At 38.8% G+C, this 64,726-nt stretch overlaps 4 protein-coding genes across 5 annotated transcripts in view; 2 read left to right on the top strand and 2 right to left on the bottom strand.

Annotated features, from left to right (window-relative positions):
* Nucleotides 1-702, top strand: part of LOC306882732 (mitochondrial pyruvate carrier 1-like) — a 4,416-nt gene extending 3,714 nt beyond the window's left edge. For both annotated transcript variants that reach the window (XM_079437582.1, XM_079437583.1), the window contains exons 3-4: nucleotides 41-173; nucleotides 305-702. In XM_079437582.1, coding sequence (XP_079293708.1) covers nucleotides 41-173; nucleotides 305-329 — 158 coding nt within the window. In that variant the 3' untranslated portion in view covers nucleotides 330-702. The remainder of the gene's footprint in view (nucleotides 1-40; nucleotides 174-304) is intronic.
* Nucleotides 703-17,022: 16,320 nt separating this feature from the next.
* On the top strand, nucleotides 17,023-24,092 carry LOC306882407 (interferon regulatory factor 1-like). The gene is made up of 8 exons (XM_079437004.1): nucleotides 17,023-17,326; nucleotides 17,754-17,853; nucleotides 19,830-20,009; nucleotides 20,153-20,233; nucleotides 20,322-20,414; nucleotides 20,489-20,541; nucleotides 23,487-23,580; nucleotides 23,754-24,092. Exons 1-8 carry the CDS (start codon nucleotides 17,240-17,242, stop codon nucleotides 23,831-23,833), a joined length of 768 nt encoding a protein of 255 aa, XP_079293130.1. The 5' UTR covers nucleotides 17,023-17,239; the 3' UTR covers nucleotides 23,834-24,092.
* Nucleotides 24,093-25,725: 1,633 nt separating this feature from the next.
* On the bottom strand, nucleotides 25,726-44,330 carry LOC306882844 (nucleolar RNA helicase 2-like). Its single transcript, XM_079437791.1, has 16 exons — nucleotides 43,541-44,330; nucleotides 42,189-42,332; nucleotides 41,980-42,108; nucleotides 41,835-41,907; nucleotides 41,577-41,755; nucleotides 37,637-37,754; nucleotides 37,305-37,490; nucleotides 35,462-35,607; nucleotides 33,491-33,640; nucleotides 31,387-31,548; nucleotides 30,994-31,113; nucleotides 30,130-30,203; nucleotides 29,861-30,020; nucleotides 29,534-29,668; nucleotides 26,299-26,343; nucleotides 25,726-26,091 (listed from the first exon to the last, which is right to left on the bottom strand). Exons 1-16 carry the CDS (start codon nucleotides 43,643-43,645, stop codon nucleotides 25,849-25,851), a joined length of 2,169 nt encoding a protein of 722 aa, XP_079293917.1. The 5' UTR covers nucleotides 43,646-44,330; the 3' UTR covers nucleotides 25,726-25,848.
* Nucleotides 44,331-49,703: 5,373 nt separating this feature from the next.
* Nucleotides 49,704-62,443, bottom strand: LOC306882455 (uncharacterized protein). Its single transcript, XM_079437077.1, has 7 exons — nucleotides 62,211-62,443; nucleotides 61,114-61,223; nucleotides 55,252-55,365; nucleotides 54,361-54,417; nucleotides 51,700-51,858; nucleotides 51,415-51,528; nucleotides 49,704-50,893 (listed from the first exon to the last, which is right to left on the bottom strand). Exons 1-7 carry the CDS (start codon nucleotides 62,428-62,430, stop codon nucleotides 50,855-50,857), a joined length of 813 nt encoding a protein of 270 aa, XP_079293203.1. The 5' UTR covers nucleotides 62,431-62,443; the 3' UTR covers nucleotides 49,704-50,854.
* Nucleotides 62,444-64,726: the final 2,283 nt, after the last annotated feature.

Here is a 64,726-nt window from a genome sequence, read left to right as displayed (position 1 = left end):
TCAAAGGTGAACGGAGGTGTTTTCACTCTTGTTTTCCCAGCTCTCACCTGCTACTCGCTGCTGTTCATGCGCTTCGCCTATAAGGTCCAGCCCAGAAACTGGCTTCTGTTCGCCTGCCACTTCACCAATGAAGGGGCTCAGCTCATTCAGGGCAGCAGACTCATCAAATACAAGTACAACCTTTCACACTTCATTCTGATATGTCTGCTGTAATTATGAAACTGGCTTATTTCTGGATGTGTTCAGGTTAGTCTGGTTGTGTACTGTTATGAGGTAACAAGTTCTTTCTCATTGTCTTCCTCAGCATGGAGAAGAAGATGGCCAAATGATAAAGGTCATGCTTTTTAGGAGACCCACCAATCTGTACTGCAACATCTGATCTGTTTTAACACCATAAATAATCATTCGTAAACATGGATGATTGGTTTTATGCTATTTCCTCTCTGTTACACATATAACATTTTAAGCCTTATGACACCGCTTTGAAGGTTACGGTTTGTATTTAATGTAGAAATATTTGATAAATTTATTTCCGCACATAATGCGATCAGTGTGTATGTTAAAAATGAAAATGGAGAAAATAAAACATGTAATAATGCTTTTGCTTTTTTGACTATCTATTTATCTATCTATCTTATCGATTGATCGATGTATCTATTTACAACCCGAATTCCGGAAATGTTGGGAGGTTTTTATAATTTGAATAAAATAAAAACTAAAAGAATATCAAATGACATGAGCCGATATTTTATTCACAATAGGACTTGGATAACATAACAAATGTTTAAACTGAGAAATTTTACAATTTTATTTACAAAATGATCTCATTTCAAATTTGATGCCTGCTACAGGTCTCAAAATAGTTGGGACGGGGGCATGTTTACCATGATGTAGCATCTCCTCTTCTTTTCAAATCAGTTTGAAGGCGTCTGGGCATCAAGGTTATGAGTTTCTGGAGTTTTGGTGTTGGAATTTGGTCCCATTCTTGCCTGATATTTGTTTCCAGCTGCTGAAGAGTTCATGGTCGTCTTTGACGCACTTTTCGTTTAATGATGTGCCAAATGTTCTCTATAGTTGAAAGATCTGGACTGCAGGCAGGCCAATTCAGCACCGGACTCTTCTACTATGAAGCCATGCTGTTGTAATATCTGTAGTATGTGGTTTTGCATTATCCTGCTGAAATACACGTCATCTGGAGGGGAGCATATGTTGCTCTAAAACCTTTATATACCTTTCAGCATTTATAGTGCCTTCCATAACATGCAAGCTGCCCATACCGTTGCACTTATGCACCCCCATACCATCAGAGATGCTGGCTTCTGAACTGAACGCTGATAACATGCTGGAAGGTCTCCCTCCTCTTTATCCTGGAGGACACGGCATCCGTGATTTCCAATGTCAGATTTGGACTCGTCTGACCATAGAACACTTTCACTTTGAAACAGTCCATTTTAAATGAGCCTTGGCCCACAGGACACGACAGCGCTTCTGGACCATGTTCACATATGGCTTCCTTTTTGCATGATAGAGCTTTACCATCAGGAAACAATGTTTGATTTCACTGTTATGCTGATACTATATGATCTATATTTCTTTGCGGCTTGGTAAAACACGCCAAATTGAGAAACTAACGGAATGCATTGTTGATATAAAAAACTGGACGATGAATAATTTCTTACTGCTAAATTCTGAAAAAACAGGTGTTAATTATCAGAACTAAAACCCCCACATGTAATAACCTAGAACACTGTCTAACACTTGACAGTCTGTCAATTCTTTGTCATCATTTAGGAACCTAGGTGTGCTATTTGATAACAAGCTTTCCTTTGACAGCCACGTTTCTAGCATTTGTAAAACCACATTTTTCCATCTTAAAAATGTAACTAAATTGAGACCTATGCTCTCGATGTAAACATCAGGCCAACTGCAACGAAGAAGAACGATTCAGCGAAGACTTCTGGACAGAAAACCAAATCATTTCATTGAGGAGAGAGCTGAGTGGAGACGGAGAAGGATCAACTTTACTTGGAGTCGGAGCAATTCTGTCCAGATTAAGTGGCGGATCAGCAACAACTGTACAGTGAATGTAACTATCATGGGTGATACTACGGATGGAGACAGTGATTATATGGCATGGCAAGATGTAACTAGAAAGAGGAAAGGTAGGAATGATAGCTCTGGAAGCTCAGTAAGATGTGATATTTTTGATCCTCTCTTCATCCAAGTACATGTTTTGAGGGTGAAGGCATGGTTTTTAGTTTAAGGATATATTTTAGTTTTGAAACAATCATTTCAGGTGAAGACAATTTCAGAAAGTTGGTTCAGTTTTTCAGACCTGTTTTGCAATACAAGGTCAACTCGTTCTTGTGCAATATGCTGTGGAGACGAGACGCAGCACTGTTCAGCACTTTTTCAGAAAATTACATTTGTATTTTTATGTATCTGAGCAATGTTCTTTCATAAAAAAAGGTTTGTTTAATAAATACAGATCTTACAACCATACATAATCTGTATACATTTTATTTTTCTGTTAAAAAGACTCGAAAAGACTCGAAAGTCAAACCGTAGGACTTTGGACTTGACTTGAGACTTGTTGGCCTTTGACTTGGGACTTGACTCGGGACTTGCCTGTCTTGACTCGGGACTTGAGGGCAATGAATTGAGACTTACTTGTGACTTGCCAAACAATGACTTTGTCCCACCTCTGGGACACACCGCTAGACCAGGCCCATGACGAGGCAATGCCTCTAGTCGAATGGGCTCGTACTCCAATGGGGCATTGAAGGCCCAAGGAAGAGTAAGCCAGCGTAACGGCATGCACTATCCACTAAGAGAGTCTCTTCTTCATGACCGGAAGCCCTTTGGCGCGGATACCGAAGCTAACAAAGAGCTGTTCCGTGTGCCTGAAGGAGGCAGAACGCTCAAAGTAGATCCGTAGGGCTCTAACAGGGCATAACAAAATGAACTCCCGGTCCTCCTCGGAGGGAGGAAGCGCAGAGAGTGTGATGACCTGAGCTCTGAACGGAGTGGAAAGTACCTTAGGTACGTATCCATGCCTTGGTTTTAGGACGACCTTGGAGTCGTTTGGCCCAAATTCCAGGCAGGCAGGGCTCATAGAGAGCGCCTGCAGGTCTCCTACTCGCTTGACTGACGCTAGTGCTAGTAGCAGAGTAGTCTTCAGCGACAGAATCACCGCCAACTCAGATGTAGGGGGGTCCTCCCCGCGGTTTAGACACCATTCGGAGAAAACCGCCCATTTAAGGGCATAGAGGCGTCTCGTAGACAGGGCTCTAGCCTCAGAAATGGTATTTAGCACTCGCTCTGGGAGGCTGGTAGGCTTCCGTTGAGCGGCCAGCGGTGAAGCACCCACAGTTCGGGATGAGGGTGCCACAATAAACCGTTCGCCTGAGAGAGGAGGTCTCGTCTCAGGGGCACGGGCCAGGGGGCTGCGGTTAGCAGCTGGGTCAGCTCTGACATCCAAGGCTGGTTCTCCCACAGGGGGGCCACCAACAAGACCTTGTGTCGTTGTTCCCTGATTCGCCTGATGAATCAGAGCGATCGGAGGGAATGCATATAGGAGGAGGTTGGGCCAGTCGTGGGCCAACGCATCCTTGACCTTCGAATAATAGGCTGGGCATCGAGAGTTTGTCTTTGGAGGCGAAAAGGTCTACTTTGGCCTTGCCAAAGATTCTCCAGATCATTCGAACCGTCTGCGGATGGAGCGTCCACTCTTCTGAGGGGACGTTGCTCTGTGATCCGCTCCTCGGTTCAATCTGCCTGGCAAATGTGCTGCTCTCAGCGAGCGCAAGTTGAGCTGAGCCCACTCCAGAAGTCGCTCTACCATAAGGAAGAGGCGCTTCGAGGAGAGACCTCCCTGGTGATTTACGTAGGACACCACTGACATGTTGTCTGAGCGGATCAGCACATGTCGTCCCTTTAGCTCTGGCAGGAAAAACTGGTAGGCTCGACACACTGCTAGCATTTCTAAGCAGTTGATGTGGAGGTTCTGCTCTGCATTCGACCAAAGGCCAAAGGTCGGTTTGCCTTCGCACAGCGCCCCCCAACCCATGTTAGAGGCGTCTGTCATGACAACTTTGCTGCTGCAGACCATCCCTATGGTCACACCCTTTCTGAACCATCGTGGGTTCTTCCAGGGGGCCAGGGCTGTTACACAGGCCTGGCTCACCCTGATATGTAGGCGACCGTGTCGCCATGTGTGGGGTGGAAGCCGTGGTTTCAACCAGCGCTGAAGGGGCCGCATGTGAAGCAGGCCCAACTGTAGCACCGGCGATGCTGCGGCCATGAGGCCCAGCATCCTCTGAAACGCTTTGACGGGGCGAGCGGCGCTCTGGAAGGAGGCTGCGAGCTTTTGAATGGCCAGAGCGCATTCCGGCGCTAGCACAGCTCTCATCTGAGCTAAGTCCAAAACTGTTCCCAGAAACGTGCCCCGTCGGCTGGGAAACAGCGCGCTCTTGACAAAATTGACCCTGAACCCCAGGCATTCTAGGTGGCTGAGGAGGAGGGCTCTGTGTGAGAGTAGTTGTACCTCTGACTGGGCCAGAATGAGCCAGTCGTCGAGGTAATTGAGAATGCGGATTCCCATCTGCCTGAGAGGGGAAAGAGCCGTGTTCATGCACTTCGTAAAAGTGCGTGGGGCCAGGGACAGTCCAAAGGGAAGGACCGTTTGCTGATAAGCCACTCCCTCGAAGGCGAATCTCAAGAATCGTCTGTGATGGGGGGCTATCTGGACGTGAAATTATGCGTCTTTCAGGTCCAGGGAACAGAACCAGTCCTCGGAGCGAATTTGCGAGAGGATCTGCTTCAGTGTGATCATCCTGAACGACCTTCTCATGAGGGCGCGATTCAGGCGTCTGAAATCAAGGATGGGCCGGAGGCCGCCATCCTTCTTGGGAATGAGGAAGTAACGGCTATAAAAACCTCATTTGCTCTGAGCTGGAGGAACCATTTCTTTGGCTCCTTTTTCCAACAGCGTCATAATTTCTGAACGTAGAACGTGAGCGTTCTCGCCATCTACAGAAGTGGAGACCACGCCGCTGAAGCGCGGGGGTCTGCGAGCGAATTGGAGCGAGTAACCTCGTTCTATTATCCGTATAACCCATTCTGACACTCCGGGGATGGCCCTCCAGGCCTTGGCCCGCGTGGCAAGGGGCTGGATAAACTCGAGCGATCGACTGCACAGAGGCAGGGTGCTCATGAGAGGAGGAAGAGGAAACCCATAGCCTCGTTCTATTATCCTTGTATCCCACTCTGACACTCCGGGGATGGCCTGCCAGGCCTCGGCCCGTGTGGTCAGGGGTTGAATTTGTTTCGAGTGGCAGGCTGCCTAGCGGGGACCTGAAGCTCGTGATAAGAGGGAGAGGAATGTGCTCTCTTTTGAAAATGTTTGTGTTTTATTTCCTTGCTATAACAGCGATCAGTTGTGTGGGCGCTTTTTGAAAGGGCCCAGTGTTCACAACAGTATTACCACAAATTCATTGCCATCGTAGTGGACGAGGGAAGGGGCCGTCTTCACTAAAGAAGGCGAGCCGAGATCAAAGAGTGAAACGCGGGGCTGCGCTGGCGTAAATTCACTCAAGCTTGATCGCTCGAACCCTGGAGCTTGCAGTTTCTTCCCCAGGATAACTGGGAGAGTAGAAACACTAGAGCAGGGGAGGCGTGGCCACCTTCATTGAAGAAAGGGACCGTGAGCGCGGCAGGGACAGACTGACGCTTTCATAATGAAAGTAGCGCTGGCAGATCAAAGAGCTGCAAGAGGTGCTAATCCTTAGTGTAAACACACTGGCAGATCAAAGACTGTATGCAGAGTGAAAAACGCGGGGCTATGCCGGCGCGAAAAATCACTCAAGCAATTTTTTTTTTTTTTTTATATCCGTCTCCTTCTCCGAGGTGACTGGGAGAAGAGAAATGCAAGAGGCGGGCTCCGTCGCCATAGGCTCGTGCAGCTCCGCTGCCGACACATTGGTTCGTTTTAACACACTGCACGAACCAATGATCATGCAGTTTCACTGCGTGATTGAATAAGGCTTCAGTAAAGGAGAAAAAAGTTTTTTTCCCATAGCGTCTTTAGCAAGACGCAGTACGAGTGGAGTATCGATAGGGAACTAAAAATTCTTAAGTTTATAAGAATGCAGTTTCCATATAAAATAAAATAGGATATTTAGTGTTGTTTTCTGGGGGAAACAAGTAAAATGATCTACCAGTGGGGTAAGAAAAATAATCTTAATGCAAAAGGAAACAAGATTAGTTTTCTCACCGCACCACTTTCATTTTCATCATGCGGACACTGTAAATGTGACAAAAATGGCATGTCATTTTACACGGGATCCTGTAGATGAGGAGACTGCATTAATTCATGGGCAGTTCCATTTACTTCAGGAGAGGATTCTATTTTATTTTATTTTGCTATATCCACATGCATATTTTATTTCACTTTTAAATGAAAATCACATGATAACATCTTGCTGCGGCCTCTTGAAGTAAGCTAATAATCAGAATTTCCTTTAGGCTGTCCAGTGTGGTTGGATGCATTGATTACACATTCCTATCATCGCACCTTCTCAAAATGAATCCGATTACTGTGGAATGGAAGGATGCCAGATGGAGGAGTATGGAGGTCATCTTTATTTCCTACAAATACAAAAGCAACAGTTACGTATTCTTTTCCCAGTTGGATTTTATTGTTGTGGCCATTTCCTCTTCATCTCTCAGTGGTGCTGTTGCAGGTTCTCCCCCATTTTACGAGTCTCTGCTTTCTTGCTGTTGACTGAATAGAAGTCAAATATTTATTTCATTACCCTAATTAAGAAATGTATGTTGGATTAGAGAACATTTGATTACGTGAAAAGAGCATTAGGCTATTTGGAAAACACCGTTGCACACTGAAATAGACACTACAAAAAATTGACATATTCAATAACTATCAAAGTCATGTAGCCTACAACCATGAACCTTGAAGCTTTACCTGAGTGAATTATGTTTTTATATAAATTTTTTTCTGCTGCCACATTTTGTTTTGTTTCTGCCTGTGGGGTACCATAAAAATGTAAGTTACTTCAATAACTTACCGTTCTGCCAGTTTTCACCTCTGATGTTATAACAGTGATTAAGGATTAAAGTTATGTATTACATAGTCTTTTTGTCGGGTGCTGTTGCCATGGTGAATCGTAATTTCAGAGCTCCATTGATCATGGCTTTTCAAAGTCATTGTGCACGGGCTAAACTCAGAGTCAACATACTCAGAGTATATTGAACTAACTGTTACACAACTAGCTTACATCAATGTTTTTAGCTTGTACTGCAACTATACTAAAAGTGAACTTATAGGTATACTGATAATTTACTAATTAAATACTTGTAGTATTTTTAGTACACTTTGAAGTATAGTCTCAGTAAACTACTAGTTTAATAGTTTTATACTGCAAGTATACTCGTAAGTTTTCATTAAGTGAACTTTAAATCATACTTTAAGTATACTACTATGTCCCTATTTAGGTATTCATTTGTGTATCAATTATTTTGTTAAATGAATATCTGAACATACAAAACATCAAAAGAAAGAACAGATTATCTGCTTGTAAACAGAAACATTTTATTCTAGCTTCATGCATTCTTTTTTAAACACTTGAAAGTGGGTAAGTTTCATAAATAAAAAAACAAAGAAATAAACAACATTTTGAACAAAAAGCTGAAAAAAGACTAGGAATTGGATTCAGAAAGATAATCAAAACGTAGATGATAGAGTCGATCAACACCCAAACTTGACAGTCATTATTACCTCTTCATTGGTCGACATTTTATTCCATAACGCTACACGGTTTTGATGCTGTTTTATGTCTGATTATGGTGTTAGATTACATGTGGAAGCATCTGTTGTTTTGGTTTCTTCTTCACTTGTGTTTTTTTTTGTTGTAAATTTTGTACAGACGATGTGTGCCATATAACAATGCAAACACAGACAAGTATAGCTCAAATATATTTAGACTTTTATATAGTATAAGTATAAGTGAAGTATACTTAAATGTCATTTTAAGTATACAGGCACATCTCAATAAATTAGAATGTCGTGGAAAAGTTCATTTATTTCAGTAATTCAACTCAAATTGTGAAACTCGTGTATTAAATAAATTCGAAGCACCATTTTTGGACATTATATACAGCGAGATGGGTTATCTTTTTGTAAAACTCTTTGGTTTCACTTTATTTTGATGGTCCCTTTAACACATTCTGTTGACTATAAGTAACATTGCACTTACATATTTACTAACTCTCATTAGAGTGTTAGTAGAGTATTAGTAGACTGTTAGGGCTAGGGTTAGAATGAGTTGATGTACTTGCAAAGTTAATTAGAGTCAGTAGAGTGTCTGTTGAGATGCCACCACAATAAAGAGTTAGTAGATGTAAAGCAGACAGTCTACTAATACTCTACTGAGAGTTTGTTGACATGTAGGTGCAAAGTTACTTAGTGTCAGCAGAATGCCCAAAAGGGACCATCAAACGAAAGTGCTACCAACTCTTTATTTGTGTTCATCTTAAGACAGTACGAGTCAGTCAGATACACATGGGACAGCATGACTAAGTGAGGAGTTTCCCTTTATGAAGGCTGTTGTTGTTGCAGTAGAGAGATGTGTTTGACCAGTGACATTGCTTTTTGTTTTGTTTTCTCACTTTAAGCTTTTGTCTGTCTACCTGACAAAAGATGTATCCAGTGTATTGTAGCAGTTTCGGTTTGCTATGTGAAGATGCTTCCGTATGATGAAACAAGATTATCCTTTTGTTCTTCTTCTTTGTTTTTCCCCTTAGTATACTTCTACTTCTTAAATATTTAAGTAAGTTGTACTTTTCTACTTTTACTAAAGCATGTGTTTGGTCAGATACTTGTACTTTTATTTGAGTAAAATTTTCACTGAGAATCAGTACTTTCACTAAAGTTTATTTTTGAGTACAGCTCTGCTCACCCAAAGGTTAGTCAGGAGACTATCATCAAATGTTGATCACACACTCTTGAAGGACAAGACGCTCAGGCCCGTGGGCTGTTTGCTTTTTTGTTTGGCACTCCTCAAACACAGTAAGAATCATGTGCTGGGACTCGAGAGGAGGCAACAGGGTTGACAAGATCCAGCCAACATCAGGAGAACCAGCGGAAGCCAAGGAGCACAGGGAACTCTGGGAGAAAAACTCCCCCATAGTGTAAAAAGACCTGGGGCAGATGGAGATGGAGCTGATGGAGGTGCAGACCCAGGTGGAGTATAAGTGTTTGAACATTAAGATTTTTAATGTTTTTAAAGAAGTCTCTTCTGCTCACCAAGCCTGCATTTATTTGATCCAAAATACAGCAAAAAAACAAACAGACAAAAACCCCCAGTAATGTTGTGAAATAGTTTTACTATTTAAAATAACTGTTTTCTATGTGAATGTATTTTCAAATGTAATTTATTTCTCTGATCTGCAGCTGTATTTTCAGCATCATTACTGCAGTCTTCAGTGTCACATGATCCTTCAGAAATCATAATAATATACTGATTTACTGCTCAACAAACAATAGTGGATATACACACACACACGCACACACACTATGGTCTAAAATATGTTTTTTTTTTGTGATTGAACAGTATACACTGACAGGAATCAAGGTGGTGGAGAGAGGCGAATGGGATCAGGAAAGTCCTCCAGTTTAAATATTCCAAAAACAAAGCAACAGTCGGTAAAGCCACCAGGGCTTACAATACAACTGATACACAGGGAACCAAAACACAGACAGCACAACACAAGCAGCAGAGAGATACTCAAAAACAGAACAAAACAGGTCCACTGAGGACCGGCGGGTGAACAACAGCAGCAGAGCACTGACAATACATGATGGAGGGCTTCAACAGAACATTACATCTCTCTAAAGGTTTTGTGGTGAACACCTAGGAAACTAGGCACCTAGTGCACGATCATTTAAAACAGTGCTAGGTCTCTTCAGTCACGACCCAGGAATGGGCTGCGTGTCTGATTTGGGTAATGGACGGCAAGGCACAACTGTGCTAAGTGCAAATAAGAAAATAAATTATATTCAAAATAAATACATAAAGAAACAACAACTTTGACTTATTGAGCAACATTGTAATGAAATGATCCTGTTCAGCCTATTTCCAGCAACAATCAGTTTTCTTCTTGTTGGGTCTTTTGCAGTTCTTGATCATTTCAGTCATCTTTGGGTCTCCACTTGTACATCATTGTGTAAACCATGTATGCCATGCAATAATCATCTGAATAAACAATCAATTAATCAATGAGCAGGCATTCATATAAAAGTGGATAAATAAAAAAGAATAGATAAAAATCAATCAATTAATAATTAGAATCACATTTAGTCTGTGGCTCTCACCTGTGTCTTTTACATTAAACACATTAAAGAGCTTGAAGATCACATTATTGTAAGACACATAATTTGTGTTTCGCTATAAAACTGATTTTGAAAGCTGAGATTTTGTTTTATATTAAAAGGACTAAAAGCACAAAGCTTAAGCTATGGCTATTGGGTGGCTGGTGCACTACAAATAACGAATGCAATGGAAGACATGAAATATTATTTCCAAGCATATTGTCCCCGCGAGTATGACACATGGTATGAGTTCTGCTAATAATCCTACATTTGTAGTGTATTAAAACGGGTTAAATAAGAGAGCTACAGCGCCTCCCAAAGGAATGTCGATTGAGTGCGTGAGCTGATGTTAAGATAAACAGTTCCTGTTCAGTCTGTTAATAAATATCATATTCTTTATATTAAGGTGTTTCTGCGAGTCCTTAAATTTGACTCTTCCTCATCCCAGTAAAATGATGCAGCCGCTCAGACGCAACAATATTCAAATCAATTCCGGTGGCCTGGCCACTTATCCTGGTGCTCAATCCCGGCCATTTGCATGCACAATATCAGCTACACCAGGCATCCTCAAATCTGGCCCACTCCTGCAGAGTTTAGCTCTAACCCTAACCAAACACACCTGAGCTGCTAATCAGAGTCTTCAAGATCATTAGACAATCACAGGTAGGTGAGTTTGATCAGGGTTAGAGCTAAACTCTGCAGCAGATTGGCCCTGCAGGGAAAGATTTGAGGAACCCTGGGCTATACTCTCAAAATATTATAACTTTAATTTCTACGATTTAAAAAATTCTCGTAATATTTTGGCTTCATTCTCAAAATATTTTGACTTTATTCTCGTAATATTTCCACTTTATTCTCGTAGTATTTCGACTTTATTCTCGTAATATTTCGACTTTATTCTCGTAGTATTTCGACATTATTCTTGTAGTATTTTGACTTTATTCTCGTAATATTTCGACTTTATTCTCGTAATATTTCGACTTTATTCTTGTAGTATTTTGACTTTATTCTCGTAATATTTCGACTTTATTCTCGTAGTATTTTGACTTTATTCTCGTAATATTTCGACTTTATTCTCGTAATATTTCGGCTTTATTCTCGTAATATTTCCACTTTATTCTCGTAGTATTTCGACTTTATTCTCGTAGTATTTTGACTTTATTCTCGTAATATTTCGACTTTATTCTCGTAGTATTTTGACTTTATTCTCGTAATATTTCCACTTTATTCTCGTAATATTTCGGCTTTATTCTCGTAATATTTCCACTTTATTCTCGTAGTATTTCGACTTTATTCTCATAGTATTTTGACTTTATTCTCGTAATATTTCGACATTATTCTTGTAGTATTTCGACTTTATTCTCGTAGTATTTCGACTTTATTCTCGTAGTATTTCGACTTTATTCTCGTAGTATTTTGACTTTATTCTCGTAATATTTCGACTTTATTCTCGTAATATTTAGACTTTATTCTCGTAGTATTTTGACTTTATTCTCGTAATATTTCGACATTATTCTTGTAGTATTTCGACTTTATTCTCGTAGTATTTCGACTTTATTCTCGTAGTATTTCGGCTTTATTCTCGTAGTATTTTGACTTCATTCTCGTAATATTTCGACTTTATTCTCGTAATATTTAGACTTTATTCTCGTAGTATTTTGACTTTATTCTCGTAGTATTTCGACTTTATTCTCGTAATATTTCGACATTATTCTTGTAGTATTTCGACTTTATTCTCGTAGTATTTCGACTTTATTCTCGTAGTATTTCGGCTTTATTCTCGTAGTATTTTGACTTTATTCTCGTAATATTTCGACTTTATTCTCGTAATATTTAGACTTTATTCTCGTAGTATTTTGACTTTATTCTCGTAGTATTTCGACTTTATTCTCGTAATATTTCGACATTATTCTTGTAGTATTTCGACTTTATTCTCGTAGTATTTCGACTTTATTCTCGTAGTATTTCGGCTTTATTCTCGTAGTATTTTGACTTCATTCTCGTAATATTTCGACTTTATTCTCGTAGTATTTTGACTTTATTCTCGTAATATTTCGACTTTATTCTCGTAGTATTTTGACTTTATTCTCGTAATATTTCCACTTTATTCTCGTAATATTTCGGCTTTATTCTCGTAATATTTCCACTTTATTCTCGTAGTATTTCGACTTTATTCTCATAGTATTTTGACTTTATTCTCGTAATATTTCGACATTATTCTTGTAGTATTTCGACTTTATTCTCGTAGTATTTCGACTTTATTCTCGTAGTATTTCGACTTTATTCTCGTAGTATTTTGACTTTATTCTCGTAATATTTCGACTTTATTCTCGTAATATTTAGACTTTATTCTCGTAGTATTTTGACTTTATTCTCGTAGTATTTCGACTTTATTCTCGTAATATTTCGACTTTATTCTCGTAATATTTTGTCTTTATTCTCGTAATATTTCCACTTTATTCTCGTAGTATTTTGACTTTATTCTCGTAGTATTTCGACTTTATTCTCGTAGTATTTTGACTTTATTCTCGTAATATTTAGACTTTATTCTCGTAGTATTTTGACTTTATTCTCGTAGTATTTCGACTTTATTCTTGTAGTATTTCGACTTTATTCTCGTAGTATTTCGACTTTATTCTTGTAGTATTTTGACTTTATTCTCGTAATATTTTGACTTTATTCTCGTAATATTTAGACTTTATTCTCGTAGTATTTTGACTTTATTCTCGTAGTATTTCGACTTTATTCTCGTAATATTTCGGCTTTATTCTCGTAGTATTTCGACTTTATTCTCGTAATATTTAGACTTTATTCTCGTAGTATTTTTACTTTATTCTCGTAGTATTTCGACTTTATTCTCGTAATATTTCGACTTTATTCTCGTAGTATTTCGACTTTATTCTCGTAATATTTAGACTTTATTCTCGTAGTATTTTGACTTTATTCTCGTAATATTTTGACTTTATTCTCGTAATATTTTGACTTTATTCTCGTAATATTTAGACTTTATTCTCGTAGTATTTTGACTTTATTCTCGTAGTATTTCGACTTTATTCTCGTAATATTTCGGCTTTATTCTCGTAGTATTTCGACTTTATTCTCGTAATATTTAGACTTTATTCTCGTAGTATTTTGACTTTATTCTCGTAGTATTTCGACTTTATTCTCGTAATATTTCGGCTTTATTCTCGTAGTATTTCGACTTTATTCTCGTAATATTTAGACTTTATTCTCGTAGTATTTTTACTTTATTCTCGTAGTATTTCGTCTTTATTCTCGTAATATTTCCACTTTATTCTCGTAGTATTTCGACTTTAATCTTGTAATCTTAAATTTTTTTTTTTTTTTTTACGTGGCACTAAAACGCCGTCGTAGGGGTGAGACTGCAGTGGGATGGATGATATTTAATTTTGGGAAAAAGAAGTTAACCTGTGTGTATAGGTCTGTGTGTGTGTGAGAGACGTCCTTATCTGCTTATGGCAAGCCGTTTTAACATTTAATCTATAAACCGTACTAGTATCTATTTTCATGCTACTAGTACTTATTTTTTAGATACTAGTATCTTTCCCATTAAGTACTAGTACTTATTCCTTAGCTACTAGTGCTTATTCTTTAGGTACTAGTGTCTTTTTTAAAGCTAGTACTTATTCCAATAGTGACTAGTATTTACTTATATTCTTCTTGTTAAGACAAAATAGAACTAGTTCTTATTTTTTAGTTACTAGTAACTTTTTAGACCAGAGATATCCTGAACTTAATAGATACTAGTACTTTTAAAATTAGCATTCCTGCCCAGTATGCTAATCGTATGTTGAATATTAATGACCCAGCAACATATAGGAGAGAGATTAGACAAGAAACGGAAAGGAGATGAATGTACTTTTTTGTGGAAACCACATAGAAAAGAAACAATCATTTGTACACAAGCACATAGAAAACCTATTTTGTCAGTTTTGTAAGCACTGTAATTACATAAACATAGTAGTCTAATGTGTTTGTTGGTCATCAAGTGACCTCTAGTGGCAGGATGGAGATAAGACACCAATTTTATTATCTGTTATTTTCTTCTTTTTTCCTCCAGTAAAAAGAATAAATATCATATCAGGGCTGTACGTTAATGTTTTTGCATATAGCACTGGTGCTACAGACACTGAATGTTTTACATTAATGTTCTGTACAGGGCACACAAAATCCCAACCTTATGGTTTTCAGACAAACATTTCTTTATTTGGAAAAAAAGGCCAAACATTATTAATAAAAAAAAAAAAAAAAAAACAGGTTTTCTGTACGTGTAGGGCTGTACGATTTGGTCAACAAATTTGTTTTTATATACCAATAAATAAAAACATTAAAATAAGGAATATTACTTTTGTAATAACACTATTTCACTATAATATACAAAACTGAGTATTTAAGTATAAATATAATAATAAATATAGCTGCAAGAAAAGGGAAAAACAATTACACTTCTCTACACTGAAGAAACATGTAAGGATATGCAAATGTTTACCTCAAAGTTCTTAATTATTTGAGCTATTTTTACTCGTTATTTTGTGAGCAATAACGAATACTAATTAATGTAATTTCTTCTCATTCATCCTCTTCGCCAGAGGGCTCCTTCACGAAACTCCACTAGTGAGACTCACTTCCAGGAAATCCCTCATATGGACAAAGACATTCAGCTTTCGCTGTTTGTGTAGCCTAGTAGCTAACATGCAGATAGACGTTTTAATGATGAAGCATAAAGAAAATAAACAATGATTGCAGCAATAATCTATGTTCTTCAAGCCATCTCAGGTATTTTTATAAGAATAAAGTATGTTTAAAATGCAATGCTAATCGACAGGCTTTATCACTGTAATAATATAAAGTGGCATGATTTCTGCCTAATTCTGTTTAATAAAACCATGTCAGATCACAAAAGGAACTTATTTCAAACGCTCGATGATGTGAATTTGGAGTAAAAACATGTCAACATACTTTTGTTGGACAACAGGTTTGTAATCTTTTCTTTGTGTTTTTATGGTAACCAATTAGCAAGGTAGGCTAACATACAAAGCCAGTTAGCCCTATTAACAATCAAATTAATTCAGCATATTAATGTATTGTATTACCATGAGGACTCTGATTGGACGGCTGAGAGGTACTCATGTTTATGTAATGACTTGTTTGAATTAAGATATCTCCAAATACATTCTTACTAGTTCTTTATGGTTGAAGATATCTCCAAATGAACAGGTAGTGGTAGTTATTCTGTTTGTGATATCATCTTTTGATTTCTGACTAGTAATTATTGCAATAGTGACTAGTATCTATTTAAATATTACTAGTAAGCATTCATTAGATACTAGTACTTATGTTTTAGATACTGGTACTTAATACATTTTGAGCTGACTGAGTAGAAGGAAGGATGGGTGAGGGGATTTAACAAGAAACAAATGGACAAAAGGGAAGGAAGTTTCCTGCACCTCCCCTCTGTGGGGTCTCGAAGATGCCCGTGCATGTTTGTATTGTCTGTTTCTCAGGAGATCAATGTATCTGAGGTTCTTTCATCCTTATATACTATACTTGCAAACCAGTGTGATATGTGGATTTCAGACTTCATGTCCTGTCTCTGATTGAGCAGCACTTGTTGGTGTCGATTACAATGACACTGATATGATGTATGTAGCTGTCAGACTAGCTCCAGCGACAACATCGTTACATAAATAGTCTTTAAGAGTGTGTTAATCACATTACAGGTTAATGCACATAAAATGCTACGTTTCTGTTCTGCAAGCACGCAGTACTACATTAGGATCCAGTAAACAAGAATTGTTTACATACATGGAACTTTTTCACCTTTATCTTCAGGCTGGATCCTAATGTAGTACTGCGTGCTTGCAGAACAGAAACGTAGCATTTTAAGGATGTTGTATTTACGTTTGCTTTAGATAAAAGAATCTGATAAATAAATGTGTATACTGTATGTAAAATGATCAAAATCTGATAAATGTGTGTATTATGTAAGACTCCTAAATCTACTTACTTCCACATTAGTATCTCCACGACTGACCTTAATAAGCACAAGTTATTTATTTCATAGATAATAAAGGTTAACATTCCCTATGCTAATTTGATCAGCCGTAAACACTAACCTGTATTACCAAATGGGCCTGATTCACTATGTTTTAACGTTTAATCAGCTACCAAACTATGGTCTGTACGGACTGGTTGAGAAAAGTACCATTTTGACATTCATACCATGTTTGTTTCCTGGAATTCTTACTTAGAACAAAATATTTGCATTGACTTGGCTCTGAAAAGAGCGAGCCCAATAATCGTTTCTTTGGAAAATACCTGAGATGCATAAATGGCAGAGTGAAGTTCACAGGAAAAGCATAAAAATGACTCACAGACGTTACTAAGAACACAGACTGCCTGATAAGAACCTGAAGTGCAACTCTTAAGGCCATTTTGCCACAATTACAATAACGCTGGAGAAACCCCAAAGTACCGCCGTACAAAGCTAAATACTTACTTTGATCAGCTATATTTTATCAGCTGACGTTTCTTCTGTGGTATGTTTGTTTTGTTTGGCCCTTCAGTACCACGGAAATCGTCCCACAGTTGTAAGGAAACCCTCCAAACCTGTCGGTGCAGGTATGAGGAGCTGTGACTGACAGGCCGAGGTATGATGCTTCCTCCTGTAATGTGAGTGCGTGTCACTGATTTCAGTGGTGCATGCCTTAAACTGCCGGCTGTGTGTGATGGTGCAGCGACACTGAGGACCGTCAGACGAACATCTGGAGTGAAGCACAGTGAGCGGAGCGATTCGACCCGAGGTCTGTCCATCAGACTCCGGAGCCAGAGATGCATCAGGGACGCCTGCGGCTGCGGCCGTGGCTGGAGGAGCAGATCGACTCCGGCAGATACCCTGGAGTCGTGTGGCTGGACCAGGTCAGAGCTGTAGCTAATACAGCTGCTTCAAGTCACCTTTATTTAGATAAAGCTTTTAACAATACAGATCACAGGTCAAAACAGCTTTACAGTGTCAAATAGGAAAATAGGGTGTAAAAGGACAGCAGTAAACACTTATCTAGCTCAGTTCAGTTTAAATAATATCTGTGCAATCAAGTTAACAATATCACTGAAATGTAAGTGTCCTCAACTAAGAAAGCCAGAGGAACCAAAACTCCATCGGTGACAGAATGGAGAAAAAACCTTGGGAGAAACCAGGCTTCAGATTTTTAATCATTTTAACTTTCCAACTTGCCCAGTGAAGCGTTAAGCAGATGTTGAATTTACTTTTAACTGCTATACATATCTAGATATGCCAGTCTCTATATATATATTTGTGTTTTCTCTTCACTGCATCAAACTGCAGGCTGACAGAGTTTTCCAGATTCCCTGGAAGCATGCAGCCCGGCACGGCTGGAATATCGAGAAGGACGCCACTCTGTTTCGTAACTGGGCGATCCACACAGGTATAGAGACTGATTACAGCGCAGGAAAATAAAAGATATCATCTTGGGGAAAAAAAAATCAAAATGACAGTGATAAAAAAATTAAGCAGACAGGAAATGTTTCATTTCATATGTTTCAGACAGATATTTCACTGATATCTATGAAAATCTATCGTATGATGTTTGTGAAAAGATTCGTACTAATGTTTAATCATAAAGTTTTTCCATTTCCAAATATCCCTTTTCTTTTTACACTTTTTTACACTTCGCAAGTCAGTTGTCATAAAAATGATCACAATGCCAAAATAAACAAGCAAATAAATATGTAAACATTTTGAAGACCTTTAATGCTTACAGTTAACAAATACATAAATATATATATTCTATAAACTAACATGTGTTGGTCATTACACTGCAAAAAATGCTTTTCTTACTTAGATTTGTTTGTCTTGTTTCCAGCCAAAATATCTAAAACTTATCATATTAATAAGGATTTTCTAGACAAGTAAAAATTATTGTCTTGTTTTTAGGTAAGCAAAATAATCTTATTTCTAACAGAAAACAAGATTATTTTTCTTACCCCATTGACAGATTATTTAGCTTGTTTAAAGCAAAAACTCACTTAATTTTGACTTGTTTTTTTTTTCTTAAAACAAGACAATAATTTTTACTTGTCTAGAAAATTCCTCTTGATTTAAGAATGTTTAGATATTTTGGCTGGAAACAAGACAAACAAATCTAAGTAAGAAAAGCTTTTTTGTTTTGTTTGCAGTGTAGTTATTAAATGGAAACCACCTGGTTACCATAAAAAATAAGTTATAAGTTAAAATAGCACATTTGCTATTGTGTCAGGTTTTGCTTGATGTTTTGCACCTATGAAACTCATCCATAAACACTCAAAAAATATATATATATCTCTGCAAAAAAAATATTTTCTTACTTAGACATTTAGACTAGAAAACAAGACAAAAATACTAAGAACTCTCGAATCAAGATTTATTTACTTTACAAGTAAAATTACTTAAGATATTATGTCTTGTTTTCTGAAAAAATAATAATAAAAAAATTAAAATTATGTTAGTTTTTGCTTAAAACAAACAAGAATATCAGCCAATGGGGCAAGAAAAATAATCTTGTTTAGCCTTTGAATTAAGATAATGTTTCTTACCCCACTGGTAGATATTTTTGCTTGTTTTAAACAAAAGCTTTTCTTTTTTTCTTCCTCAGAAAACAAGGCTTAACATCTGAAGTCATTTTTCTTGTCAAGTAAATGCCTCTTGATTCAATGATGTTTAAATAATTATACATATTTATACTAGAAAACAAGACAAAAAATGCTAAGAAAACAATTTTTTGCAGTGTATTCAGCAGCCTCAGAAAATATTTAGACTGCTTTGGACTCAAGTCACTCAAAAATGTCTTTTCGTTTGATTAAAACAATAGATATACGTGGAGGGTTTGAATATATATGCAAACCCTGTGGCAGTTGATGCTTTTCCCTGAACATCAGAAAGATTTCTTTTTAACTGAGTGATCTTGAGGTGAAGAGAATCACAAAACTATCGACACGTCCCAGAGAGTTTGACAAACAGAAAGAGTTGAAGACTTTGTGTCTTATTTTGAAAAGCTAACGCTTTAATTTGTGAAATGTTTTGTCTGAAAAGTGTGCTGTATTTATTTCAGATAAATGTGGATTGTTCTGATATGTTAATATATAATGTGAAGACACTTTTACATTTATAATTGTGTAAAGTACCTGAATTGAATTTCTGTGGTCACCGATCTGCTTCTCAGACCGAAAACACTGAGATTTTGCCCGAATCCTTTGAAAAGTTCAGATGAAGCACCAGAACAGCTCATTACTTGTGTTTATACCAGACATGTTTAAAAGAGAAGCTCAGTCACACCAACAATGATCAGCTTGGCCAGGAATACACCTGAAGACTGACAGCCTGAGCACATGATCACACAAACTCCTCTCCTCTCCTGGATTTCAGGGCGATACAAACCCGGCATAGACAAACCCGATCCCAAGACGTGGAAAGCAAACTTCCGATGTGCGCTCAACTCCCTGACAGACGTCAAAGAGCTTCAGGACAAGAGCATCAAGAAAGGCCACAACGCTTTCAGAGTTTATATTCTCCTTCCACACAGCAAAACAGTCAAAAGACACAAAGGTACATAGGCACCTTCTGGGTTATTATTTAATACTTCTAGATTTCACATACAGTGCATCTGTGTATATTGTGCTCCTAAATGTGATTTAGGTTATTCTCATTACCGCATAAGAAGTCTGAGTTTGTGATTATGTTCTCTTTAGCTTTCAGGTGTTTGGATAGCGACAGTAAAGCAGCAACACCTCCACAAACACAAAGAAGCATACCTCTGGAGAGATTTACAGGTGTGAACCGATGACAGGAGACAACCTAAAACACAAACTACCTTCCCCATTATAACACACCTGTTATCTCTTTCCCGTCTGGATACAGAGGCCTTCTGGAAGCTGACAGATGACCGGGGCAGTGCCACGGCTGAAGCCAAGTGTGTTGAGGAGGAGAGACCGGTCATCACCTACTCACAGGGTAACTGCACTCGTCTGTGGTCAATAATCAAGACTAGCAGAGGTTTAAAAGTGACTAATTAATGACCTCCGCAGGACTGCAGCTGAACAAGACAGACGAGCACGAGCAAACAGAAGCTGTGCTGAAGGTAAGATCTCTGATGATTAGATTAGATTCAACTTTATTGTCATTGCACATGTGGGTACAAGGCAACAAAATACAATAGAGAAGAAGAATACAGCATAACATGAGGAAGGAGAGGAGAAAAAAATATTCCCCATACTATGCTCCTACGGGAGTACAGTGTGAGAACAGGAAAAACACCTCCGCAACAAAAGCACAATCAATACAGAGACACAGGACTTGCAGGGGGGGGGGGGGGGGGGGAGGGGGGGGTCCAGCTCAGACGAGCAGCCATCCGGACCTGCAGCCTCTCAGCGCTAATCACAGACCCGCTTGTCAGAGTGGCGGTACAAAGCGGCAAAGGCGTTGGATGGGGGTTTGGGAGATGAATGCATATCTGTAAATATGTGCGTATGTGTGTATGTGAGTTCGTGTATTTGTAGGCCTGGAGATCCGCCACGCTGGTATTCAAAACAAGTTGTCTCAGTCCGCAGATTGTGATAGCGACACAGCGATTGCCATGGAAACGGCCTTGATTGGGACCCAGACGGAGTCGACAATCAGCAGGTGTCTGTGGGAGGGGTCAGGAAGCAAGAGCGTCTCACTGCAGTGCTCTTCCGGGGGGTTGTTTTCAGCACAACCTTGTCCGAGGCAGTTCTGGTTGTTTAGGGAAGCCGAAAGAAGATAAGATTGCAATTGCTTGGTCTTGGTGCAAGCAGCTGCATACCAATTTCACAGCTACTCTCTTTGTCCATTCTGGTCTCCAAATCCATCAATTTTTCTCAGCAAAGCCGTGAGCTTCTCCGTGATGGAATCCATATTGCGGTTGATAGTTTCAGTCTCAGTGCTGACCACTCTGCCCACTGCTTCAATCATGACGGGCAGCCTTGTGAGGCTTTGGACAGCTGTTCCCATCTTCTGAATATGGTGTCAATTGCGTTGAGAGACCAGTTGATCAAATCCATGATTTTTCGGTTTGGAGAGCAGTGCAGAAGAGTCTCTCAGTGTTAGACAATAGACAAGACGAGAAGCAAGCAGGGAAGTTAAGGGGAGGAGAGGAGAGAAAAAAGCGTCCACCTTCGCTGAGAGCCAAACGAGAAGAGATGATGAAGGACATGTTGGCTTGCTGTTCTCATCCAAACATTAGGAGTCGACTCGAGCAAAAGAGATCTCAGGACGCCAAAGATTTACCCACAATAGTGTTTACAAGACCGTTTATAAAGCTCTAAAAACCTTACCGACTGATGTTTTAGTGCACTTCCTGCAAATATGTGCAGTTTCACATGATTAGTGCAAATTGTCACATGACCAGAGCAGTTTATTTCCTGTTTGCACCTTGAGAAGATGATGACTGCATAAAAGCTTCAAAACAAAAGGCTAGTAAAGTATGTTAACAAAGATATGACAAAGATTTTTGGTACACATTATCTTTAAGGTGTCTAGTATTAATTAATATATGAACTGGCGTGTATTCAGTTTTGTTGAGTGTGGTCATAGAATGAGTAAACATGTTGATGGTCACAACAGTGAGATCACAGTGAACTTAGGTATATCATATAAATACAGTTGCAGCTGTTCGTGAAGGCTGCACTAAAATGTTGCAATGACAAAATATTGCACTAAATTAAGTTCAAATGTTACAAATAAGTTACAATATTGATGTTGTAATACTGGTAGCACTAATATAAAAATTGATGATATATTTGACAAAAAAGTAACAATTCTGAAAAACGTTGATGGTTGAATTTTTTTGTTTTTTTATCTCAGTGTTACTATCAATGTTGCATAAGGTTTTTATGCATAAAAGTAACTCTAGAATGTGATCAAACAGTTTAAAATAGCTGGGCTGAGATATATAACATTTTTTATGACTGCAGAAATATGTTAATTCACATGTATGAATATGTTAAATATGTTATACACATTATCCCACCGGTCACAATTGTGACCAACCATAAAACACACACTTTTTCACACTTTTCTAAAAAAAAAAAAAAAAAAAAAATATTATATCAAAAGGCTACTAATGACATCATTTGGATATTTTCATGTCTGTGAAAAATTTGTGATTAAACGGGTTAAGAATGGCTCACTTGCATGAAGCTGCTGAAAGCCTAATAAAAGCATCTTCAGCGGTCTTGCTAGGAGCATCTGATGCACTTAACCAGTCTCAGTAATAACGCTTTGCCATCTCAAATTACTATGCTTATCAAGATATTTTTCAGGTGATTGAGAGGCTCCACAGGACATGCTCTGGAGCAGGTTATGTTCATAAAATAGTTGCAAAGGCAACTTACCCTGAAACTTAAACAATAGTAATTTATAGTAAATATTATAGTGAACCATACTATACTAAAGTGTATTATACTGTATATATATAGCATTTACAATACTTTAAAGCATACTGTAGTATAAACTACAGTGAACTGACAAACTGTAATAAATACTGTAGTATACTTGAGTTTTTACTACAGTAAACTGTAGTGTGTTGTAGTATAATATACCCTGTTATAGAACACTTAGTGCAGTATTAGGTTAAGTAATTTGTTTATATTACTATAGTTGTTATACTACCACAACAAATTAATTCAAGTACTTTACTACAGTATGGTTCAAAAACACTATAGTATTTTTTCATTTGGGTTACCTCAGTTTTGGGAACAGAAAGTTGAGGTTATCTGTTTACTTGGGTTTAAAAAATAAATGCATTTGTATCTGTCAGCCACTCAAAAAACACTTGAAATGGATAGTCATGTCATTTATTCATGAAACTCAATGGGGACCAACAACTGTTACCAGCGTTCTTCAAATCATCTAAATAATTACAGAATTGTGATTTTTGGGTGAATGATCTCTTTGACAACGCCACAAGACTTCATGAACTCAGCTCCAGCTAATGCTCTGTCAAGCCAACGCCGAGGTTTGTTTTGAGCGGCTCTTTTCTAATGACGGTGTGTGTTCGTTCTGCAGATCGTGGATCACCTGAAGACCCTGGAGCACTGGAGTCCCTCGTACGAGAGCGACAGGGGCTGGAGGCCAAACTCCATGTGGATGGGATGCCTGTGTAAGAAAACATCTCAACATCCTACAGCTATTCCCAGTAAACACTGAAGAACAAAATACTATTCTAACCAAGTGTTCCATCTAACCATTTGATCATTTTTAAGGATTTGTGTCCTTATTAGATGCAATCTAATGTGATTGGCTGTTAAGATCTGTGAACTGCTCTGATTTCAGGCGAGACGATGGAGTTTTCCGGTTACTCCTTCCAGACTGACTGTAACATTCACAATACCTCATCAGGTCAATACAACTAGGCCGACTGAGCCAGCACGGTCATACTACTGCATTTGTACTGCTATTGAAATATTTTTGCAGTGCAACTGAAGGAAACGCATAGTGATTAATGGACATGTTACCTGGACAGTGAAACTCTGCTTGAATTATTTTGAGTTGTAATATATTATAAATTATGCAAAGTTTCTTGCCAGTGGCATAAGTTATCCAAGGAAGACATCAGCTATTTTTATTTGTTGGCCAGATCTTTCAATAAATCTTGAGTTTATGCTTTGGATTAAACTGTGTTGCCTTCATTCCCAAACAAACGTGCAGGACATTAGTAAGAACGCCTGCATCGGTTTAATCTTTTCCAGTAAGTTTAAACAGATTTTTACATTTTATGGGCATTTTTACCTTTATAAAGCCATTTTTTCTAAAAGAGTGCATCATCTTTTCTTACATTTATTCAGTGTATTATGAAATCAGTACCAACTAACATCATCTTTGCAATGCAGAGGAAACACGGAAGCTGCATCTGAAGTGGCGTTTAGATGCATTTACACACTGTTGCATGCAGGAGATCAGTAAGAGCACTGAATAATGAAGCTCATTCATGTACGTATTGAATCAGGTGACTGAGCCAAACAACTCAAGAGTTCACAGTACAGCAGTGAACGTGCTGTAGAAACATTTCAGCTCACTTAAACTACGGCTGTCCGATGCTGCCTCGGCAGAGTTTAACTCCAAATGCAAGACCTCGATTAGCTGGATGAGACGTGTTTAATGAGGACCGCCTGACTAATCACAGGCTTTGCTCTCTTCAGAGGCCGTAAGAAATGCTCGACCCCATTCTGACTCAATTTAATTTCTTTCAAGTAGTGCTGTCAAATGATTAATCCCATCCAAAATAAGTTTGTGTTTACATAATATATGTGTTATGTATATATAAAGACACACATACAGCATATATTTTGAAAATATGGTAACATTATTTTAGGGTCTCTTAACTAGTTGCTTATTAGCATACATATTACTAGAATATTAGCCATTTATTAGTAGTAATTAAGCACATATCAATGCATTATTCTACAGCCCCAATACCTAAACTTAACCTTACTATTAATAAGTAGTTAATAGTGAATAAGTGTTCCCTATTCTAAAGTGTTACCGGAAATATTTATGTTTATATTTACATTAATAAAAATTATCTCATGTATAAATATATTTAATATATAAACATTTTTATGAAATGTATACATGCATGTGTGTATTTATATATACATAAATATACACCGCACACATTATGTAAACAAAAACTTTTATTTTTGATGCGATTAATCACGATTAATCATTTGACAGCACTACGTCCCAGGTAAAAATCAAGTGCACTTCCATAATGTACTTAAAGTGCTCTATTTTCGCGCACTAAATTTGTACATTAGTATATTTTTAATACACTAAAAATGATCCTTTAGTACTCCTTAAGATAAACTTAAGATCATCTAAGAGTACTCAACTGTGCTATTTTGAGACACCATGAATATGAACTAAAATGCACTTTTAGCATACTATCTTTGTATTTAAAAAATGTATTTAGCTACCACTTGTAGTACACTTGAACCCATCTTTCATACACTAGTACACTCAAGTGTACTACAAGTGGTAGCTAAATACATTTTTTAAATACAAAGATAGTATGCTAAAAGTGCATTTTAGTTCATATTCATGGTGTCTCAAAATAGCACAGTTGAGTACTCTTAGATGATCTTAAGTTTATCTTAAGGAGTACTAAAGGATCATTTTTAGTATATTAAGTACAAAATTAGTGCGTGATAATAGAGCACTTTAAGTGCATTATGGAAGTGCACTTGATTTTCACCTGGGGTCAGAAGAGCCTGAGAGTTTGACAAGCAATGAGAAACAGCCGCCGTGTAGTTTAAACACCTTTTTAATATCAGTGGGACAGGCTGTATAAATGGCATAACTGCAAGTAAAAGCAATCAGCATATTTGGTGGTTCTCAAGGGCAGTAAAAACATGAGACAGAGTCCAGATCAGTAATTGAAGGCCTGGCTGAAGCTGCGTTTCTGACCGCCTCCTCCACCGCCTCCTCCTCCTCCTCTTCTCCCGCCGGAGCCGTTGTTGCCTCTGAAGCCGAATGAGCGGCGTCCTCGTCCACCGCCACGTCCCCCGAAGCCTCCGGACGTCCGCTCGCTGCTCTGTCGCATGCTCTGCTCCATCTCGGGGAGCTCTGTGGCCACGGTCAGCTGCCAGCGCCGGCTGTCCTGCCACTGCTCCTGCAGAGAGACAGAAACACAGAGCCGAGTCAGCAAACTCAAGCCACCAGGACAGGTGTCTGTTGACAAGCCTCTGTTAGTGAAACCCGAGAGCGACTCTCAAAAAGAAGAGTTTTCTCTTGGGAAAGAAGACGCCCGTGTGTACAGACACGTCCTCCAGCGTCGCTTTACAAGCCACTCCAAACACACAAGAGAGCATCGTCATACCTGCATCTCTTTCACTTTGTTGGCCGGGACGTCGAAACACACACCCTGAGAGAAACACACACACATACACACGTTAGAAATCAAGCCCCAAACTCTCAAAAACAGAGATGCAGATCCTCAGTCTCACTTAAGGGTGTGCAATAGACAAAAAAATAACATCTGTATATTTTCTGTGATTTTACTGATAGTGACAATCAGACGAGATTTAGCTGAGCGTGTTACTGTGCTGGGATTTTAAGGACTGCCGTGGACAGCTGACTCCTGAGGTTTTTGATTTTCTTCATATTCTGTGTGGTGGTCAGTTCACACCGATTAGAAATTAATCTTTTCCAAGAGGTTTAAACTGATTTTTACATTTTATGGACATTTTTTCCTTTATAAAGCCATTTTTTCTAAAAAAAAAAAAAAGTGCGCATCATCTTTTGAGTCAGATTCTTACATGTAATCAATGTATTATAAAATCAGTATCGACCAAATTCATCTTTGCAATGCAGAGGAAACACAGAAGCTGCATCTGAAGTGGCGTTTAGATTCATTTACACACTGTTGCACGCAAATGCATGATGTTTGATATATTAAACAAAACGTTGAACACTGATATTTGAAATTATTTAAATAGTAAAAAGATATTTTAAATGTGAAATTAAAACCTCCAGCAGGTGGCAGCAGGTCACAAAGTCATTGCGACTGAACCGAATCATTTAAACGGTTGATTCATTCAGGAACGAAACGCCATCATGTTGCTCAGAGATGCAAAACCAGGCAATATGGTGTCTAAAACGCAAGTCTCTTAATTCAATTCTTGTTTATTGAACTGTTGTTAAAAAAAAAAAAAAAAAAAAAAAAAAAAAACCCCAGCACTCTTCTGGAGACATTTATTAACTATATGAAGTGGTATAAATATACATTTTCTGCCCCCATGTCTTGATTTTGTGATCATTCTTAATGTATTTTAATAAACTGAATCATGCAATGAAAGAACACACTCGCACTAGACGTAATGTATGCGTGCTCTCTGTAGGGGTGTTTTGAATGTTTTTTTGCAAAATTATTGATAATCTAAAAATCGCACATTAAAACAACACCTACGATAAATAATTGCACACCTCTAGTCTCACTGCTAATTTAGTCATTTACATGTCACCATGATTTATAAATAAAGTCATCCTTCAGAATATGGCACCTTAAGTGAGAATTTGGGGATATATGCAAATAATAATACAGGACAACAAACTGATAAAACTGATAATAGATGATCAACAAAATCCATTTTTGATTATTATTATCGATTATTCAGGTCTGTGCACAGAGAAACTCCTCAGTGATAGCCGAAGCTCCAGAGATCTTTGTGTATGATACAGATGCTGCGTGTTTCACACACACACACACACACACGTATTTTTCCTAGCATGCAACTTACATCTGATACTCACATTGACTGTAAATGTTTAATGTTAAATTTCAATGCAGAATATTTCCACTTTACATAAAGACCTGTCCTGACCTTATGTGTGCATGTATATCAAAATGTGTGTGTATTTATTTCACATTAATATTTCAGAGTATTTATTTTTGATAAAGTAACTGTTCTTAGATGTTAAATGCACCTTTTCAACTATCCATGTTTAACTCAAACCTTAGTGTTGCAAGCAATATCTCTGCAAATTCACTGTAACGGCATGATGTGTGCATGCTCCTACAGATCAGTTTATGCTTTTGTTTTATTTAGAACCGTCATAAATATATGCTTCATTCATAAATTACTATTTTTTAATCTGCACAATATTTCAAGGAGATATCTACAAGTGCTTTTAGGCAAGTTGTTTGGCCTTAGCGCATAAAGATAGGCACTTTATGGAGTTAATAAAGTGGTTTGCAGATATGAGATGAGCGCAGCTAGCCCAGAGTCAAAATGTGCTAAGTTAGGGCTGGGCGATATGGCCAAAAAAAAAATAAAAAAAACTACAATTTTTTTTAAGATCAGTTGATATCGATAATTATCACGGTCAATTAATTTTTTTTTTTAAAGTTTAAAGCCAGATTTTTGCTCCAAAGTGAAAGTTGTAGAAACCAGATCATTAATTTTCCTTAAAATAATATCTAAATAGAAAAGTTAATTTCTTAGCTTCTGCGTGTTCGTTTCAAAATCAAGAAACTGGTTTGGGTTGCCTGATAATATTAATAATATCCCTTTTTTGTCTCTTATAAATGCACATTTGACCGTAGCTTGAGCTAGGATGCAGAGGTACATTTTTGTTCATTATCAAAATCAGTAACATCTGTAAAAAGTTTAGCAACCTCAGGTTTACATGGTTAAATTTGGACCAAGTTGTTTTTTTTTTTATGAAGCATTGGTCTCCCATAGTAGCATACATTTAAATCACGATAAACAGTTAAAAAGCACATTTAGCACCTCAATACAATGGTAAAAATATAAATATATGATTTTTAGGTAGCCTATTTGTATGAAAAACAATAGTCCAAAAACATTCAGTATAAATGCACACATGCTATAGCTTAATCACAAATACATTCACTATAATTATATACCATTACTCCTGTAATAAAATTCAATGTGAATATCCCATATTTCTGCCACAATACCATGGTGCAGTGAGTGTTACTACAGTAAATGGTAAATGTGTAGAATGAAAAGCCTCTGTCTCGTTGCAGTGTTTCTCCTGTTTGGCTCTAAACTAGTTTAAATCACGAGTCATGCGTGTTCTTCTCTGAATGCAAGCGCTTCACACTGGATCTCACAGCACTCGCGCGACCGAGTAAACACTGCTCTCTGAGCACTTTGGCTGTGATCCATGCGGATAAACGCTCTGTGGGACACGATTCAAATGAGTCACTGTTTCGTTCCGCTTTTGGCGCATCAACATTATATTGAACATTTATCAAACTCTTCATATTGTTTTATCGAGAAAAATTAGCGTTATCGAATTATCACACAGCCCTATGTTAAGTTGAGACTTCTTTCACTGTTATTTTCTTGCATCTCACATACAGACGAAGACACTGATGGACGTTTAAATACGTCAAACAACTAGTTGTTCAGTTTGATTCTGTGCACACTGTGAACAATTTCTGTAAATGCGGTTGTTGATCCCGTATTTGAGTGAATTGTGTGTGTACAGAACGAGATTAAGGAGTAACAGGTGAACTGACAACAGAATTTAGCTGCAGTGTGTATGTGGCCAGGTGTTGGCTTCAGTGAAACACTGAGACGTACCATCTTGCCCTTGAGGAAGTTCATGCGCGTGATGTGCTCATCGATTCCCTCCCCGAGCTGCTCCTTCAGGCCGCGCCAGGCGTAACCGATGTTGTGCATTTCTTGAGAGCAGTTCAGTAACATGGTGGTGAACCCCTGAGAGAACAAGACACAGATTTGGAAACGGTTCATATAACTGTATTCAATGACTCGCGTCCTGGGCATTGGTTAGACCACTAACTCTGTATTAACTGTAGAAAAATAACAACGCAGTTTTGCTGTAATGAAATGTTTTGTGTCTGCAGATCTTGTGTGAATGTTTGTGGTGTGGAGCTGTTGTTGACGTACGGTGTCAGAGCTGATGAGGGATCTCTGCTCCAGGTTGGTGGCTCCTGATATGTGAGCGAGGGCCGCTGCCAGCGCCTCCTCGGCCCCGCGCTGCTCGATCAGCTCACGCGCCGCCTCGCGGAAATACCCCACCGCCACAGCCGGCACAGAGTCCAAAAACCTGCCAACAGCAGCATATCACATTCAATCAGACACGTTCTGTTACATTAAATGAAAACATTCATCTCTGTATGCACATCAGCGTGATAATTAATCTGAACGTCTCTGACTTCATGGCATCTTTACTGGAGGACTGGATGATATCTTTGGCTGTTGGGACCCCGACCCGTTTGAAGGTGATTCCCTGGAGCAGGTGAACACAAGAAACGTTAGCGACGCAGACAGATATTAACCAACCATCATTTGCTCAGCTGATGACTCTGTGGTTCATTTACAGCAAAGGCATTATTCTGGGCTGATTCAGGACAACTGGGGCATCAGGTCATCTCGGTCCGATTAAAGTGTCACAATTTACCTCAATTCTGTCATATTAATATGTGTCTCTGCAGCACAAAAGCAGTCATCAGTAGCACAGGTATATCTGTAGCAATAGCCAACAATACATTGTTTGGATAAAAATTATCCATTTTTCTTTTATGCCAAAAATCATTAGTATATTAAGTAAAGATCATGTTCCATGAAGATATTTAGTAAATTTCCTACCGTAAATATATCAAAACTTCATTTTTGATTAGTAATATGCATTGCTAAGAGCTTCATTTGAACAACTTTAAAGGAGATATTCTCAATATTTAAATTTTTTTGCACCCTCAGATTCCAGATTTTCTAATAGTTGTATCTCAGACAAATATTGTCCTATTCTAACAAAGCTTATTTATTCAGCTTTCAGATGATGCATAAATCTCAATAAAAACATTACCCTTATGACTGGTTTTGTGGTCCAGGGTCACAAATTATAAACAATAATAATAAAAAAGAAATCTTGGACAAGGTCAATGGAAAAATAAAGCTTTCTGAATTGTTTTGTCATTGTTTTTAAAATTCAGACAAATATGTTGTCGGTGACCTCTGTCTGATCACACACTTCATCTATCATTTGTTGGTTAACCCACATTCACACATCATGGTCTCACCGCTTTCTGCTCCACAAACTTGAGCTGGCTCTCCTCCTTACGCTGGTAAAAACAGATACAGATGCCTGTTCTCCCGGCTCGGCCAGTCCGTCCAGATCGGTGGATATAAGACTCCACATCCTGCATTTACAACACAAGATTAAGCTGTTAAAGAGGATCTTAAACTATAGAGAGAGAGAAAAAGATCCTATCAGCAGGGACTCATCAAGGGCCAAAATCAGAATAGTACAAACATGCACTAAAATACTAATGAAAACAGAAATACTTAAAGAACCAGCCAGAGCTTACCAAATGCACAAACAAGATAACTAGAACTGAGTTAGGGAGTGGAGGAAATCAACATAAAAGCAGTGCAACTGAAGAGGAGAGCAGCTGTGGGACTGACTGACGTACGTTTGGAGGAGAGCACTGAATGACCAGGTCCACCTCGGGGATGTCCAGGCCGCGGGCCGCCACGTTAGTGGCCACCAACACTTCAAACGTGCCGCTCCTGAAGCCCTTGAGCGTGATCTCTCTCTGTTTCTGAGGAATGTCTCCGTGCAGCGACTGCGTACTCTGAACCACAACAAACACAGACAGGAGAGTCAGAAACCAGTGTCTACATGCAACCAAATAATCTGTTAGTACTCAGATCGATAGCTCAGTCGGGCTGAAAGGCCTTCGTGCAAACACCTTAATCGATCCCATTGAGCGATCCCAATGACATTTTGATTGGACTGAAAGGGGTGATGTACTGTAGATCATTTCTCATTTAATCGAGAGGACATGTAAACATTTAATCGGACTGAAAACCGAAAGGTTGTGGAATGAGCTACTGTTTTTGTAGAATGAAATGTCATAAATGACTGTTATGTTACTCTAAAAGTGAAGCAAAACAACATCTCAGCTCTTGATCAAATCAACCCCATCACATTATTTAGCATTCATATAAACACTATGGGCCAGTTTTACTAACAGTTTGCGCCAGCGATAGTACTGTTAGGTTTAACCAAAGACATGCAGTGATGAATTAGCACTGAAAAGGCATGGACAGTTATTTTTGCGCCTAACCTTAATATGCATTTCTAGGAGTTTCCCTTTCACACACAAAAGTCATGGGAGGAGAATATTCAAATGAATCACGAAACAAGATTTACTAATGTTTGTGCTCGTCAAATTACTGGTATTTGCAGCATTATTTAATGCCCCAAAAAAGCATGTCTTAAGCTATTTTGCGCTTGAAATGGCTGCAGTTACTGTCGGCACCTCAGAGAACAGAGAGCTCGTGGTAGAAGGGAGAGGACTTTTCATTCATTTATTCGGAATGCCAGAAGAACACATCATCTGAACATATTATTTGGCAAGCCATGATATTTTTTAATTTGTTTCAGGAAACAAAAGATGACTTGGAACTATAGAGGTCTTTAAACTAAAGCCCTAACCAGAAATCTTTTTTTTTTTGTTCCCCACAACAAATATCCGTTATATTTATAAAAAATACAAAAAAATCTGTATTTCACGATTTCATGCAACTCTCAGTAAACAAATACATGTGAAGAAACAGATTCATCAAGGCTCGTCCAGTTCACAAGGCAAAAGAAAAAACACTTACCGGTTATGAAAGTTTATGAGCATCAGATGCAGAGTTTTTGAATGGTTGTATATGACAAGATGATCATTTTTCTACCGTGCAAATTATGGTCATTTTCGTCAGTTAAGGCTCATTAGCAATTTGGCCTGCTTTAAATCAGACACATAGACGTAGTGCAGTAAGATCGCATTTCTATTAATTGATTTAGTTATTTGAATTAGTGGGAGAGAGAGAGAGAGAGAGAGAGAGAGAGAGAGAGAGAGGGATGAAAGTTGCATGTGAACCTGTGTCTGCGCGTCTCTCTCTACAAGCAATGAGGCTTAGTTACTTCAAAAACAGTGATTTTTCCCCCTCATTCCAGAGAAATATAACCTTGCGAGTCAGTAGCCTAGCAAAGCTAATTTACTGAAAGGTTTCTGTGCTGTGTTTTGCTGCGCAATCTCTGATATCTGTGTGCTATAATGTGTTACTGCATATAGTTTTAGTTTAGCTACAAACCCGAGCCCAAAGCAATTCATTAAACATTAACCCGACCCGAAAGTATTTAGCAGACCTCTACTAAGAGTCACACAATACCAGCTCTATCAAAACTTCTAGCAAACCTTCATTTTTTGGCCTCCGGTTCTTTTCAATGTCCTGTGGCTTCTTTATTTCTTTATTTGCGACTATGCTAATTTGCGCTGCACTTGGTATATTGCGCTGGTCGATATGTAAATTAGATGTTGCGTCTGTGTTCTTTAATTAGTAAAGCACCGGCAGAAATTTCCGCTCCCATCGGCGCTGTTTGAAACTGTGCTCTCGCACTAATTTACCGTTTAGTCAAACTGGCCCTATGTTTGGATTCATCAATCAGAAAGACTTGGTTCTGTCTGAAACAGAAGGTGTCCATGTGAACACAGCCAGTGCTGGGGAAGTGAAGAGCTGCACCTGTTTGATGGATGGGTTCATGGAGAGCTCATTGGCCTCTCTCTTGGTCTCGCAGAAGACGATGGTCCGGCCGTGGCTGCCGCTGTACACCTGAACGACGTCGCCGATGACTGACGCCCGCTGAGACCAGTGACACGCGATCGCCAAGTGCTGCAAATTACAAAAGTAACACGAAAATAATATAAAAGATAAAAACACTTTATTTCAAGGTGTCCTTGTGACATGTTCTTACTGCTATAATAACAATAAATTATGCATAATTACATGCAAGTAACCCTAATCCTAACCCTATAGTAAGTACATGTAGTTAATTAATATTACTCAGAACTTAAATGTATAATTACACTGTATCAAGCGCACCTTAATATAAAGTGGAATCATGAGAAAAGTTTGTTCTGCAGCGTTACCCACATGATTGGACTGAAGCAGCACATCAAAAAACTAAATTTAACTTATTAGGAATATATATGAAGAAAAATTAAAGCAATAATATACAAGTTAAATTTTTAAAAACACAGGGATTTGTTGGCATCCTGTCCAGACAGTCTTCTCTTATTCTATTAGCATCTGCAAACAGATCACAGCGTCCAGGCAGACAGATATTACTGTGATTTATCAGGGTTATTATCAGTGTGGCCGATGTAAGGCACATACATCATTTTATTGAACTAGTGAAAAGATACATTGCATTTAATTTACTGTCCTTCATCACATTAGATGAAATATATATATATGACTATCATGGTTAATTTAATTGAGTGTAATGATGTCTCCTCACTGAGTTTCTGTGGCATTGAGTGTGTTAAGACACCACCTAGAGGAGGAAACCCTCACCTGACATCTGGACACTCGTCAGCCCTTCTGATGACAGGAACACTTTATAATAACTGCTCACTATCAATCATTAGTAAATAGTCAGTTCATCCTTTATAAAGCATTGTCCCAACATTAATAATCATTAGTAAGCAGTTTATAAATACAGCAATAAATGCCTTGTTCTTGATTTATAAGCATATCTGTTACAAAGGAGATTTAAAGGCTCAGTTATCTTCCTAACAGAGAAAAATAAACACAGAGGGATACAGAACTCAGAAATATGTATTTCTAGATGCAAAAAACTGTACACTTCAATTTTTTTTAAATTATTATTTTACAATGAAATTGCAGTGTTTTTTTTTTTTCATTTTTGATCAAGAGTACGGTTTAATTTTTTGCATCTTAAAAATATTTGTGAGTTCTGTATCCCTCTGTGTTGTGTTTGTTTGGAAGATAAATGAGTCTTTAAGTCTTCTTTATAAATGCTTTATAATATAGTCCTCACTTTAGATGAGCTCACAAAAACATGGCTGGCATCTACTAAATGTTTTATAACTACCTGCCTTAATCATGAATTACAGCAGGAATATGTGTTAATAAAGCAATTATTATCATGTGTCTAAATAATAAGATTGATAAATGTACTTTTAAATAGTTTATTAATCATTTACTTACACTTTCTAAATGATCTTATGAACCACTGACGACTCCTAAATAACGTAATAATTCAGAAATTATAAATTGATCGTTAATAAATTATTAAACATTATAGATCTGCTCAAGAACAAAACATTTATAGCTGTATTTATAAACTGCTTATGCCTATTAATGTTGGGACAATGCTTTGAATGAAGATGAATTGACTATTTACTAATGATTCATAGTGTGCCGTTATTATAAAGTGTTACTGACATTGAAATTGTGTTGTGATGCTGTAGAAATGCTGTGACAGATTTAGCTAAAGTTAACATTTAACTGTTTTTATGCATTAATATTGTATTTTTGTGTATTGTATTCATGTATTTTTTAAGATGCGTTTACACTATTTTTTGTCATTTGAACTGGATGTTGTGTGTCTTTATAGTTCTTGATTCAGAATGACTTTTCTTCTACTTTGGACCTGACTAACAAGCACCATTATGTTTACTGCATTACCTCGACTGTGGTGGCGGCTTTCTGGGTCCTTTTCCCGATGAGATCCACATGGATGAACTGAGAGCGCATGTATTTCTTGGCCACGTCATAAACCCAGGAGGGACACGTGGCTGAGAACAGCAGCGTCTGCGGTTTCTCCTCTGCATCTATGAGAGAAGAGTTCATCAATCCTGTTCAGACGCAAAGCGACTTTCTGAAAAGAGGATGTGCATCTTTCATGCCTATCGGTGGTTTATTTTTTCATTTCTCATCGTACAAACACAATGGGCCTCATTTAACAATCTAACGTAGAAACGAGCACAGATCCAATCAACTTACGACACGTGTGATTCATGAAACATTCGTATGCCGCCGAATGATCGCTCGTTGATAAATGTGGCGGCAAAAAACAATCATCAATTGAATATCACGCCCCTAAAAACACCCCGGTTTAGAAGCCCCACCCCTAGAGTTTACGACACGGAGGAACCAAACCCAGCCAAAACGAGGAAGTAATCTCATGAAAGAGAAATTGATCTTACTCCAAAAACACCTGTTAACCTTGTAATTGCAACAATTAGGCAACATTAATGTCATTTATGTGTGTATTAAAATACTGGTAAATATAAACATTATAGCCTATTTAGTTCCCCTCACTCTACAACTAATTTTAAATTTAACTATTCAGAACAGAACATGAATGAAAATAGGCATTTATAAAATTACATATTAAACTATAAAATAAAACACAAAATAGGCTACAGTGGCATTCATTATACACAGCATACAAGCAAAACTGAAACGGCATCGGGCTCACAAGCCTGTCTCATTCCACAAGAATCCGAATGTTAGGGCTGTGACGATAACCGCATTACCGCGGTAATGAAGTGACATACTGCCAAGTATGGTGACCCATACTCAGAATTCATGCTCTGCATTTAACCCATCCAACACACACACAGCAGTGAACACACACACACACAGCAGTGCGCGCACACACACACACACACACACACACACACACACACACACACAGCAGTGAACACACACCTGGAGCAGTGGGCAGCCATTTATGCTGCGGCGCCCAGGAGATGATAATGAGATGCCGACTGCGGTGTTGAAGTCATCACCGCTCTTGTTTTGCAAGGTATTTGCAGGAGGAAGCTAGAGGTCTGCATTCCGCGGGACCCGACCAGATTTCTTGCGATGTGGGATTAAATTAATAAAACACGATAGCGGTCTAACAATATCCCGTTCCTGACGTCTTTCAGAACAGCACATCTGCGTTTACTCACTCTTATCGCTCACGCGCTGCACGCACGGACCAGTGCTTACTTTACTGCGGGGTCTGTGCGTGCAGCATGTGCATGATGACCCTCAGACAGAACAGGCAGGTTGTCCATGAGCAGAATAAGGATGGCAAAGCAAAGTGTGGATGCGCTGTCCTTGAAGGATGTTCAACTTGGACTGGTAAACGGTCAGTTTACTGCTAAGAAACCCACGTCAGGCAAGTCTGACTCGGGACATTCAGGGATGTTAAATTGTTCGGTTAAAAGCTGATTCCATTTCGCAATATCTACAAGCCAACGATTTGTTCATATTTTGCTTATAAATTTAAATGACAGATGTCGTTTTTTTTTTCTCTGCAACACTTTTCCTACTGCGTTGACATTAAAATGTTAAACGAATTTTGTATTTTGACAAGAAGAATAAAAATAACAGGCTAAAATTCTTGTAATTTAAAATTTAAATTCCAAGTTTTGCGTTGAAACGACCGTACATTCAATTTTCTGTCGTACATTCGTTTTGTAAATGAGGCCCAATGTGAACAGGAGTATTAGACGTGTGGAGCGGATTGGATTACCTTTCTTATAGGACGCAGAGAGGATCTCCTCCACCTGCTCTGCGAAGCCCATGTCCAGCATCTGGTCCACCTCGTCCAGCACCACGTGCTTCACCTGAGACAGATCCAGCTTGTTATTCTGCAGATGGTCTCGGATTCGACCCGGCGTTCCCACCAGGATGTCGATGCCATTACGGATCGCCTCCACTGATCACACGAATCAATCATCAGGTTATTACACATCTTCAAACTGTATTTGTTTGGTATATATTTTCCCATTCTTGGTCACAACTAAACTGAACCACACGTTTTAAAAAACAACTACTACAACTGTATGACGATTAAAGCCCTACTTTGTGGGTTGTATGAACTTCCTCCGTAGAAACAGATAACAGACAGTTTCCTGGTGACGTCTTTGAAGTCTTTGGCCACCTGAATGGCCAGCTCACGAGTCGGTGTCAGAACCAGCACCTGTGTGGACACACATCGTTTCAGAATGATGGACAAAGCTATGGAGGGTAGGGTGCAATTACAGATGTGGAATTCATTTCTGTAGTTTCATGCAAGTATTTTAGAACTGAAATGTAAAAAATCTATATACACAATAAGTGCACTGTATCAAATGATTAATTTAAGAGGCAGTGGAGTTAGAGACACTTCATATAAAGTGGGTCCAAATGCAGCATGAACTCCTTCAGTATCCCAGGATGCACCACATTAGTTTTGTAAAGTCAATACCAATCCAAAATTCTGACTGGCAGTCAATAAATGAGGCATGAAAAGGGGATGCAAACTTTTGCACACAACAGGACTGGTAAGGGTCCTCACACTTTCCAGGGCCCTTCTAATACAGCGCTGTTCAAAAACCACTGAAAAATCATGCATTTAAAAAAACTTAAACTGTCAATAAAAGCTAAAGTTCTTGTGATTTGAGTAGCGACTCTGCACTATTTCTGGGTTTCTAATCAAAAGTAAATTAAATCAGTGACATGGATCATGCGGTTTTCTTGCTCTCTGGATCCACTCAAACCATCAGGTGAAGTTCCTGTAAAGCTTCCAGTGCTTACATGGCATTAAAGCAAAAGACAAGACAAGCCAAATACTAAAGCATCCTTAAATTCATGTCAATAATTTTCATTTAGATTAAGATGATCAAAGCTTTTTTGAAAAACACCATTACTGACCTTAGACCTTAGCACACGTGTGGTTTTGTTTAGTTTCTGGTTGACTTGCAAAAAGGGCAGTGTGAAAGGGAACCACACCAAAACATTGTATTTGGTCCGGACCAAAGCAAGTGAACTAGCAGACTTTCCTGGTGTGGATACACCCTTAATTCAAAGGCTAAACAAGATTATTTTTCTTGCCCCATTGACATATTTTGCTCGTTTCAGCAAAAGCTAAAAAGAAAATTGGGATAATTTTTTCAGAAAACAAGGCATACTATCTTAAGTCAGTGGTTCTCAAACTTTATATACCGAGTAGCACCTCAGAAAATATTTGTCTCTCTAAGTACCACCATAATGAGCAGCATTAAAATCCTGTAGTGTAGCAGGCCTAATTATTCAGATACAGCACTTTGTTGATGTCAGCCACTTTAATATCGTAAATACACAGTTTGAACATTAGCACTGCACTGTGCTTACATACAGCTAAATAATCGGGGTGCTCCGACTGATCAGTTACCGGCCACTATCAGCCGATAATCGCTTTGGGATGTTTGATCAGTGGTCTCTATACTCATGCACACTCGCAGCACACACACATAACGCCAGGTTCACATTACTCCGCTCGCAGTGCGTATTATTTCGGCGCTCATGTTAATGGATTTTAAGGTGTTCACACGGCTGCGGTCCGGCAGTGCGTTCCATAAGCAGTCTTCCACCATAGATATGCATACGTACATATTTATGGATTTAACACCGAGTTTGCTGCATGCGCTGAATTAAAGTGACAGCGCATTATTTGCGGTAAATATGAAAACTAAATGTAGTAGTTACACCATCAATGCATATATTTAAAGTCTACTGTGTTTCACAGTGAACACATATGGCTTTTTGGCTAGGTTTAAAGGAAAAGAGCACTTTTAGATAAACAAGGCAATAATAGATGAACCACAGGGTTGCTTGTGATAATGTAAGAAAAGTATTTAAAAAGTTTTGCCACTTGCTTGAACAACGGTGTTGTGCTGTGTGTAAGCTATTGTGCAACAATTGCACGAGTGTAAAAACAAAAATGCACTTCATGATCGAACATTTATGTGAGATAAATATATATTTTTGAAAAAAGTCTAAAAAAAAAGCTCCCCTCCACCCCTCAAATTGAAAAAAATCCCCCTCACAAGAGTCCCCTATAAGAAGGAAATTCCCCCCATTTTTTCCTGATTGGAGTGTTACTATAAATAATTGTACATGATAAACAGGCGGCTTTAAAAAGATCGTTATCGGTGATCGTATCGGCAGATCTACTTTCTGTGATAGGTGACTGGCCTCAAAAATCCTGATCGGAGCACCCCTAGTAAATAAAAAAACTTAATGATTCAATTAAAATGTGTTGTACCTAAAAGCTAAATAAAACTTGCACTGTATTCCAGGGCTCCAGACAAAAAAATCGAGTAAGGAGCCATTGGCTCCTATAAAAGAAAAACTTAGGCGCCAAATTATTTTTTTAGGTGCCACAGAATAAAAGTGGTTTATTTTATTATTATCATTTTATTTTTCCCCCCTATTTTAACATTTCAATCATTTTGTCATGTGTTTATGTCTTATCTTTACTAGGCTTTATCAGCATTTTAATCCATCTTGTAGATGATCAGGTCGACCGGGGGACTAAGGTTCACTTAAAGTGTGAATTAAATGTCTTTTACAACTTGAAATATACAGTCACAAAGAATTGTTCGTTACACAGAATCTGTACCAATATCATGGACCATAAGCATCACTTGGCAACTGAGTGCAGTGCATCCTATAAATGTTGTCACGTCTTTCACACATTCAGTCTGTTTTTCTTCATTAGTAAAATGCAATTTTATAGGAGGAGTTGAATCATGTACAACAGAATAAGTAAAAATATTAATATGCAACAGCGCATAAATATAGCAAAACGCTCCTCTTTATAGTTATTTTTCTAGCTGACTGATGAGTTTATGGACACTGAGTGGTTATTCTGAGGTAAATGTATTACAATGCAATGTTTACAAGCTTTATACATTTCCTCAGTTTGAAACACTGAATGAGCTTTTACATAAAACATTTCAGTAAGTTGTACTATAGGCTTTCTTATTGCCTACCTTTTGATCATGTTCATTTCATACTATAGTAGTAAATGGAAATATATAAAGGGTTCACTTGCTGCTTTAACTGAGGTGCTAAAGAGATCGCGCCTGAGCATTAAGTGCGCTACTCTCCGCTCGCGCGATCCGGACGCATACACGGACCGTGTGGACGCGGGGTACTGGTGTTTATATTATCACCTTTCAGGTCTCTCTCACTGCGTTCAGCAGACTGTGTGCGGCAGAGACGAGGACTGTTTGAAACTCTTTTCCAGTAAAACTTTGATGCGCATCGTCTTATGTAAGTTTAATACGTGAACATAACAAAAGATGTGAGCGCAAAACAATCGGGAAAAAAGTCCTTTCATGCAAATTATATATAGTCGCCAGTGGCGACCTCAGCAAAAACTTCACTCGCAAATTAATATTTTTGGTCGCAAATGCGACCATTTTAGTCGCAGTTTGGAGCCCTGGTATTTAAATGTAAAAAACCCCAAAACAACAGCAACTTTACTCAGAAGTGTAAGTCTGAGCTGTTTCAACTGACAGAAACTTGCTCTGACTGATCTTAAAATATATCTGTGCCTTTGTTTTGTCTCAAGATGCACACCAGTTATGTTTTTTTCTAAGCATGTTTATAAAAATTACTTAAATGTCCTAATTGAACTATGGTCTAATCCTGGCTTAGTCTAAACCCTGTCTGTGAAACCAGGCCGTTGTATTTTATATATGCATTTATATTTGATTTAGTGATTCCTCCGAGTAACACACTTTGAGAACCGCTGTCTTAAGTCATTTTACTTGTCAAGTAAATGCATCCTGATTCAAGAATTTTTAGATATTCATACTAGAAAACAAGACAAATATATTAAGAAAACCATTTTTTGCAGTGCAGAACAGTACTGTGTATTTCATGGTATTTTAAAAGCACTTGTTTACAGCGTGAGCCCATAAAGCAGCATAACTGTCCATGTTCATCACACACTGACAGCACATATATCCTCAGGCAGCGTATGGCGCGTTACCTTCGGGGCCCGGCCTCTCCTGCGGTCCTCTGCTCCCGACTGCAGCTTCTCCACCAGAGGAACAGCAAACGAGAAGGTCTTCCCCGTGCCGGTCCTCGCCTGACCGATCACATCTTTCCCATCATACACCGAGTTAAAGGTCTTCACTTGGATGTCAAAGAGATACGAAACACCACGGGCTAAAAGAAAGAGAAATACTTGACATAATGCACAGTATATTTCAGTGATGCGTTTCTGAGTCTGTGTGTCCAGCGTTACCCTGCAGCAGTTTGATGGTGTTCTGGGAGATCCGGAAGTTGGAGAAGGCTCCTTCTTTCTGCTCCGGAGTTTCCTAAAGAAATAATCAGATCAACAGAACAGCTCACTATGAACAGAAGCAGAGGAATGAAGCGCTAGTACACACTTTCTCCCGGTCGCTGTCCGAGTCCTCGCTGGACGGTGCAGGCGTATCTATTACAGCCAATACAGATGCTTTATCCGTCCCTCCGTTGCCCATCACGTCCTCCACATTTGCCTTTTTCTTCTTTTTCAGCTGTACAGAGATTTTAGTAAACAACCTGTTCTCCAGGATAATGATTTACATGAGATCTGAAATCAGAAGGAATCCGTTACCTTGACCTGGTTTGTGTCCGTGTTTCCATTCATGTCTGTGGACTTGGTGGGCGTCTTCTCAGCCTTCCTCTTTTTAGGAGCCGGTGTATCACACTCATCTGCCTCTGCCTTCTGCTTCTGTTCTTTCATTTTCTTTTTCTTCTTCTGGAGAAAAACAAGAGACAAAAATAAGAGGCTCATCTGAGGTTCATCCAGCTGGAAAGTGCCAGTGATCCATTATGGCAGAGAAAAATAAACCCATTTCCACCCGGTATTAAGAATAGTCTTGAACACTTGATTTTGTCGAGACTCTTATTTTGTCCCATCCTGAGTCACATTTTAGGCCTCATTCCCTCCTGGATTCGGCACTGAACACTTATGATCCGATCAAACATCAGTTCCCGTGATGGGCAAATTCTGTCATATTATAAACCCATAAAACACATCCATCATTATATTACTGATTGACATTTTTCTAATAATCTCTCATCGTTTTTGTCTATCCATTGAATGTCAACATGACCACACATTAAAAGGCACAAAAATACTTTCATAAATATTAAAAAATACTCCATCCAAAGTAATCATACTTGAAACAATTTTAAATAAGCATAAAGAATAGCACTGACTTTTGTACAGTTTATTTTTGTTTAACTTTATTAGTAAAAATAATGTGTTATTATATAGCATGTTTTTGTGTTTTGCTTTGGTACCGAAATTGATGCCGAGAACCGTGTATTTTAACTGGTATTGGTACCGAATACTGAAATGTTGGTACCGTGATAACACTAGCGATTACTGTCATTTGAATAAAAATAATAATTTAGAATTATTATTGTTGTAAGGCAATTGTTTGGCTTCCTACAACCCTAGTGTGAAATAGAAAGTAGACTGGGACTCTATATCACTACTAAACAGAGGGTTCAGTCTCCTTTCAACATCAGGATCAATACAATTCACCAACGCTTTTCTATACTCTATTATCAACCAGATAGATGAATTTAACTTTAAAATGAGCAAAACTTTGTTCCAGGACCCCCCCTAGAGGGACCGAGGTCCACCCGTCCGGGGGAAAACACTATACACACACAAACACACACACACACACAAACACACACAAACACACCGACCCACCCTCTCACACACACGTGCTGTTGGTGTTCATGCTAATCACACGTGATCGCAGACGTAACTTACGTCAGATATTTCGATTCCACGTGAACACATTGTCTGAAGAGAGTAAAGTAAACACATAAACAGGACATGTGCACTATCTGAATTCCGACTCTTATAGGGCAGAAGTGATATGAGCCGAGCCCAGCTGTGACGCTAGCGGTGTGTGATTAGCATCAGTCAGAGCGAGCTCCTCTCACCTTCAGCAGCTGCAGGCCGCTCTCCACATCCTCCATCAGCGCGCTCGCGTCGTCCACAGGCAGGATCTTAGACGGCATCTTAGATGTTGTGAGGCAGACAGACATGTGCGACTGTACTGAGATCGCACCGGAGGAAAAGAAAGAACCGGAAGCCACGTGTGTAGAAAGGAAGCTCTCCTTCACAGAAACGAAACTGTGCCTCGAGTGGGCGGGGCTACATTAACAGCGCGCGACAATCTGGTGGCCAGTAGTGAGAATAACTAATTAAATGTTTATGTAAAAGAGAGATGGATCAAAATTATCAACATAAAAACCGCAAAAGATTCTGACGGTCATTTAAAAAAAGTCCGCTTTGTCGATATGACCAATCAGAAAACACTTCCGCTGTGAATTTGGCCAATCGTAATAGAACTCAGTGTCTCGCCCCGCCTCCGGCAGAATTCTGTTCTGTGTTCATTTCTTTTCTAGAAACTCAAGATCAAGGGTAACTGCGCCACGCTGTACGGATCGCCACACGCGCCAAAATAAACCCCGTGTGTTCAAGCCCCGCTCAACTCAGGATAAAACCCAGCAGTTATGACGTAATGAAGCTTTGTTTACTCAAATCATAGGTGCGTTCGACTTGAAGCAGGGCTACAGACGGCGATCGACGAGAGTAGCCGCTTGCAGTCAGGGGCGGAGTTGAAAACGGAGTCGTTAAGTCGGACACTTCGGGGCTCTCGTAGTTTGCTGCATCTACCTCAGTCATGGTAGATCACGTGGCGTTTGCTTGCTTTATTGCAGACGAACTGGAAGCTATAGAAATGCCGTTATTGTTGTATGAAATTGAGCACAATGAGCAACGAAAGTGAGTAAAGGTTCAATGTAATAAGTATTGTTTTAATAAACCTTTAAGATGTATGTAATATTTTGAAAGGGTGTCATCACGACAGAAACAAGTTTTAAGTAAATAAACAGAACATATTGAAAATTTGACTTGTGCAGTATGATTCATTATGTGTGTTTTTGCTACTGCAACTTAATAAAAATAATCTATGAAGATAATAATTGTATGTACTAAATGTGGTTTTCATTACAGATAAAAGAATTAGGATGTTACATATTTGTTTACTTATTTTACTATTTCTCCAGTTAGGTAAGCACATTTCAGTAAGACAAAACACCATGAACATTCATACGTGAACACCATGAACAGGCCTACGGATAAGCCCAATTTATTTGCCTTTCTATTATGATTTATACCAGCTTATGAAAGTGATCTGAATGTTGTATTAAGTTGACATCCAGCCAGAGTTGTTGGTAGTAATCACATGCAAGTGAAGATGGATGAACCCAGCAACTAGACAATTAGTATCAATCAGAATCCATGATGACCACATTATATTAAAAGCCTGTAAGATTGACACTTGATTTATTCCATAAAAAAATTATCTAAATAGGTCATGCAGCTTAATACTGTAAAGGGTCTGTATGAAAAAGGTCCAAAATAAACCTATGCACAAAACATATATAAACGAATTAACAAAAAAATGATTGCAGTAAAAATAATTGTAATCTTTTAATAAACATGACTTACGAGATGAAGATGACATGAAAAGTTAATTTAATTAAGTCCGTATATGAGCATTAGTGGGACTGAAGTTGTCAGAATAAACCCGAAATACACGTCCTTGTTGTCATGTGGTGAATTTGGCCAATCGTGAAACAGCTGTGTCGTCATCAGCGCTCCCGCAGTCGCTCTGGAGAAATTGCGCCGGCTGAGTCAGCCGGCTGCTCTCGAAACGCTATCGCGGTACTTTGATGCCACACGTGACAGTGACGTGTGGTCGGCGCCGGTTCAAGTCGGACTAAATTTCTAACCGGCATGCACTGCTTCAAGTCAGCCGCCGATCGGTCTGCTAAGTGCTGCATGAAGTCGAACGCACCTCATGTGAAACGCGCTCCGAACCACTCAATCACAGAAGATTCGGAGCTTCAAGAAGCAGTGATTCGAAACAATTGATTCACAGAAGATTCGGAGCTTCACGAAGCAGTGATTCGAAACAATTGATTCACAGAAGATTCGGAGCTTCAAGAAGCAGTGATTCGAAACAATTGATTCACAGAAGATTCGGAGCTTCAAGAAGCAGTGATTCGAAACAATTGATTCACAGAAGATTCGGAGCTTCACGAAGCAGTGATTCGAAACAATTGATTCACAGAAGATTCGGAGCTTCAAGAAGCAGTGATTCGAAACAATTGATTCACAGAAGATTCGGAGCTTCACGAAGCAGTGATTCGAAACAATTGATTCACAGAAGATTCGGAGCTTCACGAAGCAGTGATTCGAAACAATTGATTCACAGAAGATTCGGAGCTTCACGAAGCAGTGATTCGAAACAATTGATTCACAGAAGATTCGGAGCGGCCATAGTTGACACCGCGTGCGGCTTGTTTCCGTGTTTCAGTCGCTCGTGAGTGTTCCTCTAATGAAGTTATTGGAGGAATGCATCTCTCGACACAAATAATTCAACTGAAATATGAATCTAATTTGACTAGGGATTGGTTTTCTTGTTGCTAAAGTAACATCCTGCTGTTCCAAAATCTTTCTCCACTCTGCGCTTTTCTTTTGCCAAGAAGAGGAAGAATCCCTCTCTCATTTATTCTATTTCTGTCCTTGTATTTAGCAATTCTGGTGTCAAATTTCAGCATCTACACTTCTTGTATTCTTTGGTCCATGTACCATTTCTCCAGTTCAGGTTCTCTCATGGTTTGTGACAGTATAGAAGATGCCCTGGACTTTATTTCTGATGGGTAAACTCACTTTAAACCTTATTCACATCTGATTTACTTTAACTTTACTCATCACTTCGAAGAATCTCCTCCAAGCCTTAAAATCATCCAATCTTTTAGAAAAAATCCTTTTATAACTTATTAATTACCTTATAAACCCCTGTTCTTGTTCTAATGTTTATCTGTATCTTTGATTACTTTATCTTTTACGAAAAAACAAAACAAAATCATCCTGCTGTTGGAGAGCGTTGTTATATAAAATACAGCAGTGTTAGTGCATTACATTATTAACCATCAAACATCTATCAAAATACAATTTAAACTTGATCTAATCAATAATCATATAATCAACAAGAACTAATGTATGAGTCAAACTCACTCATGTATCTTTTCCAGGCATAATTTTATTACATGTTTGTGTTTACAGACACTCCTAATGGGGTTCATTTGCATAAAGTTAAACAGTTTGCACCTTTGTCACATTGGAGTTACACCTCTTAAATGTATCGAAAGAACATTAACATAAGTATTACCACTTAAAAATAATGACATTTAGTATTTATTTTGTACATATACAGATGCACGTTATAGACTGACTGACAGGCACAATGTAACCTTCACATCGGCATGTTTCAGTGAATCATTAGATCTCTTTTATTAAACTAAAATATGCAGTTAATAACCAAAGAGAAACATCACAGCAGTCTGCAGTGTGCACGGGACACAATCGCTCCTACAACTACAGAACAGATTCACCTACGCAGCATTTCAACACAGGTGTTTGTGCTAAAATATGGAGCGCAGATGTTTAGGTTCTCTCGCTCCAGCTTGCCTCTCCCTGTGAGCCATAATGTGGCTAGACGATGGCCACTTTTACTTCAGGACATCCCTAATGGAGCTGGGAATGAAAAACTAAATAAAGAGCAGTGTAGGTGGTCCACTGATGTCAACAAAAAGAAGAGGATCCAAGCTTTTTTTGAATGAAGACTGTTGTGTCATTCACTGCACTCTGCAGAGCAAAGTAGGTTTCGCTTGCCGTCAGAAGTTTCTTGAGGGTTTCCCCTTCTGTGTCCCCTGCCATTTAAATTCATCTATTGCTTGTCTGGTAGATTCAGTTAGATGCTAAGAAGCAGGTTCACCAAACAGGACATGTTTTCTCTGCTTGGGCCATTTGACATCTCAAGGGGCTCCAGTAACTCAACAAGATCATCGCTCTGCAGACGTTGTTTTAAGTTGTCAGTTACCTATTGATCTTCCCAGTGACGTCCACACCTTTAAACCAGCCAGATGAGATACTGTGTTCAGCCTCGCTTGAAGAACCGCTCTATGAAGTGTGGCTTCCCTTCTCTGCAGCTTCAGTCTGAGACGCTTCCTGAAGAACATCCTTCATACATGCCAACTCAGACAGAAAAAGGCAAAATATGTGAGGTGCTTTTTTATTTTTATTGTTTCTTTCAACATCGGTGCAATGTTTTGCTAAAAGAGGAAAACCTTTCCACACTGCCTTTACTGTGTTGGATATGGAAGCCCATTTCCGCCACTGAATAAAAAATAAAAAGGTAATTGTGACTTTTTATCTCTTTATCTTTCTTTTTTTTTTTTTTGCAATTGCGACTTTACATCTGACAATTCAGGCTTTTTTCTCAGAATTGTGAGATAGGCCTATAAACTTGCAATTGCGAGTTATAAAGTCAGTATTGCGTGATAAAAACTCACAATTCTGAGAACATAATATCAGTCTTTTTTTCCCCTCAAAATTGGACTTTATAATTTTTATAAAGTGTATATCTCACAATTCTGAGAAAAAAAGTCAGAATTGCATGTTTTTATCACACAATTGCGAGTTATAAAGTCAGAATTGTGAGATAAAAAGTCGCAATTACCTTGTTTTATTTTTTCTTCATTGGTGGAAACGGGCTTCCATACATTAGAGAGACAGAGAGAGAGAGAGAGATTTCTAGGGCCGTTGTTACTTGAACAGCTGCAATGATGCACAACAGTCACACCCTAGCCTTTCTTCTGGTAGAGAGAAGTTGGTATTGGGCATGTCACATTGTAATGCTGTAATTTTACCACTGATGTATTTAGGAAACAGAAAGGTAGACACCGTGAAGTCCAGCACCTCAGAAATGATAGCTGATTTGGAGGCGAGTAAGAAACAGGCATGTAGTTATAAATATTGGTGCTTGAGGACCCCTGTGGTTATTTATGGTACTGCAGACATTGCAGAGATTTGTGTTGCTGCTGCAGGTATGTAGGCTATGGTTATTTTCCAGATTCTATCTACACAGCTTTGAGAAGGAGTTTGACTTTGATGAGAACTTTTTGTACCAAAACCTCATCGATGTTGCTGCTGATGGTGCGTCAGCTCGAACAGCTCAAGATTTTCCCAGAGTGAAATCTATACATTGTCTAGCTGACCGCTCGGAGTCAGCGGTACATGATTCAATGAAATCTGTCTGGCTGCAGTTAATTTGAAGTGTTTATATTGAAGTGGTACAGCTTGTTCCATCAGTGTTACATGAATGCAAAATTATTGCATGGTGCAATGGATGAAATGAACAATCAAATTAGAGGTAGAGTTTTCACTATTAGATGGGTTGCCAGTAGCTTGGAAACCCATTTCCACCACTGAAAAAAAAAAAAAAAAGCTTATTGCGATTTTGTATCTCGCAATTCTGACTTAATAACTCGCAATTGTGTGATAAAACATGCAATTCTGACTTTTTTTCTCAGAATTGCGAGTTTATATTTCAGAATTCTGAGGCACAGAAAAGTATGAAAGACATCGTCAGAATAGTCCATCTGCCATCAGTGGTTCAATCTGAACTTTATGAAGCGATGAGAATACTTTTTGTACGCAAAAAAAATAAATAAAAAAATAACAACAACTCATCTCCTCTGTGTCTCTCTGCGTCACCAATTTTGGAGAGTATCCGCTGAACGGAAATAGCGTATGCTATTCTATGTCAGCCGTGCCACCAGAGCGGACTAGACTTGGCATCAGATTGGGGGAGTAGAGTGGGTTCCACCACCTTGGGAGGTTCTGAAGCGAAGGCTGTCGACTCTGGGGAAACTACGGTGGTGTGTGCAGCCCAAACACAGAGAATGGCCGTGACCATAACTGGCAGGACAGAGTACATTGTCTATTTCCGAGACTGACGGCGCTGTGCCTGGGGAACAGGAGTGAGTAGCGGCCGGAAGGCTTGCTAGCGTTGAAACCGTGCCACTTGAGAATGCTGAAATCATGTCGCTTGATTGTACTGAGACAGCGGTGCTTGGGAGCAGAATCTGCATTGCTCGGGAACGTAGAGACCCTTGCAATGCCAGCAGCTCGCACCAAAAACGTTTCCTTTTTGAGCATTGTTGAAAACTACATTTTCTATGATGTAACATTTACGTGTTGGCAAACATTTGAATCTTTATTTCAGAAATTGAGAAAAATATCACAATATGTTTATTTAATTATTTTAAAAAAATGAATACAAGTAACAAATGGAAAAATAAAAATCACCTTTAAAATATTTGTGTACAAGGATTCTTCCTGCTGTTAAAAAATAAAAAATAGTTACAGTCAAACATGTCTCACATAGAAAATAGTACTCCATTGTCCTGTTTACAGCGTATTAAAATCCATCTTGGGTGATCTGATCACAAGTGATCAGCATTGTGATGAATTCTACATGCAACAGTCTTACAACCAAGAACCTATGATCCGCCGATAAAAACCCAGTCGCCTCGTAGCTGTTTAGTTCCCTTGTCTTCAGTCCCGCTCCTGCAGATTAACCCTCCTTAATATCTACCACCACATGACCTTTGTGCTTTGTTTTAGCACACATGTTTATTTTAGTAATATTAGTAAATCTCTACATTTAATTATTTCTGTTACAGTATTACTAGATAATATTATTTAGCAGAGATTAAGTTTAGGGATTTCTGAAATACTCAAAGAAATAAACTCAAACATCACACATTCATCTCTTTTATATGAGGGTTTTCATCTAGAAGATGTAGATTATTTACAGGATTTGCAATGTGTCTAAAACATTTTGTGTGAGAAGTTTAGAAACTGTCAATGGTTTTTGTTAATGAGAAGATGTTGATCAGATTTTGTACATAACAGATGCTTTCCTGATGAAGCAACAGAAATTTTGGAGATGTGCTTATGCCTGCATTGTAAAGAATATTTATTACAAAAAGGACTGCCATAAAGTATTATAGCATAACCATCATTGACAAAAAGTATTAATGCACAGTTATAATAAAATAATAAAGCTAGCTCAAAGATAAGTTTACAAATAATAAATGTCCCTACGCTCTGAATGCTGTTTTTATTTTAGGTTTCAATACAAAACACTGGTATTATTGATAACAGAAAACAAACTCTACTGCTGCATTTTGTTACCATATCATATACTGTATATACGCAATTTTAAAGATCACAGTTGATTATTAGTGAAACATTCTAATGTGCCGCCACAGATGTGCTGTCAGATCCTCTTCACATACACAGAGGAGGATGTTCAGATGATTTGGGTTCGTTCACTCTGCTGACGGCAGGTTCCGCATTACAACAACAGCCTGCGGAGATGAGGAAATCATCCATGAACATTCGCCCTTCACTCTTATGAGGAAAATCTACAGTCAGCCAGTCATGAAATAAACCCAGCAGGGTGATCAGGGATTGACTTCTTACTAAATAAACAAATAAATCATGAAATATTGACTTGAATGATTTTGTTAGCTTACTTGTAGAAACCAAAGAGAGACAGAACATGAGCACAACTATGTAGGAAACAAAGGTTCCCCCCAGACATATTTAAGTCATGAATGGTATGATTCAAGCATTCTAGAGTCATATATGATATTATAAATTAAATGAATGTTAGTATACATTCTACATTTGACATGTTAACATAATCTTTGTATGAACATTTAAATATTAAATGCACAATATTCTTAATTTCTATAATTTTTGTTATTTGAATTTAGCATGATTTCCTTTTTCCCCTGCTATAATAACCCAATCAGAAAAGACCTACAGCCCAACCAGAGAGCCTTTGGTGCTTTCACAGGAGGAAGGCCGTGTGCGGTGAGATTACCTGAGTCCTGCTGGATCGCAGCGCTGCCCTGGCGAAGAACGTCATGATTACAAGCAGAACGCCTCCTGTCAGGCTGTGACAGAAGAACACTAGCTCCATGTATTTCATGGGTATCTGTGAAAACAAAATGAGAGGTTCTGTTCATATAGGCACATATTTTTAATCTGTTAAACCTGCACATGCATAAGCTCCACTGGTTGAAAATACACCCCTCTATCACCCTCATATCTTAATATATTCCTCATAACCATGTTTTCATTTAATAATAAGAATAAAAACCCTCACATAATGTTGTTCAGCATAAAGTTCCTCCTCAGTTGTGTGATTCTCATACATATCAGCCCAGAGTATGTGATTGATTCCAACAATTGCTCTGGAGAAGTCCACCAAAGCACACAGCACTCCAATGACTGTGATGATACTCAGAGCAAGGCTGGCTGTGATCTGTGAGCAATCAAATCAAGACACAAACATACACTGACAAAAATGATTTTGTGGTGAAGTAAATACTGCAGAAAAACAAATGTAATTTCTACATTAAATAATTTAGTTCAGGTAAGAATAATAATAAAAAAAGTAAATTCAATATTAGGACTCAATTTAAGCATGTAGAGCATGTTGAGCTTTATTGTCGTTCCGCTACATGTGGGGGACATACAGTGGAACTAAATGTCATGCATCGCAGGACCACGGTGCTACATAAATACAGACATACAACAATGAAGTAAAAAACACTTTAAACCTATAAACCTATAAAAAAACACTATAAACCTATACACACAGATTTGAACTATAAGTATACTATATATAAATATTTACCCTATACAAACTAAAAAAAATAAAAGATAAAAAATACAAACTATACGAATGCTTCACAAATACTGTACATGTGCAAAGAGAGACATTTTGAGTCAGCAGCTGGTTGGGGAACAGTGCAGGATGATTTGTAGTGCATGAGCATGTAAACATACATATATTGCTGAGTCTTTTGTGGGATTGTGTACACGCAGCAGTGTGTGTAAAGTGTCTAGTGCACATAGAGGAGAGTGTTACTACAGGTGGTTTGTACAGGCCCACTCACCTGTGTGTAGCACACTTCCAATTGCACAAAAATAGTTACATACAGTTTTTTCTTTGGTGTGGTGAGGTTGGGGGGGGGGGGGGGGTGTTTGGAGTGGGGGGTGGTCCATGTTTCAGGAGGTAGTGGTTTGCATGGGGTTTCAGAGGGGGGCGGGGTGATTTGAGTTCAGGCCTCTCACAGCCTGGGGGAAAAAGCTGTTGTGCAGTCTGGTGGAGCGGGCTCTGATGCTCCGGTACCATCTTCCTGATGGTAGGAGCTGGAAGAGACTGTGTGAGGCGCTGTTGTGATTTTTTGGAGGGTGACATGGTGTTGGTGGTCCAGGTGAGATCCTCTGTGATGTGCCCCCCCGGGAATTTAGTGCTGCTGACTCTCTCCACAGTCGAGCTGTCGATGGTCAGTGGGGGGTGGTCAACGGAGTTTCTCCTGAAGTCCATCACAACCTCCTTTGTCTTCTCCACATTGAGGGACAGATTGTTTGTGCCACACCATTCAGCCAGCTGTGCCTCTCTGTAGTGCGTTTCATCGTTGTTGCTGATGAGACCTACCACTGTTGTGTCATCAGCAAACTTGATGATGTGGTTGGAGCTGAACTTGGCAGTGCAGTCGTGGGTCAGCAGTGTGAAGAGCAGCGGGCTGAGCACACAGCCTTGTGGGGCACCTGTGCTCAGTGTGGTAGTGCTCGAGGTGTTGTGGCCGACACGGACTGACTGAGGTCTTCCGGTTAGAAAGTCCAGGATCCAATTACACAGGGAATTGTTAAAGTTGAACTTATAAGTCTATTTTACTTGGAATTGTTTGTTATTTTTACAAAGATTGTTTAAGTAAATATCAGCGTCATGATCCCGTTGTACCCACTTGGGCATGAATAATTAATAGTTTTTTTTTTGCTGTTTTCGAGATGTATTTACACTGTTTTATGGTTGCTTTTGTTGTTAGGTTAAGTAACTTGCTATGTGACATGAAGTTCATTTTTTACTCAAAATGACCCATTCATACTCAAACACTATTCACTGATTGTCATCGTTATATTCAGGTCTCTGTGTTCATTCAGTTAATAATTATATTGAGTCAACATATTAACTTAAAAAGAATAACAAGCTGTCTACTTGCTTATATATGCAATTGTAACTTAACCACATGCTTTATAGGGATTTTTTTCAGTGCTATGTTCTTTGAGTAAAGTTTACAAACTGAGTGAAATGTACTTGAGTATTGCAGGGTAAACTTAAAATAGTTAAGAAATTACTCATCAAACTTTACCTGGCCACGTAAAATTTACTTATTTCCTTAGCTAATTTTACATTACTAATGCTGGGTACACCCCACAAGATAATCAGGCTGATTTTGGGCCGATTTATCCCCTTCTGACAATCCTAGGTAATGTCCTGATTATCTTGGTGGTCCTAAAGATTATCTTATCAGATGTTCCTGTGGTGTGAGGTGTGTTAAGAGTGACTGAATCTGCTCGGAAGAATGTCGTAGGCGCCCACCCTGAGGACACCACACACTATAGGAGCAAAACGGTTGAATCTTTTCCTCATGTTTGTGGTCTCTCACATTTTGAAGATCTTTAAGATTATAAAATTATTTATAATTATTATTATAAGATTATAAAAATCTTTTAGCTAGTTAAGTAGATTTTTACTTAATTCTGTATTTAAATTTTACTTAAAAAATATGCATGCAAAAACATGCAAAATAAAAATCAAGTAAATTTAACTTGTTTTTTTTTTCAGTGTATAAACAAAATTTCAAATACATTTAAACATTCTATAGAGAAAATGTTGTAGTTAGGACACACAAATTCTCAAAATTATGCACGAGTCTCTCACACAGTGAAACACAATGGCAAAACAGACACTTACTATCTTTTTGGAGGGGTTGCGTTCAGACAGTATATACAGAAGGCCACAGATAAAGAACTGCAAAAACACAAGACATTTAGTATACATTTAGTAAAAATAATGAAAATAAAATTTTACAGTGTCCATCAGAGGATGAGGCATGTTATATGACCATTCTATTGCCATTAACGGTCACTGTCAGGGCTATTTTTCCAGTGGAAGGATGGCATTTAATGATTTAAATTGAATAAAATAACATATATTTTGCTTTTAATATATGTATTGTGTGGTAACTGTTTTATAAAAGCAGTGAATTTAGAACAGCTGAGGGGCGTTGTTAGGCACTTCACAGCGTTAGCTAAACTGTAAATCACAGCTTCATGGGGCCTATTGCTTTAACTGGACTGCCAGTCTGAACAAGGCTCGAGCGTGTCAGATAAACGAGACAAAATGTGCCGAGCCATATAAGTCCCAAGGACCAGCACTAAAAACCACTTATCTATAGAACGTGCTGTGCTGAGTGAGATAATTAACTTACTAGGAAAGCAGTTCAATTTACTGGTATTCAGTGACATCAGCTCAAGTAAGGCAATATTGGTTTTAATAAATTCTTTCTGCATTTTTCTTTTTATTGCCATGTATCGTCTTGCAGTGTTTTCTTTTTGTGTGTGTGTGTTTTTTTTTTTTTGCATCAGTGTTATAATCATTACTGTTAATTTAATTAAAATTATTTGGTTACTGACACAATGCATTTTTAATGCAATCTTTGTTTTTTAGTGATTTCATTGTCGAGAAACACAAGGCTAGTTGTATAGAGATGTAGATAAATGGATTGTGATTATTAAATATCTTAAATACCTTTCAAGGCAAAACATGCAAATATAGTCAAAAGAGATATGCAAATCAACATACCAAGATCCCAAGCCAGAATGGGGTGAACTGCTCCACTGAGATGGGCGCATCTGATTGCACATTCATAGGAATTGCAAACATGAACAGACCTACACCCATCATCACCAGCACAACCTTATACATGAAAATGGACAAACATACAATCAATAATAATCAACATGCAAAATCAATAATATTGCTTATGTAATCTTAATGATGTGGGGGAAACAGCAATGGACAAATACAATTAAGTAGAGACACTGAAGCCCCTTTCACACTGCACGTTGGTCCCGGAAAATTGCCGGAGTGCCTTCTGTGTGAACGCAACCACGTCCCGGGATTGATTCCGGGATCAATCCCGGGTTGGGGACCTAGTAACATTGCCGGGTTCAGTCCCGGAACGAGCGCTGTGTGAACAATGCCGGATCAATGCCTTAAAGGCTGATGAAGCGCGTTATCATGCGACTCTTTTACCGGATGTTTTGAAGGCAGATCAAAGTTCACACAATGAAAAATGTGTAAACTGGAATGAAGCAGCGATGGGAGCTCCTCACTATCTGCGCTGAAGCTGAAATCGTTCGCCAATTTAGTTTTTTTTTTCTTTTTCATTCACCAGTTTAGTGAAATGGTGTGCGGCGTATTATACACGTCACATGAAATATCACGTGTCTTTACGGGATCTTTACGGGTTGTGTGTGAACGCACGCACAGATTCCGGAAGATCACTGGCAGTGTGAATGAACCAAAATCTAACGATTCGGGAACAATTGCCGGAACACATTACCCGTGTATTTTCCGGAATCTCTGTGTGAAAGGGGCTCTAGTGAAAACTGGCTGTTTGTTACACACTCAATGATATCTATGAAGATTTGAGTCAAAAGTACAAATACACAAATGCAGAGGTGGAAAGAGTACAAAAATATTTTACTCAAGTAAAAGTACCATTACCGTAATTAAATTTTACTTAAGTACAAGTAAAAAGTACCAGTCTAAAAATCTACTCAAGTAAAAGTAGCTCATTTAAAATTTACTCAGAGTAAAAATGACTTTTTAACAGTGTGAGGGACGTAACAATGGGATAGGTCAAGGGTGTCAAACTCAGTCCCTGGAGGACCACAGCCCTACACAGTATAGATATAACCCTAATTAAACACATCTAGCTGGATCAGATGTGTTTAATTAGGGTTATATCTATGCTAATCTAATCATTTAGGGTTATTTGAAAACTACATGGTATATGTGTTGGAGCAGGGTTGGAACTAAACTCGGCAGGGCTGCAGCTCTCCAGGAGTTGACATCACAGGGATAGGCCTATAAATCTCAAATTAGTTGTTTTTAATGAAAGGAATCAGTTATTTAGAATAATAAGACATTTGGGCTGTTACCAGGCAAATTAAATCAGTATCAACAAAATTCATCTTTGCAGTGCAGAGGAAACACAGAAGCTTCATCTGAAGTGGCATTTAGACGTATTTACACACTGTTTAATGCAGGACATGAATGTATTTAACCTGCAGTAACAAATGCATAAATACTGTTTTGATATATAAGACATAAAATGTTGAATACTCATTTGAAATTATATAAAAAAAAAAGAAATCAAAAGATACTTTAAATGCGAAATTAAAACCACCAGTAGATGCCACCAAGTCACTGTTAATAAGTGAGTCATTGCGACTGAACCGAATCATTTAAACAGTTGATTCATTCAGGAACAAAACACCATCATGTTGCTCAGAGACGCAAAACAGTGCTGTGGCTGTGTTTGGGATTATATTTGTTGTCTAAATAGAACAAAAACAGGCAATATGGTGTCTAAAATGCAAGTACCTTAATTCATTTCTTGTTTATTGAACTGGTGTAAAAAAAACTTAATCATGCTGATTTTTGGAGAAAAACGGCACTGTTCGTGTGATATTGCTTTACTATATGAAATTATATAAATATACATTTTCTGCCCCTATATCTTCAATTTTGTGATCATTTTAAATCAGAATCAGAATCAGAATGAGCTTTATTGGCCAAGGATGTTTACACATACGAGGAATTTGTTTTAGTGAGAGAAGCTCCACAGTGCAACAGAAAGACAGCAACAGGACAGGACACAGATAATAAAGAATAATATACAAATATCCAAATAGGCAATGTACAAAGCAGCAAACACGCAATATATAATATAGACAACTATGTATGTACAGGTCAAGTATGTGCAAATTAGAAATGAGAAATAAAAATAAAATAAGTGAGTGTGGTGAATGGATAATGTATTATAGTTGTGTGTTCCACGTTTATTGTTGAGTGTTCATGAGATGGATTGCCTGAGGGAAGAAACTGTTCCTGTGTCTGGTCGTTCTGGTGCTCAGAGCTCTGTAGCGTCGACCAGACGGTAACAGTTCAAGGAGGGATTGTGCTGGATGTGAGGGGTCCAGAGTGATTTTACCAGCCCTTTTGCTCACTCTGGATGAGTACAGTTCTTGGAGAGTGGGGAGGGTTGTACCAATTATTCGCTCAGCAGTCCGGACTACTCTCCGTAGTCTTCTGAGGTCAGATTTGGTAGCTGAGCTGAACCAGACAGTAATTGAAGTGCAGAGGATGGATTCAATGATGGCGGAGTAGAACTGTTTCAGCAGCTCCTGTGGCAGGTTGAACTTCCTCAGCTGGCGAAGAAAGTACAACCTCTGCTGGGCCTTTCTGACAATGGAGTCTATGTGAATATCCCACTTCAGGTCCTGGGAGATGGTGGTGCCCAGGAATCTGAATGACTCCACTGCAGTCACAGTGCTGTTCATGATGGTGAGTGGGGGCTCCAGGTTGTTAAGACTGCACCAGACAGCCAGCTCTTTAACCTCCTGTCTGTAAGCAGACTCGTCACCGTCCTGGATGAGGCCGATCAGTGTGGTGTCATCTGCAAACTTCAGGAGCTTGACAGAGGGGTCTTTAGAAGTGCAGTCGTTGGTGTAGAGGGAGAAGAGCAGTGGGGAGAGTACACAGCCCTGAGGAGCTCCAGTGCTGATGGTTCGAGTGCTGGATGTGAATTCACCAAGCTTTACTAGCTGCTGTCTGTCTGTCAGAAAGCTGGTGATCCACTGACAGACAGAGGTGGGGACGGAGAGCTGGGTTAGTTTATTCTCAAGGGCTTCTGTGATGATGGTGTTAAAAGCGGAGCTGAAGTCCACAAACAGGATCCTCACATAAGTCCCTGGTCTGTCCAGATGCTTCAGGATGAAGTGCAATCCCATGTTGACTGCATCATCCACAGACCTGTTTGCTCTGTAGGCAAACTGCAGGGGGTCCAGTAAGGGTCCGGGGATGTCCTTCAGATAAGCCAAAACCAGTCTTTCAAATGATTTCATGGCTACAGACGTTAGGGCCACAGGTCTGTAGTCATTGAGTCCAGTAATTTTGGGTTTCTTTGGGACGGGGATGATGGTGGAGCGTTTGAAGCATGAGGGGACTTCACACAGCTCCAGTGATCTGTTGAAGATCTGTGTGAAGATGGGGGCCAGCTGGTCAGCACATATTTTCAGACAGGCTGGTGACAAACCATCTGGACCAGGTGCTTTCCTTCTTTTGTTCTTCCTGAAGACCTGGCACACATCTTCTTCGCTGATTTGAATTGTAGGTGTGGGGGAGAGGAGGGTTGCTGGAGGTGTTAATGGTTGTGTGGAGAGGTGTTCAGGGCGGGTGTGGGGTGATTTTTTCAAAATGACAATAAATTTGTTCAAGTCGTCTGCCAGGTATTGATTCTCCAGAGTGCTGGGGGATGGTGTCTTGTAAATGGTGATATCCTTCATTCCTTTCCACACTGAAGCAGGATCACTGGAAGAGAATTTATTCCTTAGTTTGTCAGAATAATTCCTCTTTGCCACTCTGATCTCCTTTTCCAGTGTGTATTTGGCCTGTTATACAAGACTTTAGCCCCCTTTCTGTAAGCATCTTCTTTGGCCTGACGGAGCTTTCGGAGTTTTGCAGTGAACCATGGTTTGTCATTGTTGTAGATTAGATGAGTCCTGTTAGGAATGCACATATCCTCACAGAAACTGACAGTCTCTGTGAGCTCGTCCAGATCGATGGCAGCGGCTTCAAAAACAGTCAAATCAGTGAAGTCGAAACAGGCTTGTAGATCCCGCTCTGTTTCATTAGTCCATCTTTTAACAGATCTTAATACAGGCTTTGCAGATTTAAGTTTCTGCCTGTAGGTTGGAATAAGATGAACCAAACAGTGATCAGAGAGTCCTAAAGCTGCTCGTGGAACCGAGTGATATGCGTCCTTTATTGTTGTACAACAGTGATCCAATATATTACTGTCTCTGGTGCGACATGTGATGTGCTGTCTGTATTTTGGCAGTTCACGGGAGAGATTTGCTTTATTAAAGTCCCTGAGAATGATTAAAACAGAGTCCGGGTGTTGTTGTTCTGTGTCTGTGATCAGATCAGTGAGTTTCTGTAGAGCTGTGCTCACGTGCGCTTGCGGTGGAATGTAAACACTCACGAGAATGAATGAGCAGAACTCCCGCGGCGAGTAGAACGGCTTGCAGTTAATGAAGAGCGTTTCTAGATCTGAACAGCACATCTTCTTTAACAGAGTTACATCTGTACACCACCTCTCATTGATGTAAAAGCATGTCCCGCTGCCGCGCGATTTCCCCGTTGATTCTGCGTCGCGGTCTGATCTGATCAGCTGGTAATTAGGCAGATGTAGTACACTGTCCGGTATGTCGTCATTTAGCCAGGTTTCCGTGAAACACAGAGTTGCAGAGTTAGAAAAATCCTTATTTGTCTGGGAGAGCAGAAGGAGTTCATCCGTTTTGTTGGATAGAGAGCGGAGATTTGCCATATGGATGCTAGGCAACGCCGTTCGAAATCCGTGCAGACGAAGCTTCACAAGCGTGCCGGCTCTCTTCCCCCACCTGCGCCTCCTGTAGCGTTTGACCAGAGCTACGGCTCTGCCAACTACAATGTCCAGCAAAACATCTAAATCTGGTGAAAGATTTTGTGGTGTGTTCTGCCGAATGTTCAGCAGGTCATCCCTGGTAAAACTGATCCTATTTGAAAAACAAAAAACAGAAAAAACAAACAAAAACAGTACAAACACTGGAGAGCAATGCACAATAGCTGCCATCAGCGGCGCCATCTTGTCTTTTTAAATGCATTGTCTGTTTAAATGCATTTTAACAGACTGAATCACGCAGTGAAAGAACACACTCTAAATGCGTGCGCACACTAGTCTAATCTTCTAGACTTCACACATGGTAGGAGTGTTTTGTTTGGTTTTTGGCTAAATACTGATAATATCAAATCGCACATCGTTAAAACAACAATTACGATATTGTCGCATATGATATCGCACACCCTGCACCACTGTCTTTTTGGCTAATTTGTGCAAAACCTTTTGCTAAACTGCCAAAGCTTAATTTTAACCACCAATGCAATGATGCAAATATTTACTTTACCTCTACATGCTTGCCACGGGTAGATTTTAAAAATTACTTTAAAAAGTAGAAGTACACAAAAAAGCTACTCAATTACAGTAACGCGAGTAAATGTAATTCGTTACTTTCCACCTCTGCACAAATGCTTGTTTTTCTTACTTTTTCTTGTATTCGAATGACCAGAATAAGAAACTCTACCTTTATTCTCCCCGTATAAGTGTGTTATAGCGATGTGTGTGGGGATGCATATGCCTATTCAGAAAGTGAAATCTAAATGTCCTCTGAGACACATTCACTTGAGTAAAAGTGTGAAAACTAGCCTTGGATTCCCCTGCATCGCATCAGCATCAAACTACATGCCTATTATAGAAGAGTGTAGTACTGCAAAGAATAAGTGATCTGTGCTGAATTTGGTTTCTGCGACTGAAAGGAAACATGTTCTGTGTCTCACTCCAATACTCTTGGGTTGTCCTCTGAGGAAGCGGTGCACAGGTTTACTGCCGCCTGTCATGGTGGTGATGGCCTCTGAGACGCTTCCCGCTGGTCGATCCTCCACCATCACTACAGCACAAATCACAGTCAAAGCTATTATATTAACAGTTTTGTTCAAGGCTTTTGGCAGTGTTTTCTTGAATGCGTAATCTCAACCAACGATGGACAAATGGCAAATTTCAGTTAATAATGGTAATTTGCTATTAGTCTGAAAAAGGGAGTAAAGCTGAAACTATTTAAACTTTTTTAAACTATTTAAACTTTTCCTGTGGACAGACTGGATCTACAGACTGGATCTAAAACCTTCAAATGACACACAGCTCTGTGAATTCTATGAATCACACGGCACACACTTGACACACAAGCGGAGTGATTGTACAGCATCACAAACAACTACTTCTCCAGTGTCTTTCTGTTCACAGCACAAGGTTCCTGAAAATGTGGCATCCTGAAATTTCAAGGGTCTCAGTTTTGACTCTGTAAATGTGTGTAAAAATAACCTGACAAACTATTCTTCTGCCTTGGCGTGCTATACTCTACCTCTTGCCCTTATACTCTAGTAACCGCCTACAACACCATAGCAATTGTATGCCTGCCTACCAATGCTTTAACAACCACTGCACAGACCTTATACATGAAAATGGACAAACATATAATCAACATGCAAAATCAATAATATTGCTTATGTAATCTTAATGATGTGGGGGAAACAGCAATGGACAAATACAATTAAGTAGAGACACTGAAGCCCCTTTCACACTGCACGTTGGTCCCGGAAAATTGCCGGAGTGCCTTCTGTGTGAACGCAACCACGTCCCGGGATTGATTATTGCTGCAAAAGCACTAATGTATCGTAATGCTTAAAACCTTCAAACCTCAAGACTGTATACTGCATCCCAATCTCAAAGCCTTTTTTTTCTTCTATCTTCCAGTCAATTCCAATCCATTAATTCAAAAAGAAGTCTACACTTCAGCAAACTGTAACTGTCATATAATTCATGTGCAAGCAAATAATCAAACAGTGCTAAAAGATCAGTATGAAAGCTTGTCAAATACCTGCATGTGTCTGTGACAGAGCTACCAAGATGAAAACAACGCAGTTGTGCAACAGCCCAGAAAAGAGAAACATGAGAAGAAAACAGTGGGAGGGAAGGACTGGGCGGCCACTACAGGATGTTTGGGAAAAGAGGTCAAATCTGAGCCAAATGCTCAGAAAACAGAAACAATGGTCAACTTCATGTAGAGAAAGAAAGAGTAGAGCAGAACTGTGAAGCATGTTTCAGTGCTGTAAGGCATTGCTCAATTCAATTTAAAAATTCTGAATGTTTTGGCAAGAAAGAAACATGTGGATTGGTGAAGACATGTTAAGGCAACTGTTAGAACGAAAGGAATGGAATGTAAAAGCTCCCAAAAGATAACAGCTGGTTCATATGAAAAACTAACTGGATCCAGATGCATCTCCCTCTGCTTTACTAAGTTCAGTTTGTGAGTCTCAGTTTGTACTTTGAAACACGTCTATTTTATCCATTGTTTTGTGTTCTCATTGTTAGATAGGGTGAGAGTTCCCAGAATTCCAGCTTCTATTATCATCACCAACACCACATGCCAGCGAGCTGATGCTTCTTCCTGCTTCTTCTCAGTTAAATGCCCCCAAGGCCCCTCTAAGTGTGATACTTGTGATTTTTGTGCAATATCTTATAAATACATATTATACATAATAAAGTCTCCAACTACAAACCCATAAATTTCAAACTTCAGTTTTTTTTTTTCATGGATGAGGGATGGTAATCATCCAGATAGCATGTGGATGGGGCCACTTAAGGCAATGATACAGCACTGCTGGCCTTCTTATGGCCCGTACAAAAAGGATGTAAGCCTGAAATGGCCCACATGTAAAATAGCAAAAATGACCCAAATGTCTCAAATCACATGTGGGCCTCTGAAGGCAAAGATGTGGTGTTCATGGCAATGTGTAATCTGAACATGACCCTAAAGTGGCCCATGTGGTAAATAGTGAATAAGGCCCAAATAATGCCAACCAAATGTGGGCCACATTTGGCAAAAATGTTAAAGGCTAATCAGGGTGTAAACCATATGTAGTCCACATATGTTTCAGTAAATGTTGCCCAGTTATCCTAAAACATATCTGGGCCAGTTTTGGCAAAGATATGGCACAGCAGGCATGTGCAGAAGGGGGGGCTTTGGGGGCTCGAGCCCCTGCCCTTTTTCAAAATTAATTAAAAATGCCTATCTTGGACAAATAGCAATGATATTGTGGTTAATAAAACAAAATGCATTTGAAATCTAATTAACATGACAATTTGTAAAAAACAGTAACTACTTACTGAAAAGTCAGAACATTCCTGTTTATTTTTACATATCTGTCAATCTGAGGCGTTGCTATGGGTTGCGTACAAAAGCACCGCACAAAACCACGCAGCACCAAAAGTCACAATAATGGTAATCAGTAGGCTGTTCAATTCACTTATATTTATGTATGATATATACACCATTACTAGGCTATTTGATGAAACTATCTTAGTTAATGAAGCCCAAGTGCCACCTACAGGCCTGTTATGTGAAGTGCTGGCGAAATGGTGATGTGAAAGGACTTAATTATATTGCCATTTTTGATAATTGTGCAGCATTATGAAAGTGTCTTATGCTCATCAAGCCTGCATTTATTTGATCAAAAATTTGATCAAAAATACAGAACAAACTGTAGCCTAATATTGTGAAATATTATTACAATTTAAAATAATGTTTTTCTGTTTTAATATACACATTTATACTATTTTAATAAAATATCATTTATTTCTGTGATTTAAAGCTGAATTTTCAGCAACATTACTCCATTCTTCAATGCATGGTCCTTCAGAAATCATTCTAATATGCTGATTTATTATCAATGTTGGAAACAGTTCTGCTGCTTATTTTTATTTATTTATTGGAACCTGTGATACTGTTTTGGGGTCCATTGATAAATACAATTTTAAAAGAACAGCATTTATTCAAAGTAGAGATGTTTTCTAACAATATCAATCTTTATTATCACTGTTTATATCAATTTAACAAATCTTTGCTGAATAAAAACAAATTTATTTAAAAAAAGAAATTAAATACTGACCTCAAGCTTTTGAACGGTAGTGTATATTGTTACAAAAGTTATATTTTAAATAAATGCTGTTCTTATTCAACGTTTTATTCATCGAAGAATCCTGAAAAAATGGGATTCTTCGATGAACCCCCCCCCCCCCCCCCCTCATATTGCCCCTTTTTTACATTTGAGCCCCTGCCCCTGAGGAATGCCCTACACATCCCTGTGTCACAGTAAGCACTGGCTAATGTGGCTGTGAGCCTAAAGTGGCCTGCATATAAAATGACAAATATTGCCCAAATAATTAATTACAATTTGGGACACTTTTGGGTTAATCAGTGTGTAATCCTAAATTGTTCCACATTTGACATGGCAAATATGCCCCATATATTATCAAACAGATGAGGGCCACTTCTGGTTTGGATGTAACACTTGACACTGGCTAATTGAAATGGAAGTTTGAAATAGTAAATAT

Source organism: Barbus barbus, assembly GCF_936440315.1.
Source record: "Barbus barbus genome assembly, chromosome: 16".
NCBI classification, from domain to species: Eukaryota; Metazoa; Chordata; class Actinopteri; order Cypriniformes; family Cyprinidae; genus Barbus; species Barbus barbus.
Note: the sequence above shows the minus strand (reverse complement) of the source record. Positions and strands in the feature narration are given on the sequence as shown.

What these genes read in the sequence shown, in the direction of transcription:
- LOC306882407 (XM_079437004.1), top strand. Translation starts at nt 17,240, where the DNA reads ATGCATCAGGGACGCCTGCGGCTGCGGCCGTGGCTGGAGGAGCAGATC. An exon ending in ACCTCTGGAGAGATTTACAG is followed by an intron (nt 20,234 to 20,321) that starts GTGTGAACCGAT and finishes GTCTGGATACAG; the next exon opens with AGGCCTTCTGGAAGCTGACA. An exon ending in CATGTGGATGGGATGCCTGT is followed by an intron (nt 23,581 to 23,753) that starts GTAAGAAAACAT and finishes CTCTGATTTCAG; the next exon opens with GCGAGACGATGGAGTTTTCC.
- LOC306882844 (XM_079437791.1), bottom strand. Translation starts at nt 43,645, where the DNA reads ATGTCTGTCTGCCTCACAACATCTAAGATGCCGTCTAAGATCCTGCCT. An exon ending in CTCTGCGTCCTATAAGAAAG is followed by an intron (nt 35,608 to 37,304) that starts GTAATCCAATCC and finishes CTTCTCTCATAG; the next exon opens with ATGCAGAGGAGAAACCGCAG. An exon ending in TCCAGTAAAGATGCCATGAA is followed by an intron (nt 30,021 to 30,129) that starts GTCAGAGACGTT and finishes TGCTGTTGGCAG; the next exon opens with GTTTTTGGACTCTGTGCCGG.
- LOC306882455 (XM_079437077.1), bottom strand. Translation starts at nt 62,430, where the DNA reads ATGCTTCACAGTTCTGCTCTACTCTTTCTTTCTCTACATGAAGTTGAC. An exon ending in GACAACCCAAGAGTATTGGA is followed by an intron (nt 55,366 to 61,113) that starts GTGAGACACAGA and finishes TTCATGTATAAG; the next exon opens with GTTGTGCTGGTGATGATGGG. An exon ending in TTTATGCTGAACAACATTAT is followed by an intron (nt 51,529 to 51,699) that starts GTGAGGGTTTTT and finishes TTGTTTTCACAG; the next exon opens with ATACCCATGAAATACATGGA.